The following is a 72,089-nucleotide window of genomic DNA, read 5'->3' as shown; positions in this document are numbered from 1 at the left end:
ATTATACTTTATAATTCATAAAATAATTTTAGGAAACTTCTCAGAAAATGAGGTGACTTCAAGCCTTAAAACAAAACTCATTTATAAAAATCCATCAAATGTTTTGATCCTGCTCACCTTTAACTGACATCCAGCTCTGTGCTGACTCTCTTCCTGAGTACTGACACTTGTAGAAACCTTCATCAGACTTTGACACTGCAGAGATCTTCAGCTCCCCTCGGGGATCATTTTGAATAAGTTTGTCATTGTGATAGAAAAACACATTGGAAAGTATTTTTTGTGTTCTCAAACTGCAGCTCAGACTAACAGAAGCTCCCTCAGTCACAGGATGAACAGGACTCACCAGGATAGGACCATTACCATCATCTGTGACACAATCACACACAATTGTTTCAGTCACATCAGCTGCTGCACACTCTTAGAAAAAGCTGACAAACAATAATAAGAATTTGTCCCAGCTTTGCTGTATGTGAAGTAATTTATGTGGGAATAAAAGACACAAACACCAGTTTTTAAAGATACAAGATCAGATCTTCATGATGAAAAACATTTGTACAATTTCAAATCCAAGAAGTACATGTATAATAACATACTCTGTACAGTGATGTTGACTGCACTGCTGAACTCTCCTGATCCAGACTCACACCAGTACACTGCAGTATCTGACTTTGATCTGTAGATTTTGCATGTGGATCCAGTCATTCTCCTACAGTCAGAGTACAGTCGGCCGTCCTCAGGGAACTTCCTCACTCTCCACTCAGTGAAGTTTCCCTCACAGGTCAGTGAGACAGAGTCAGAGGTGAAGTGTTGCACTCTGTCAGGACTCACTGTGAGAGACGCTGCTGAATGAACATCTGGAAACAACATGCAGTGAAGACACAAAGCTCACAGATGTTAGCATTCAAAATATCACAGTGAAAATATACGTTTGACTTTTGTGTGGTTCGCAGGAGTCCTGCTAGTTATGCAGCCAGATTTACAGACTTTCAAATCATCAACATCAAGATTAAAAATAGCTGAGACAAAATTCCTCAAACTGACCTGCAGACCAGACAAACTTTGGTTGACTGTGATCAGTGTGATACTCTGGGTCTCCTCTTCCAGCTCTGCACACATATCCTGCTGTGTGTGTCTGTCCATGAATGATGTAGGAGTCCTGTGCAGTCCCACTGCCATCAGGTAGCAGCTCATAACTGGAGGATTTCTCTGATAGATCAGGAACAGCTTTATACCAGTAGAAGCTCCATCCTGCAGACGGATGTTCAACCTCACAGTTCAGAGTTACTGAGGCTCCAGGACTCAGCCATGATGGAGACACAGTGAGGACAGGACGGGGTTCATCTGTTCAACAAAGATTTTCTCTCAATCTTTCGTCTCTTAACTCTGAATTCAATGTCACTAAAATGTTGACTCACAAATATTTATGATGAACTTGAAGAGTGAGACTATCTAAACATGTCAAATATCTCAACATGTACTAATAAAAACACATTTTTACAAACTGTTTCTGTTTCCAGGTTAAATGAACTATGACTCTACTTACTGTCAGAAACTGTCAGTGTGACTGAATCACTCCACTCTGTTGTTTCATGCTGTGAACTTTTCATTCTGCCCTTACAGCGATAGTTTCCACTGTTGGATGATGAAGCAGATCTAATCCTGTATTCATTTTGATTTGGAGCTTTTATCATGCTGTTTGTTTCCCACTCATAATCCCACTCAGTGTCTCCTCCATGGATCTCACATCTGACAGTGATCGTCTCTCCTCTGTATATCTCAGACCAGTTTGGATACAGAGTCACAACAGGCCTGTTTGAGACTGTTACTGTTCAAGAAAGTACAATAAAAACACATGAATGTCAAAAATGTTAATGCCTTTTCATCTTCATCTTCCTCCTTAATCAGGAATTTATCTGACTTCATGTTAAACTCACCAGTTTTCCCAATCCTGACTGACTGGCTGTCCTCTGTGTAGTAAACTGGGTTTCCTCTTCCTCCTCTGCACCTGTAGAGTCCTTCCTGTGAGACACTGATTTGTCCATTTGAGTGGAAAACTGCATCTTGTGTGGTCAGGGCTTCAGAGGATTTCTCATCTCTGTACCAGTAGTATTTCCATCCAGATGATGATGATGGGTTCACAGAGCAGGTCAGGGTCACACTGCCCCCTACTGGAACAGCTGTGTTATCAGCTCTCAGTTTGGCCTTTGGTTTATCTGCAGTTCAGTTTAGAAAAAGAACAAAAGTCAATGACTGAATCAAACCAGTTGAAATAACTTGGTGGAAATATGGAAATAATCAAATTTTTATATTATTATAGAAATATTACAAAAAAATTAGTATAAGAAATAAAATAGTATAAGAGTAATATTACAACTAAGTAGCTGCAGCTATTGTTGGAAATACGTGTTGTTTTGATGTTTTGATGTATTTCCATAAAGTGAGTTTAGACTTTTCATCAAGAAAAATCACAGTTTGTGCCTGTAAGCAAATTGGTAAGACACAGTAATGTTTCAGTGTGAAGCTGCAGGACTGCATTTTGTTTTCTGCAGCCGCTGTAACTTTTTTAGTTAGAGTGACGCTAACCCAGCTGCTAATAAGGACTACTGTAGACTGCTGTTTTCCTAACTTTGTTGCAAAAAGTTAGCAAGAAGTTGCAGAGGATTGTTACCGGACTGGATAATGACAGACGGACTCCAGATAGTCACTCCGAGTGCCTGAGTCGCTCAGAGTACCTCTGCCAACGTGGGAAAGGAAAACAAATACCTGTGGACCACGTGGAGATCATGCACCTTCATCATCTTTGTGCTTCTCAAGGAGCTGAAGACAACCTGTTAGCTGGACTAATCTGGTGAGTGTTGCACATTTTCACCATGTACTGAGGTTTAATTTATTTTTTGCTCTTTGACTGAAGAGACTGCGGTTTGGAGATCTTATTGCATTGCTACGTTCTCCAGCATCAGTACAGGCCTGCAACAAGGGTGTATTTGTGCTGGTTGTTCCTATAACTGAACTGATACTAAAACCTGCCATTTTATTATATTATTATTTTTTATAATTTTGGCTTACTAAGAGAGGGTTGCTATGGTCTATTTTACATTGTGTATGGTGTAATTTACTGCACTGTGATACACTAGTGTTCATTTTAGCAGGTAATGCTACTTTTAGGGGTAAGTTTAAGTGATCCAAATCAGAGAAGTTAATTTACAATAAGTGCTCCTGTTAAGACAGATGTAAACATGAAAACATGAAATGTCAGCATGAATCATGGTCCAACTCACATGAAACTGTCAGTCTGAAGGCATCACTCCATCCTGTTAAGAGATAGTCACTGCTACCCCGACATCTGTAGTCTCCACTGTGGGACACTGAAACTCTGCTGATCCTGTATTCACTGGATGTTGGAGGGCTGTTTGTGTTGGGTGCTGTCCATTCATATTTCCACACCTTTCCTTCACCTCCCTGAATCTCACATCTGAGAGTGATTGTGTCACCAGTGAATATCTGAGACCAGCTGTCCTGCAGATTCACATCAGCCAAAACTGTTCAACAAACAAATAAACACATTTTTTTTAAAAACTAATCAACAGCAAACAAAATACATTTAAAAATATAGTTATAAAGTGTTATAAAATCTTGAATTTGTTTTATTTCACAAAAAAACTTAACCCTCACCTTGTTTCTGAATTGTAACTGCAGCACTGTCCTCTGTGGAGTAAACTGGATCTCCTCTCCCTCCTCTGCAGTAATAGATGCCTCCTTCTGAAATACTGATCGTGTGCTCTGATCTTCCAGCTCCTATTTTCTGAGCTCCAGAAAACTGTGAATCACGTCTGAACCAGTCAAACTTCCAGCCAGCAGAGCCCTCCACAGAGCAGCTCAGTGTCACACTGCCCCCTGCTGGTATGACTGAACTTTGTGCTGTCAGTGTGGCTCTGGGTTTACTTGCTGTTGAAGTTACAGGAAAAGATGAACATCAGATTGTCACTTGCTTCAGGAAAAACTTTGTATAAGAAGAACAACAAAAATTAACAAGAAAAAAATAAAACCTTTACAAATTTGTAATATTTGGATTTCAACAAGTGAGTCTTTCATTCATGGTTTTAAAGCAAAATTTCCCCTCAAATTTAATTCAGAAAAAAAAAAAAAACGTTTGGGCTTTTTGTTTGTTGGAAGGCCAACAGTACATATTGACTGATTAAAAGCTTGAGAGAATTTATCCAGATAAACTGGATAAAAATTCTTACATGATAGAGTCACTGGGATGATATCACTCCACCATATGAATGTCAAAAATGTTAATACATTTGTTCTTCATCTTCCTCCTTAATCAGGAATTTATCTGAATTTATGTTAAACTCACCAGTTTTCCCAATCCTGACTGACTGGCTGTCCTCTGTGTAGTAAACTGGGTTTCCTCTTCCTCCTCTGCACCTGTAGAGTCCTTCCTGTGAGACACTGATTTGTCCATTTGAGTGGAAAACTGCATCTTGTGTGGTCAGGGCTTCAGAGGATTTCTCATCTCTGTACCAGTAGTATTTCCATCCAGATGATGATGATGGGTTCACAGAGCAGGTCAGGGTCACACTGCCCCCTGCTGGAACAGCTGTGTTATCAGCTCTCAGTTTGGCCTTTGGTTTATCTGCAGTTCAGTTTAGAAAAAGAACAAAAGTCAATGACTGAATCAAACCAGTTTCAATAACTTGGTGGAAATATGGAAATAATAAATACCACATAACTTTAATGGTGAAGCTGCAACAAACTGTACAACTATCACAGAAACACAACACTAATCTTTCATATTTAATTTGCAGCATTTCTAAGTTAAAAACACACATGAGGAACAATCAGTGGATTTAATGTTTCTTAGTGGATGTGGTGGAGCAGCTGAGACAGATTCAGCATTTGTTCTGCATTTCATCTTTCATGTATTAGAGCTGCACAGCAGAGAAGTTACTCTCATATGTTTTGTTCTCTTCACTGTGAATAAAAAGCTGCTGTTCAGGTTTTTGTTGTTGGAATAAAAACTAAACATTTTACTGACCAACATGAAAGACAGTTATAAAGCTGTAAGAAATAGAGATGGACCGATCTGATATTAGGTATCGGTATCGATCCGATACTGACCTAAATTACTGGATCGGATATCGGAGAGAAATAAAAAATGTAATCCGATCCATTAAATATCACGAAAGCACCTCACAAAACTTGCGACATGGGGTAACTCAGCTCATAACCTTAGCACGGTGGAGCATGTATGCATCATATGGTGTGCAAGACCTGTCAGCAGTCTGATTGAACATTTGGAGCCTCGCTACCAAACCGGCATTTCATCTCCGAGGAAGTTATCCCAGAGAGAAGTAAAGCAAGTGTGTAAGTCCATCTCTGAATGTTTGTAAAGCGTTCCCGCGTTAAGCTTAACAACCGATATATGGAGCAACTGCCTCTTTTCTCCCCTTCCCTCTCCTGCTGCTACTTCAATCATGAAACTGCTTAATGATCAGCTGATCGGCTTTTCTGTGGCGACTCCGTCTCTCTTGTTTGTTTTTGGCCCACTTTGCACCAGAAAGAGGAAACCGGCGGCTGAACAACAGCAGCACGTTTAAGCTTGATCAGCTGTTGTTAGGATTTATTTAATATTACTTTCTACACCAGGATCTTTTTCTACGCAGCTGATGGCTGGTAACTGTGCAGGGGCGGATCTAGCAAAGTTTAGCCAGGGGGGCCGATAGGGCATGAACAGGGAAAAGGGGGCACAAAGACATATTCTCATTTAAAATGTCTAGCTTTTAATAAATAATGATCTGAATCTTACACCCAAAGTGTTAATCTGATGTAAAATGTATAGAAGTCCATTACTGTATATAGTAACTATTAAGTCTAATATACCCTAGTAAGCTATACTACTTTTTCCATCTGTGCAGTCTGCAATTCTGTTGAAGAAAGATGTTGAATCTATTTAATTATTGTGGAAAAATAATTGATTTCTGTGCATTTTTTTTTTAAACACGTGCATTAAATTAAAGTTGATTACGTCGATTAATCATCGGGAGGCGGAGGCTGGGGGGTGGTTCCCCATTTGTTTTTTGCTGGGAGTTGGCAACCCTATTAGTTAGGTTGCTTAATATTTCCGCAAAGTACTCTTTAAAATACCAGAATAGGGAGGAATGTGTAGGTTTAAGTTTATTAGATTGATCAGTGTTGCTAAACTCTTAAATATTTTGGGTGCAGTGTATTTTTTCCATACAGGTATAACAGAATAGCTTTAGTATTTTGGGTTTTTTTAAACTTGAGTATGAACTTATACAAAATGCAGCAAGATATTAAAAAAAAGTATTGATTAAAAAAAAAATACCGATAAGAATCCGATATAGTGTATCGGCAGATATCCAAATTTATGATATCGGTATCGCACATAAAAAAGTGGTATCGTTCCATCTCTAGTAAGAAATGAGAAGTGCCATGAATCGCTGTGCGGCAGGCAGGAGTTGGACCCAAAAGGCAGGCACTCAGGCACGAAGTTTAAACACAAAGAACTCAGCTTTATTCGCTGGCAGGAGAAAGTCATACAAAGCAAACTAAACTCACAGGGAGATCCACACAGCATGAGGGACAACACGACACTGACTCAGAGAAACACAGGGTTTAAATACACTGGGGAGTAATGAGGGGAATGAGACACAGAAGGAGGGCACAGCTGGGAGAAATCAGGACTGACGAGACAAGCAAAGCAGGACACATTCACATAAGACACGGACCTTCAAAGTAAAACAGGAAGGATCACACAGAGACGCGAACTCGACACAGTGGAGACAGCAACTAAGAAACACAGAGCCATAAACCATAAGGCAGAGGACTCTAAGAACCGAAAGACACAGAGGGGAACTCAAACATGCAGACACAGACTACACAGAACAGAGGGGACACAGAGAAACATGAAGGGCAAGGGATCGAAACTAGAAACCATAGAATAACTCACACAAGTACAATAATACAAACATCACAAAGAACTAAAAACGCTGGGTCAGGAGACCCAGGACCGTGACAAGAAGTGCTTTTTCCTTATTTAGATACTCTGGATGAAAGATCTTACATGATACAGTCAGTGTGATGATATCACTCCACTCTGAGAAGAAATAGTCCCTTCTGCCCCGGCAGCTGTATCCTCCACTGTCAGACTCAGTAGCGCTGATGATTCTGTATTCATTGGATGTTGGAGGTGTGTTTAACTTGGCTGCTCTCCATTCATACGTCCACTGAGCTCCTTCACCTCCCTGAATCTCACATCTGACAGTGACTGTCTCACCGCTGTATATCTGAGTCCAGGATGGCTGCAGGGTCACAGTGGGCTTACTGGGAACTGTTCACAGAAAAATATCCAGTTAGGAGACAAATAGAAACATATGATGAACAGAAAAATATCATGATTTCTATTCTATTCTTTCATGAACCAAGAGGAGCGTCGGCTTTCATCAACATTTGTCAGAGGCTAATTTTTCCCACAGAGATCGTAGCAGCTACTCTGCGACCAGACCTCGTCCTTTGGTCTAACTCCCAAAAACTTGTGTACGTCATTGAGCTGATGGTACCATGGGAGGAAGCAACTGAGGAAGGATTCAAGCGTAAGAAGCTGCAGTATGGCAACTTGGCAGCTGAGGCAGAGGACAGAGGCTGGAAGATCAAAGTGCACCCGGTGGAAGTGGGGTGCAGGGGCTTTGTTGCCAGAACAACAGCAAAGCTGTTTAGAGAGGTTGGTATCAGAGGACAGGCACAACAGCAGGCTATAAGAGAATTAGCTAAGACTGCTGAGAGGACCAGTCACTTGTTATGGCTAAAAAGGGCTGACGTCACTTGGGCAGCTAAGGTAGTCACCTAGCCATGTGAGAAAAGAAAATATTCCGCTCTTCTTCCCTTTTCTGGGAGGCAGTGGGGAGGTCGAGCATACAGCCCGATCCGGTAGGGAGGTGTGGGAAGCCAGATCGGGCGCCCCCCCTTCCAGTTCTCCTCTCTGCTCTCTCCTATCTTATCTTACTTGTCTTACTTCTCTCTATCACCTTTTCTGTCCCTTTGAAGAAATGAGGCTCCATAAATGCTAAAGAGGTAAGTATTTCTCAGTTGCAGTGAGTAGATAGAATAAAATAAACTGTAGAAAACTAAACAGCAGAAAGAAGAAGAGAAATTACAATTTTGACATAAACCACTGACACAATCCAGGGCCTGATCAACGCTGGAAGAGCCTCCTTGGATGAGGGTGTCTAGTGATAATGGCCGAAACACCCGATGAATCCAAGGTCCACTACTGACGATGTGTCCCAAATTTTAAAATCAGATCAGATCTCTAATCCCTAAACCTAATCAAGGAAAAATGTCAGGTTAGCCTGGGTAAAAGACCGAAGGTTGAGGCATACAACGATGTGTGCTACTGGTAAAGTTTCTGAGCTGCTTTTCCTCATAACAGCCATCCCCCAAGATTTTCTCCATTTAAAGAAATGCATTGTCAGGGATTGTAACATCTAGTGCTTTTACTGAATCATACAATAATAATAACAAATGTGCTGTTAGAATTCGATTTCACTTAGAGACAAATAGAAATATAAAGATCAAAAATAAGACTGAATAAATCTATTTTTCTATTTCCCACCTTCACAAATAATCTTAATGAACAGAAAACCCAGAGTTTGCCTCATCTCAAGGTTAAAAAACTCACAGGTGTGGGATAAAGCTGTTATCAAAGATCACATTATGATCTCTCAGCTTGGCAGAAATAAAAAAAAAAGTAAACTTACGAGTTTCTGTAACTGTGACGTCACTGCTGTCCTCTGTGTAGTAAACTGGATCTCCTCTCCCTCCTCTGCAGTGGTACAGACCTCCTTGTGAGACACTAATAACTCTGTTTGCTTCATTTCCTCTCATGAGCTGAGCTTTAGAAGAGACTGAATCACGTCTGAACCAGTCAAACTTCCAGCCAGCAGAGCCCTCCACAGAGCAGCTCAGTGTCACACTGCCCCCTGCTGGTATGACTGAACTTTGTGCTGTCAGTGTGGCTCTGGGTTTACTTGCTGCTGAAGAAACAAAATAGGTAAAACATTAAATCGTCATAAAGAATACGTTTCTTACAGTACAGATCACACTTTAAACATTCACAGAGTAATTTATCTACAAACACAAAAAGAAATTAGTTTCCCTGCATGTGACACATTAGACTGTTTAACAAACTAAATATTTCACTGATTTATGATTCTCTTATCAAACTGTCATCTCTGTACGTTCCTCTTTAACCCTCATGTTGTGTTCATTTTCTGTTAAACAATTTGTTCTGTCAAAAATGGCCGTTCCATTGAGATCATCATAAAAATTATAAAAACATAAAACTATAATAATAGATTCATTATCACCACTTGTTGTGTTTGGTCTTTTTATCAACTTAAGTTCTTGTGAACATTTCAGTTTTTGAACGTCTGTTATTTGTGGTCTGTTTGTCTCTTAATCTGAGTTTATGCACCTTTGAGTTGTGAAAAACATCATTTTCAGGTTATTTTGACTATAATAAATAACCAGATCAAAGATAATATGCTGTTTATCACAGACTCATTTGGGTCAAAGTTACCAAGAACATTTGTTTTTTAAACCATTTAAAATGTATATACAGTCACAAAGTGACACCTGTGGTTTTGCTGGTCAAACTGATGAGGCATATTTCATTTGTTTGTAGAGGAAACGATCCCAAAGTTAAACTTGCTTCTGACACAGCTCCTGACCAAGAGCGTAGGAGATGAAGAAATTATCAACTTGTGTCACTGAGACCTCCAATCATCTTCAGATCCACATACTTCACTTGGTTCTTTTCAGCAACACCGTCTGCAGGTTTCCCAGTATAAACCTGCATGTTCCAGGTACAACTTGTCCTGGCATCACATGTTGCCCAAATCTTTATGCCATATTTAGAAGCTTGTTTGGCATATACTGTTTGAAAGGGCAGCATCCCCTAAAGCAACCGGACGCACATCCACTGTCACGTTTAGACTTGGGATATGGATGAGTGGCTGCTGCTCCACACTTGTCCCAAACCTTTCTGATCACTGCAGATTTGTCTTGTCAACAACGCCGTGGTCTTGTATCACTGTTGTCAAAGTTAATCACCCGCAACAACATGTAAAACTTCTCTGGTGACATGATGGCCTGAAAAATTGTCCCACTACTCTGCATCTCATAAACTGCTGATAAATTAATTTCTGGATCTGTACACATCACTCAAAATCAAAAGACCCATATATGCTGTAACAGTCACAATGGTGTGGTGTCTCTTTAAGACAACCCAAGTCCAGGGTTAATGTTGTCATCAGTATGCGCCACTGCTCTCTGTGATTGTGTGGACATGTGCTTGCACGCTAGTGCATGAGGAGGGACAGATTTTATGTTTTACCTCTCCAGACACCTTTGTTTGCAACGTTATGGGTTGTATGAACACTGCACGCTATGTTTGTTAAGCTGCAGCCGTTCAACCGGGCTTATATGGTTGACGAAGAGAAGGGTTATTAAAGAACATGCTGTGGAATTCCCAACGCCAGTGTGAGTGTGTATTCTTTTGACTCTCCTGCTAAGTGTTTTTGCCGCCTCCTCTCAACCACTAAACACAACCCAACGTTACAGTGCTTTAGTGTCTTTCTGGGTTACCTCCTTCCAACTAGCTTTGTAAATCTGTTTCCTCTCCAAGTTGCTCAAGTTTACCTCTTTGGTTTTGATAGACAGTTAGAAACCATTCAAAGGGAGATTTGATGTCCTCAAGGATACAGAACATTTTGTAGGTCCTGTAATCATCAATGATGAGATTTTCGGCTGAAAGCCCATCTTGAATTTCAGGTGGGGACAGGTATGTGTGTGTGTGTGTGTGTGTATATGCATTGTCTTGTTGTGTCCTCCATCCATTTCTAATGATTGAACATTTTTGACCAGGAACACATGTAATGCAGATTTTTAGTGTCTGCTGAAATCCTCTTTGTGGACAAAGTTATGGAATTTTAGGTCAATCTGCTCAAATTAAATAAATTTCCCAGCGATAAAACTTTCAATTCGGTAACATTTGACCGGAACACAACATGATGGTTAAACTGCTGATACTTTAAGAGCCTCCATGGTGTCTCTCCTTTCTGTTTGCACAGTGAGAAAAACTGTTGTCCTGAGCTGCCTGCAGACAGCTGGATCATTGTTGGAGTTTTCCTGTTAAGACTGTCACGGTCCTGAGTATGTGGACTCAGTGTTTTCCTGTTTGTATTAGTTATCCTTGATTTCATGATGTGTTTTGATTCTCTTGGTTTTGATTTCCATCGCTAGTATTCCTAGCTCTTTAGTTCCTTGGCATTTTTTGTTTATGTATTCCCAGTTTTGTCGCACCAGCAAATAAAGCTGCCATTTAAGTTAATGTTTTGTCTCCGAGTCCTGCACTTGGGTCCAGGCACACAACTCATCGTGACAAAGATAGATGTAAACATGAAAACATTAAATGTCAGCATGAATCATGGTCCAACTCACATGAACCTGTCAGTGTGAAGGCATCACTCCATCCTGTGAAGAGATAGTCACTGCTACCCCGACATCTGTAGTCTCCACTGTGGGACACTGAAACTCTGCTGATCCTGTATTCACTGGATGTTGGAGGGCTGTTTGTGTTGGGTGCTGTCCATTCATATTTCCACACCTTTCCTTCACCTCCCTGAATCTCACATCTGAGAGTGATTGTCTCACCAGTGAATATCTGAGACCAGCTGTGCTGCAGTTTCACAGCAGCCAAAACTGTTCAACAAACACAAATAAACATTAAACAGAAACAAATCATGTGGGACCAAAAATAAATTTAAATATATTAAGTCTTACTTTAATTTAAACATGAATTTGTTTTATTTCACAACAAAACTTCACCCTCACCTTGTTTCTGAATTGTAACTGCAGCACTGTCCTCTGTGGAGAAAACTGGATCTCCTCTCCCTCCTCTGCAGTAATAGATGCCTCCTTCTGAAATACTGATCGTGTGCTCTGATGTTCCAGCTCCTATTTTCTGACCTCCAGAAAACTGTGAATCACGTCTGAACCAGTCAAACTCCCAGCCAGCAGAGCCCTCCACAGAGCAGCTCAGTGTCACACTGCCCCCTGCTGGTATGACTGAACTTTGTGCTGTCAGTGTGGCTCTGGGTTTACTTGCTGTTGTGTTACAGGAAAAGAGAAAGCATCAGATTGTCACTTGCTTCAGGAATAATGTCTTTATAGTGAATTAAGTTTTAAAAGAAAAAGTAAGAATTCAAGAAAAATAAAGAAGTTTGTAATATGTTGAATTCAGTAAGTTCTTAAGAGCTCACAACTGTGTGTTAACAAAATGGATGGATGGAAGGAAACAACTGTCTTCAAATCCAATTTGATGAGAATCAACAACTGGCAGCAGCACACATGAGGACAGCACAGGTATCTCAGCTAACTGTTAGCCAGCTAGAGAGCCAGGAGCTAACACTGGATGTATATAACATGATGAAAACTTTATCAGAGTGAATCAAGAATCAGGTGAGAGTGTTTTTACGCTCTGCCACCAAACTGTACTCCTGAATGCAGAGATAACTGTTAGCTGATCTGAGGCCAGTTGATCGTGGATGCTCTTAGCATCAGATTTTTTGTTAATCTGCCTTTTTGTTAAATATCCGACTTGTTTTAAGGATCATGATCACATGTAAAAGATGCATAACCAATGCACAGTCAGCAGCATTTATCAGTCATCATAATTCACACAGATGTTTTTCATACTGTATGCTATCCCCGACCCCAACCAGGGCTGTGATGTGATAACAGAACTCTTCTCTGTTGATGATCAGCCTTTTCTTTTTTCAGCATCTGTATTTTCAGACAGCAGCTCTGCTCATTCTGTATTTATTGATCATGTTTGTTCAGCTTAAAATAAATTTTAAAAACAAACAAATAAAATAATTGTGTCATAATTCAGAGCTGCAGTGGTGGAAACCACACACATGCACATATTGAAGACACTGAGTTCATTACATCTGTGTTTAATATTTATGTTACAAAGTTTTTTCACTCTGGTGATTATTGTGTTTTTTTATCACCACATTTAAAACTGTTTCTCACTGATTTTGCTACTAAGATAAAACAGATAAAACAGAGAACAATATTACTGAATGAAATGTGTCCAACTTACATGATACAGTCAGTGTGATGATGTCACCGCACAATGTAAAAGTGCAGCATCTGTATTCTCCACTGTGAGACTTTGTAGCTCTGCTGATTCTGTATTCAGATGTTGACGGTGGTTCTAACTTGGCTGATGACATTATAAACATCCAATGGCTTCCATCACTTTCCTGAATCTCACATCTGACATTGACTGTCTCACTGCTGTATATCTGAGTCAAGGGTGGTTCGAGGATCACGGTGGGCTTATTGGGAACTGTTCACATAGAAACATCAAGTTAGAGATTGATGGAAGCATCAAGTCATTTTGAAGATGTCCTGATTTTTATTTCTGCTGTTAAGAGTCAAAAGATTTACTGCATCCTGGTGATGTTTGGACTTGAAAATAATAAGATGTGTTTTCATGAAACAAATTAAACCATATAAATATTCTGAATAAAACAACAGAGTGACTGCACAGATCTGTGAGGCTGAGATCAACACATAAACACACAAAGTCAGAGTTTGTTATTTGTCCATGTGAGCTGTCCACTTTTAAATTGTAACAGGAAGTTTTATTTTATTAACGTTGAGCCGTTATTTTTGCATTTTCATCTTTACATTTATGACCACAGTTTTCATGAGTTCTTGAGGACTTTTTAAACATACTCTTTTATTAATATTATGAGGATTGAGTTACTGAACAGTGTCTCAGCTAATCGAGACACTTGCCTGTAGTTTAAACATGATAATCCCCTGTAGTTGCCTTTTATGTCTTATCCTGAACACTTCACAGCTGAAAACACATGATTGAATATTTTCTGTATCAGGGAAAGGAGCACAAATAACACGAGAAGTGGCTGCAGATATTCAAATGTAAAATTCTTGAAACAAGTAAAGTCATCCTCAAATACACAAATGTGTCTACGCAAGAACTGAAGATAGCATCAAGAAGATTTACTGAGCTTACATCATTCAGTGAACTGTGCACATTTACAGCTGGTATAAACGCTGGTTTCTAAATCAATCTCCTCGTCTGTTTGGAGAATCTTTTTTTTTCTGAATTTATAAACTCAGCAGTTTCCTGAATGATGATTGCATCACTTTATTCTATGACTGACCCTGTTGTGTTCCTGTGCAGGTGTACCCATGCCTGTGTATCCTTGGAAAGAGCAGTGGCCACCACATCAACACATGTCATACCATGAGCTCTATGAACTCTTCCAATCTGGCTTCAGAACACGACACAGCACTGAGACTGTTCTTATCCTCATCCTCCTGGACCTCTCTGCAGCCCTCACACCATCCTTCCTTCCTGCGTAATCAATCATCATCTTCTCACTGGTACCGTGCTCTCTTGCTATCAGTCAAACCTCTCCAACAGAGCACAGTTTGCCTTTGTCACCATGGGAGACTTCAGCTCCACCTCTGCTCCAGTTAACCACTGTGTGCCCCAAGGTTCTGAGCTTACTTACAAATCCCTCAATGCCCTGGCACCTTAGTATCTCTGACCTGCTGCAACTACACAATCTTGGATGCTATGGTCTTAAGCCAAGAGTCTGCTTTCTGTCCCTCACACAAACGTCAATGCCTTTGGGACAGAGTCTTCAGTGCAGCGCCCCCCACCTAGGGGAACTCTCTTCCATATGAGATCTGTAATTCCCTGTAACTGGAAACCTTAAAAAACTTCTCGAAACTCACCTCTTCAGCAAAGTCCTAAACCTCTAACTTTTTATTATTGTTATTGTTATTGTTATTGTTATTGTTATTGTTGATGATGATGTTATTGATTCAAAATTGCAACCAGGAAAATTGTGATTAGAGTATCTGACTTACTTCACTGTTAATATACTGATTTTCTGCCTTAAATAAAACAATGCACAAACAGAGAGACAGGATGTGATTTCAAATGGTGCATGAAATATAAAATATCAGATTAATATTATACATATTATATAAATGTGAAGAAAAGAATAAGAAACATTTCTCACCTTCAGCATTAATGTAGAAGAGAGTATCGAGCACTAAAGTAAAGATTAAACATCATCAGGATCAAACTGACAGAAAATCAAAGTCAAAATGAACAAAAGTATTTTTAAAGATTAATTTTCACATGACACAGTTACTGCTCATCACAATCTTTCTGTGCACATTTAGTATTTGTATTAATTTAGTAACAAGTTTGAAACATAAAAAAACTATTATAACATTTTTAGTACCCTATAAAATTGTATATATTTGTAAAACAATATGAATATATGAACTTGTACACAACAATGAGTCAAGTGCAACAAGCAGCGATGTATCCAACACGATACTCAGACTAAACTGAACCAAAGAACCAGCCAACATTTGTCTGTAACTTTCATAAACATCACAAATATGCTTTGTTCAAACTCTCACATAAACACTTCAAACCAGTGATACACTCTAATTCTCACACATGAGAAACACTTTCATTAATCAGTGCCATTCAAACAATGTCACAAATGTACTTACACAATAACCCCGTCATGCAGAGCAAAGAGTGCCCCATCCTCACATCCAGCCCTGCTGCACTCTGATCCTCAGCTGATCTCAAACACTTTGACTTTACATCAATAATAAAAAGAGAAGCTGCATTTAATACAGATAAGAGCAGAGTGTTTCTTCTGACTGTGGCCTCTCTGTGCTTCCTTTCCTTTTCTACAAACCTCAAACAGCTCCTGTAGCTTTGACCACAGCAGTTGTGTGACGTGTTCACATTTCCTGTCCACTGCAAACATGCAGGCTTGCTTCTTGTGTTTGCTTCTTACCTTCTGTTGTTTCAGGTCAGGTGACATATTTTACCAGCTCATAATTATGTTTTATTCTCAGAGGCTGTCAGTCACCTACCTTCTTTCCTCAGGTGACCATAATATGTCACATGATAGGGTGAGGCAAGCTGTCACCCTGATCTCACCCAAAATCTCCAGTGGTAATCTCTGAATAAGTCAAAAACATTTAAATTCTGAGTTCCCAGATGTCGGATGTTTTTTCATTGAATGCCCCCTCAGCTCGGATTTTCCACTCGGAAAGTCTGAGCAGACAAACATACAGTAAGTTAGTCCAAAAACGTTTAGGTCCATAATGACGCACATCTTTTTTCACACCTTGGCTCATGGGATGACACACATGATTAAAAATGGGTGTATAAGGGACAATCTCCCAGTAAGATTAAACACTCGGGACTCTCCACCCTTTGCTTTTAGAAGTGAAGAAGCCTCTTAGATGAGAGGTGAGACGTCTTCAAGAAACTTAAGGAAGTTTAGTGACTTTCTTTCCAAACTCCTTAGACTACCATGACCTGGATGACTGAGAACCTACACAGATATTAAGCAATAAGACAAATGTACAGAGGTACAGTGGTTCGTACTGTTACCTCACAGGAAGAAGTTTGTCGGTTTGAATCCACCAGCTGGGCTTTTTGTGTGGAGATTGCATGTTCTCCCTCCACCTGTCTGGGTTCTCTCCAGCTACTCTGGCTACTCTGTTAGTCTCCTCTATATGAGCCTACAGTGTACCTCAGCTTTCACTTGATCAAAACACATGGCAATGGCCATTGTCAATATACAGTCTGTAGTATCAATCACAGGTTGTTACGTGTCTGCAGGCTGCATGTTTTCTTTCCCTCCCCTTTTGTTTGCCATTCCCTTAGGTTGCAGACTGCAGGCTGATGTCAATCTGTGTGACGTCCAACTAATTAGAGGAGGGAGGCCCTGATTGGACAACCCAGGAGTGAAACCCTTGATAAGGAGACTCACCTGTGGCTGGGCGTGGCTCTCTTCCCTCCTTGAATTGTTTGACACGTGTGACGTTTTCCTGCTGTCTTTCTTTTGTTTGATGATTGTGGTGGGAGTAAAGTGGACTAGGTAAGTTTGGGGACACCATACACTTACTCACGTAGAGTCTTTGTGTTAGAAACACTAGGTAAGTAGGTTGGTGCCACCCATGTAATTTTGAGCTTGTGTTAAGTTGAGGTTTAGGGTTTTTCTCTCCTGTTTGTGGCTTTTCTAGGATAATAGCTCAGCTCAGCTAAGTTTTGGTTTTGTCTTTTTGGTGTTTTTTTTTTTTTTTTTTTTTTTTTTTGGCACAACCTAACTGTCCCTTTTCCCCCCACATTTGTTGTTTGAGTCTGGGTTGTTTATTTTGTGAGAGCGCTGCCATTAATCCTTCTTTTCATAACACCTGTACTGAGTTTCCGGAGTTGTTGTGTTATCCCCTCCTGCCCTCGGAGAGAGGTAACACAAGTGGGGGCTCGTCCGGGATCTATTTCCCAGAGCTATGAACAACACTGGTGCTTGGTACAGTGTTACTGCCTTGTAATTAAGTATGGATTTTGACTTAGAAGATTTTATTCGTGCTCTGAGTCCTGAGAAGTTTGAGTTATGTCGCAAAGACGACTTATTGAGTATTGCGGCACACTTTGATATTCCAGTAAAGAAATATAGTGTGAAGAAGGAAATTAAGGGCATTATCTTACAACGTCTGGTTGAGTTGAAGATCTTGACCGGTTCTGATGTGGGTGATGGTAACGTTCTCTCTGTTGAGCAAGGTGTCGCACCTCTGAAGGCGGAGGATGGTGCAATAGCTACTTCCCCCAAAGTCCAGGTGGAGCCTACGGTTCCTCCCACTCTACCTCGCTTTGATCCTCTGTCCCCAGACTTTAGTGGGTCAAATGGACATGCTAGACTTAAGGTGCGTCTAGCTCGCCTTCGGCTGGAGGCGCAGGAAAGGGAGCAAACACGTAAGGCCGAGCTTGACTTCAAACTTCGGATACGTCAGCTGGAAATTGAAGCTGAGAAGGAGGTAAAGTTGAAACAGCTAGAGGTGGAAGCTATGAGACTTACACAAAGCCTGTCTTCTCCCAGCTCACCGGTTACTTCAGAACCCTTGCCTTTATCTGGCAGCACCTGTAGGTTTGATGTGCGCAAAAATATTGCTTTGGTGCCAACATTTAAGGAGACTGAAGTCGATTCCTACTTTAATGCTTTTGAAAGGATTGCAACAGCATTAGAATGGCCAAAAGAAATGTGGGCTGTGCTGCTGCAATGCAAGCTAATGGGCAAAGCACAGGAGGTTGTGTCAACTCTCTCTATCGAAAACAGCATGAAATATGATGTACTGAAGGAGTCCATCCTTCGTGCTTATGAGCTTGTGCCTGAGGCCTACCGGCAAAAGTTCAGGAATCACAAGAAGTCAGATGGTCACACATACGTAGAGTTCGCGCGTGAGAAAGCAGTTCTTTTTGACAAGTGGTGCAAGGCAAGTGAGGTGAAGAAAGAGTTTGAAGCGCTTCGTCAGTTAGTCCTGTTGGAAGATTTTAAAAATCTATTACCAGAGAAGCTTGTAATGTTTTTAAATGAGCAAAAGGTTGCTTCACTGTCAAAAGCCGCTGTTCTGGCTGATGAGTTCACGTTGACTCACAGAAATGTTTGCATTAACCCCTCGTTCAGATAAAGTGTTGATCCCACGCTCTCCGAAGCCTGATCGTGGTCAGCCTGAAGCCGGAGCTAAGCAACAATTTCTCTCTCGTGAGGTACGTGAATGCTTCTATTGCCACAAAAAAGGTCATGTCATTGCTGATTGCCTTGCACTAAAAAACAAGACTACGCCGCCACAACCCAAGGGAGTGGGTTTGATTAAAAACATGTCGCCTCCCAGAAACCAAACACCTCAGAGTGAAATAGACCCTTGTTTCAAGCCTTTTATCACGCAGGGTTGTGTTTCTTTGACGGGTGGTACTGTTAATGACCATTCTGTAACAATGCTGAGAGACACGGGTGGTTCGCAGTCCATCATTCGAGAGGGTATTTTGCCTTTGTCTGTTGAGTCATCCTGTCGGTCAAGTGTTGTGGTCCAGGGTATTGGAATGACTTTTGTGTCTGCGCCTTTGCACAATGTTCATGTCACTTCCTCTGTGTTCAGTGGAGTCGGTAAGGTCGCCGTCCTCCCCTCGCTGCCAATAAAAGGGGTTGATTTCATCCTAGGGAATGATTTAGCAGGTGGAAAAGTGATGCCTGTCCCTGAGATGCTGGATAAGCCTGAACCAGGCTTGGAAGTTAGCCAGCAAGAAAATGCTAACATTTTTCCTGCTTGTGTGGTGACTAGATCTCAGTCCAGAAAGAATGACTTTGATTTGTCTGACTCTTTCCTCGTTATGACAGAAGGACCTGATAGTGTTAGACCAGAAGCTATGCTTAAAGATGAGTCTAGAAAGAGGTTTTCTCTTACTGACGCAGACATAAAACTGCCTGCTTCTAGAGAGGAATTTATTGTTGCACAGCACGAAGACGACTCTCTTCTGAAATGCTGTACTTGTGTACTTACCCAGGAGGAAGCCAAAGCAAAGAAGGTAGCGTACATTGTTGATGAGGGTCTCCTTCTACGTCGCTGGGCTGGTGAAAACTTAGATGACTGGCATACAGTTTATCAAGTTGTTGTGCCAAAGGTTTTCCGCTTGCAAGTTCTAGCGTTAGCACATGATCACCCACTTTCCGGACACCTTGGCATAAATAAAACGTATCATAGGGTCCTCAAACATTTTTTTTGGCCAGGACTCAAGTCTGATGTTGTACGTTACTGTCGTACCTGCCATGTTTGCCAAGTTGTGGGCAAGCCAAATCAAGTTATCCCACCTGCACCCCTGTCACCAATTCCAGTGATGGGTGAACCATTTAGCAGGGTTATTGTTGACTGTGTAGGGCCTTTACCAAAATCAAAGTCAGGGCACCAATACATTCTAACAATGATGTGTGCTTCTACTAGGTTTCCTGAAGCAGTGCCCTTGCGAAGAATCACCGCTCCTGTTATCAGTAAGGGTCTGGTAGGGTTCTTCTCTGTGTTTGGTCTTCCAAAGGTAGTCCAGACTGATCAGGGAACCAATTTTAAGTCTAGGACCTTTGCTCAGGCCTTGAAGGCATTAGGAGTGGAACACATTACATCAAGTCCCTACCATCCTGAAAGTCAGGGAGCACTTGAAAGATTTCACCAGACATTAAAGTCCATGCTCCGCAAATACTGTCTGGAGACTGGAAAGAAGTGGGATGAGGGTATCCCATTATTGTTTGCTGCTCGTGAAGCAGTGCAGGAGTCCCTAGGCTTTAGTCCTGCACAGCTTGTATTTGGACATGAAGTCAGAGGACCATTGCATATCCTTAAAGAACAGCTAGTTGTTCCAACTAAAACATTGAAGAGCATCCCTGAGTATGTGGCTAAAATTAGAGAGCGCCTAAAATCGGCTTGCGCTATGGCCAGGGACACCTTAACTGCTAGGCAGATAAGGATGAAAAAACATTACGACCGGGGAGCAGTTGCTCGTCAGTTTAAACCTGGTGATCAGGTTCTAGTTTTGCTCCCCATCCTGGGCTCTTCTCTAAGAACAAAGTTTTCGGGACCATATGTTGTGGAAAAGAAACTTAGTGAGACAAATTATGTTGTTCAAACACCTGATCGTCGTCGCAAGACCAGAGTCTGCCATGTTAACATGATAAAACATTATCTTACGAGAGAGAGCGAAGATGATCCCCTCACGCCACCCAAAGCTACATCTAGCTCTCCTGTAGCATGCGTAACTTCAGAGATGGCCAATGAAAGCAGTGAGGAGGATGCGGTCCGGCGCAAAGATGCGTCACAAGGTACGAGACTAAGTAATGGTGAGATTCTCAGATTTGCACCATTATTTGTCTCACCTGTCATTTGATCAGGCTAAAGATATCCAGAACCTGATTGTGTCGTTCCGGTGTATGTTTGGGGATGTTCCTACCCAGACGAGTTTGATATCCCATGACATTATTCTTACAAATCCTGCACCCGTTAAACAGCATGCATATAGGGTCAATCCCATCAAAAGGGAGGCCATGAAAAAGGAAGTTGAGTATCTGATTAGGAATGGACTTGCCATACCCAGTTGCAGCCCCTGGAGTTCCCCTTGTTTGTTGGACATTAAAGCTGATGGGAGTCCACGGTTCTGTACGGACTTCCGCAGAGTGAATGCTGTGACAGTTCCTGACGCATACCCCTTGCCCCTCATCGATGATTGCATCGATGACATCGGACCTGCCACATTCATTACTAAACTAGATATGTTGAAAGGTTACTGGCAGATTCCTTTAACCAAAAGGGCGTCAGAGATATCTGCTTTTGTTACTCCAGACAGTTTCCTCCAGTACACAGTCATGCCATTTGGGTTATGTAATGCGCCAGCTACATTTCAGAGGCTAGTGAACAAAGTACTGGGTGATGTTCCAAACTGCCGGGTGTATCTGGACGACATAGTCGTGTATTCCAGTGAATGGGCAGAGCATCTTGCTACTTTGTCAGCTGTGTTTGAACGCCTCTCAGCTGCCTCGCTGACTTTGAACCTGGCCAAGTGTGAGTTTGGTAAAGGTACCATCCTCTATCTAGGCCAACAAGTTGGCGGAGGAAAGGTATGCCCAGTGGATGCAAAGATCCATGCCATTTCAACCTTTCCAGTTCCATCTACAAGAAGGGAGCTACGTCGTTTTCTTGGGATGGCTGGATATTACCGCCGGTTCTGTAAGAACTTCTCAACAGTAGCTGCCCCATTGACTGCCTTGACCAGTCCATCAGTTCCATTTACCTGGTCTGATGAATGCCAACATGCCTTTGAGAACCTTAAAGGATTGCTTTCATGTACACCTGTTCTCTCCGCCCCAGACTTCGGCCGCCCATTCAAGTTGGAGGTCAATGCTAGTGCCGTCGGGGTAGGTGCTGTCCTTCTACAGGAAGATCAGGATGGACTCGACCACCCTGTGTGCTACTTCTCAAAGAAGTTCACTCTTCCCCAGAGAAGGTATTCCACCATCGAACAAGAAACCCTTGCCGTTCTGTTGGCTCTGCAGCATTTTGAGGTTTATCTCGGATTAAGCAGGGATCCCATAAAAGTCTTTACAGACCACAATCCGCTTGTTTTCCTTTCAAGGATGTACAATAACAATCGTCGGCTTATGAGATGGTCTTTAATCATTCAAGAGTACAACCTTCAAATCTGCCATAAAAAGGGGACAGAAAATGTCCTGGCTGATGCACTATCCCGTGCCCTGTAGTCTGTTTAGAGTTTTTGTTTGTGTTTGAAGGATCCAAACTGTTTGTTTGGACTTGTAAGGGTGGGGGTGTTACGTGTCTGCAGGCTGCATGTTTTCTTTCCCTCCCCTTTTGTTTGCCATTCCCTTAGGTCGCAGACTGCAGGCTGATGTCAATCTATGTGACGTCCAACTAATTAGAGGAGGGAGGCCCTGATTGGACAACCCAGGAGTGAAACCCTTGATAAGGAGACTCACCTGTGGCTGGGCGTGGCTCTCTTCCCTCCTTGAATTGTTTGACACGTGTGACGTTTTCCTGCTGTCTTTCTTTTGTTTGATGATTGTGGTGGGAGTAAAGTGGACTAGGTAAGTTTGGGGACACCATACACTTACTCACGTAGAGTCTTTGTGTTAGAAACACTAGGTAAGTAGGTTGGTGCCACCCATGTAATTTTGAGCTTGTGTTAAGTTGAGGTTTAGGGTTTTTCTCTCCTGTTTGTTGCTTTTCTAGGATAATAGCTCAGCTAAGTTTTGGTTTTGTCTTTTTGGTGTTTTTTTTTTTTTTTTTTTTTTTTTTTGGCACAACCTAACTGTCCCTTTTTTTTCCCCCACATTTGTTGTTTGAGTCTGGGTTGTTTATTTTGTGAGAGCGCTGCCATTAAACCTTCTTTTCATAACACCTGTACTGAGTTTCCGGAGTTGTTGTGTTATCCCCTCCTGCCCTCGGGGAGACGTAACACAGGTAGAGCACACAAACACAGCCTCCATCCTTCATTCTCAAAAAGTTGATTCTGATCATCTGGATGTAGTTTTCAGTGAGAAATACTTTTCTTCACTCATCAAAGTGACTCCTTCAGTCTCAGCTGACTGCAGGTTTCCCCAACATTATAAACAGTGCTGTTTATAATGCTTCACATAAAAGTACTGACCCTTGTATGTGAAGTAGGTGGAATGAAGACACGGTACCAAGAGCAAACACACTTGGTCGGTGCTGAGAGTGGTCCTGTTGCTGAGGTTGGGGTCATCTTGTAATCTCTTACAAGCTACCTCCACTGCTCCAGTGACTGGAACACAAGTCCATTGTGTTATCTACCTTCATAATAACATCTCGTACCCTCTCAACAACATCCAAGGTGTTCTGGATGTGGTGTTTAGGCTGCCTATCAACGGGTTGAGGATTAAAGCCAGCTATAACTTTGAGATGTTATAGGTGACCAATTGGATCATACAGACAATTGGTCTTAAAGGCTCAGCATTCACCCGCGACCCTGAAAAGGATAAGCGGAAGCGAATGGATGGATGGCTCAGCATTCATTAAAACATACAGACTTGGTGTGGCTTCCCCTGGGTATAGACTGTGGAATGAGGTCAGGTCAGTAGCTTTGTGCTATTGTAACTGCTTCAGACAATCGATCAGCCTCTTTGCTTAACCACAACCTGGGTCTCGTTTCAGGGCCTCATAAGTATTTTGTCACTGACTAGTGCCAAACTCCATCCTTCATTCTGTCAAACACTTTCTTACAAAGGTTATGATTAAGGTTTGTTGCAGTATCATCTACACACACTCACAAACATGTTGATATCCAAGTGTTTTATATTGTTTAACAGCAGGTGTGTTTCTCCATCCCTCCACTTTTCTGTGGGAAAAGTAAAATACATTAAGACTTAACGTCCTGTTTTTTCACTTACTTCAACGTATAAGCTACAAATAAGTGCAGTGTTTCAGTACCTATCAATATTTTAAGAGTTTATAATGCTTCAAGATATAAAGCCTAAAAACTTGGGGACTCTGTGATACTGCAGATTCCAGCAGGATAGGGCTGTTCAATATAACGATATGTATCGGATGACGATATTAAAAACGTCTATCGTTTCCTATTACGCAATATTTTTTTCATCGTTTTATTGGCCACTATAGTGGCTTTATTCATTTCTGAAAGTTCTCTCTTTCTCTTATATTTAATATAACCACACTACGGACGGACAAGCGCCTGTTTTTAAGTGTTGTCGTTACCAAAAATGATAAAACCATTGCGTGGCTCCGCTCTCCGCCAGTTTGTTTTCCACGCGAACCTTTCACAATAAAGCTCAAGACTTTTCAAAATAAACTGATTCACGTGGAAAAAGTATGCAGAGAGTTTACGGATGAGAAGCAAAAAAGATCCGTCAGGTGCTAAAAAATAAACCTTGGTCGTTACAACTTATGTCTAAAAATGTATAGTTTCATGCATCGGTTAAAACACTCATTCCAGGTAAAGGACGCCCAGCTGGAAACACTTCATGCAAGTTGAGTTGCCTGAGATTCATAGAATTTACAGAAAATGTTAAATTTTTGGGATTTATATCGTCGTCAGGATGATAAATGTCTAATATCAGGATATGAGATTTTGGTCAAATAGCACAGCCCCACAGCAGACAGTTTGGAGTCAAACACTGACGTCATCATCACAGGTGTAGGAACCATTTCTGTAACAGCAGCCAAACAGACACATTAGTATCAGTAGGTATAGATGATTTACTGGCTCCTCTGCTGGTTACAAAGCTGTGATTATACTTTGGAGTTTTGTGTTATACTGTGAGGAACTGGCCTGTTTGGAAGTTGCAGTAAGAAGAAAAACATGTCTGTATATGATGTTGTGGACAGAGAGAGTGATGGATGATTTTATTTATCTCAGAGATAAATGAACATTTACAGCACGTCCATGCAGAGACTCTTAAAGACATGAGCGTGAGAAACAAGCTTTTCACTGTTTCTCTTGATGCCCACATGCTTTATTTATCCTTTAGTCCAGCATGTGTAATCACCACAATAAAGCTGCTTTTAACCTGTTTTCACACATTGTCATACCTGCACATTTCCACTGTGCTGTGTTGAAAGATGAACGTTAGAATTCAGGCTGAAACCACAGGCTGCACTTCCTCTTTTCTTGGAGGCCCAGACAGAAATTTTGTGGTGTCTGATTTTCAGCAGATAAAAATAAACCGAAAACAGTCTTTTACACACACATGCAGTCATTACAGTCTGTTCGGAGGGGGGGGGGTATTAAAGGGTGACCTGAACCACTAGACATGTCATATGTAGCCATTTGTCAATTACTATTATTCTGAAACATCATCACTCCCCTCTTTCTACTTTGTGTGTGTGTGTGTGTGTGAAGATTTGTGAAGTTGTGCCTTTAATCTTCATAATATCAAAACCCCTGAAACACCAGCAAAGTGCACCATGGTGAGACTCAGAATCGAAACATTACAGCAAAGCTGAATACACTAGTGTAGATAACACCTGTCAGTGTGGTAAATTGTGCTTAGAGAGTATCTGCACCCCATAAGTCCAAGAAGCCAAGAGCACCAGCCTGCTGTGTGAGAAACATGGATGAAAGTCAGAACACCTCTGGCGTCTTGCCCACAGTCTTGTGGGTTCATGTGGCTAGTGGGTCCTCTCTGTGGCTGACTGGCAGTTAACCCAGTGAGTGAGATTCTCCTGCTGCTCCAACCATTTGCTGTACTGAAGGACAGTGCTGCAGCCATGTAGCTCTGCTTATCTCACATGTGGCCTTCTCAGGACTATGGAGGTTGTGGTGGGGCGTGGCTTGCAGTGCCGTGAAAGGGAAGGCGGTTGCACCTACACGGCATCCACAATCATGCCCCGCTGACTAAAGTATTGCACTGGGTCCTGTGATTGGGGTTGTTGTTGTGATATGTGTGCTAAATTTGTTGTTGATATGTGTGCTAAATTTGTCCACCCCCACAAACAGTCACGTGTTAGAGAGCACAGCTCATGCAGTGAAAACCTTGTGTGCTGTCCATGGTGCTGAAATAATAACAGTATAATGAATTTAACATCACTATTTGTTATGTCGTGTTCAATAATACAAGATTTGGTATCAATCTGATACCAAGTAAATACAGGGCCTGTATCGCTGATACTGATATTAGTACCATTACTTTTTAATAATTAAGGTACATGATCATTGTCACTAGTTCTGAATGAATTTTCATCACCTTTAAGACAGCCAGGTTGCCTCTTTGGTGAAACTGCAGCAGTGCATAAAGGAGAGAAACACAAAGTAAAGTATCAAGTTCATTATACTTGTAAGGAGAAACAACGTGTTGATTGACCAGGTGGACTGGGAGACCATGACAGATACAATAAATTCTAAATGGATCAATGTCTCCCTCTATTGGCCACCAGCTGTAAACACAGTCCTGTGATTGTACTTGGAAGCTGTTCAGAGTCTGACATGGGAAATATGGGACAAGGAACTATATCTGTATATCCACACTGACACTTAACTTTATTTACCATGGGCCCACCAGGTTTTTCAGTGAAATTATGTTCAGATTCTGAATTTCAGACTTTGTATCTGTCATGGCTGTGTGCAGGCAGGCAGGAAAAAGGACCTAAAATGCAGGACTCACGGAGGCAAAGGTGAACTCAAAATATACAGCTCTATTGCAGGTTGCAGACTGGACAGAAAACTAGCTATACTGGGGAGAAATAAACTAACAGACAGGCAAGCAGGTAAACAGAACACACAGGGCGTATATACACAGAGACCTAATCAGGGAATGGGAAACAGGAGGGAGACACAGCTGGGAGAAATTAGGTCTAACGAGACAGGGGGAAGTAAAACTGGATACACTGACATAGGACTGGGACTATCAAAATAAAACAGGAAACAAGAAACAAATCACAAAGACGTAAACTTGATGCTGAACTAAACCTAGAATAATAATCAAAATAGCACAACTTAAAGAACCAGAACATAAATCCTAATACAGAAATATACCAAAATATAAAAAACTGAAAAAGCTGGGTCAAAATGACCCAGAACCGTGACAGTATCTTTAAAATTGTCTTTAACAGCTTTTAATCTGAGTCTCCGAACAAATTCATCATGAAATGTTCAGAACACAGGCTGTCATTTAAAATAAACATTTAAAAACTCACTTAAAATAGATTTATTTCAGTTTTAGAGACTTAAAATAATTTGAGCCAACATTTATATCTTCAAGATAAAACTGTAACAGACATTCTTCCATCAGCGTAACGGTTTGTAACACAACAAATAATTTATCATTGATCAGCTGGTTCAAATTTAGCAAGGGAAATAGTGTTAAAGAAGAATTAAACTCACCAGTTTCTGTAATGGTGACTTCATTCACTGTAATGGTGACTGGATCTCCTCTCCCTCTTCTGCAGTGGTACAGACCTACTTGTGAGACATTAATTGATTCATTTTCTTTCATGAATTGAATTTCAGAGGAGACTGAATCACGTCTGAACCAGTCAAACTTCCAGCCAGCAGAGCCCTCCACAGAGCAGCTCAGTGTCACACTGCCCCCTGCTGGTATGATTGAACTTTGTGCCGTCAGTGTGGCTCTGGGTTTACTTGCTGTTGAAGCTGCAGGAAAAAGTACATTAGATTGTCACTTGCTTCTGGAAGAATCTATCTCTCTATATCTCTCTCTATCTCTCTCTATATCTCTATCTCTATATGTAGAGAGAGAGAGAAAAAATATTATACATATGTGTAATATTGACATACATGTGAAGCAAAGAACTAAATATTTCTCACCATCAGCATTTTCACAGAGGAGTGTACTAAGCACTAAGATAAAGATTAAAACTTTATCAGGATCAAACTGACAGATAAATCAAACATGATGAGGCATTTATTTAATAAATTGTCACATGGCATAGTAAATCATTGTCAAAAATTTAGACAGGCTAAAAACTTGACAACAAAACAACAACTACAAAAAGTTGTTAGTAGAAAATGTTATTGCAATGAGTCCAAAATGCAACAGTGTATCCGACATAAGGCCCAAGGGACCAGCAACATTTTGCTTTTAGAATGATAGAATTAAAAAGTTTTAAACAGTGACAGACTCTAATGCTCACAGATTGGAAACATTTCATTGGTGCCAGTGACATAATATCAGAAATATACTTACAGAATAATCCTGCCATGCAAAACAAGGTGTACCCCATCATCACATCCACACATGCCCCACTCAAATCCTCACCAAACTCCATCTAATTATTTTCCTTTGAATAATTAATAAATGCAGAAGAAAGAGATGCTACATTTAATGCAGATAAGATCAGACTTTTTCTCCAGCTTCTTCTGACTGTGGCCTCTGTGCTTCCTTTTTATACAAACCTCAGACAGCTCCTGTAGCTTTGACCACAGCAGCTGTGTGACGTGTTTAGATTTCCTGTGTATTGCAAATCTTTTTCTTTTTTTTCCTTGTGATGTTAACTTTCTCTGTAATATAAAAATGTGTTGTGTTGTCAGGTGACATATTTTGCCAGGTCATAATTTTTCTCAGTATTCTTCTTTAGAAACTCTTGTGTGATTTTTGAAGTGGGAGTCATCAGTCAGTATTTTGGTAGATCCAAAGACAATAATGGTGCCATCTATAAATGTCATCTATCCGACAGCTCCTTGTTATTACACTCACACACGCACAACGATTCCTGTTCTGTACCCCATCTGTACAAAGTGTGTCTGGGTGTGATCTGCAACAGCTTCATTCTTTTCATCTTCTTCACTGATAGCCAATTCTGAAGTTGTCTCTCTCTTTTTTAGATCTGGATCGATTTTATATTTACATTGTCTTTGGCTTCATTTTATGAGGATGGCTTATTAGTGATATACAACCTGATTTGCTTTTAGCTGGTCACAGATGCTTCTTCTTTTTCTTTTTCTTTTTAACTTACTGAAATGTGTCAATCAGATAATTCAGTCATTTCGGAAATTCTTTTCCAAGAGGACTCCTTATGCAGGTATGAAGTCAGACAGAGCCAAGAGATACAAAATCATAACTTTTATTAGACTTTGAAGGCTGTATTTTCAGTGCAGGAGTTTAACCCTCCTGTCACATTCATTTCCCGCCCCTTACTTTAGTGTTCCTGATCAAAATTGACTGGTCTGTTTTAACAGCTCTTAAATTAGCATGACAAACATTTATCACCACCAAAACATTTTTCAGTGGGTCGGTCAATGGGTCGTTTAGTAGGTCGTTCAGTGGTTGCTCAGTGCCATTCAGTTGGCCGTTCAGTGGGTCTTTCATTTGGTCATTCAGTGGGCCATTCAGTGGGTGGGTGGAGCGACATGACATGACAGGAGGGTTAAAAATATGGGAACATTGTTTTTTAAAAAGTATGTAGAAATTGCTTAGTCACATGTACTTTCATGGTCTATTTTTTCTGCCAACAGAGGGTTCACTCTGACAAAATGAAGATGGATACAGATTTAATGGACAGCCACAGAAAACAAAAGTCATCCTCTTCTACCGGGCCACCTATGAAGACATGTTTGCATGGTTTGTATTTTGATGCTAAGATTTGTACACTACCAGGAATGTGACACAACATAAATGTGAAAGCGTCTTATGTTTACATGAAAACACTTCAGTCAATCATCACAACATACAGTCATTATTTTAAATAATTGTGATAAATATTTTTTGACAATAATCATGCAGCCCTAATAAATACTGAACAAAAACACAATGAATGAATTTATGAAATCAACGCTTTTGATAAAATTACTACTTTACATAAGGAAAGGGATAAGTGTTGTTTCATGTCTGTAGCATCATGAGAACAACAAGCCGAAATCTCTCTGCTATAGAGGCTACACACACACACACACACACACACACACACACACACACACACACACACACACATTAAATATATATATATATATATATATATACACATGTACACAAAAATACACAGAAGAAAAAACACACAGATATTCACACATTTGTTTCCATCGCTGGTGTGTCTTGAGAAGTGACTCTTCTTATCATGATCTTGAAAAGAAAAAGTAAAACTTACAAACCTAAAAGGGCAATAATATGTAACAAGAGTCTTTTCTCATGTGTCTAAACTATTCAGCAATAATAATAATAATATTTTTGTAGCCAGTTATTATTAATAATATAAATAATAACTCTAGAGATCAGCTGATTACCGTGATGCCAGTTGGGTTGTCGGCAAGACCCAGACATTGCAGCTGAAATCTGTAGAAAAACACAACTTGGATGCAGAGGTGGAGGACAGAATAGGAGAAGGAGGAAGACAGCGAGACAGGGAAGGCCTAAAGAAAGAAGAAGGTACAAACAGTGTCTGCCATCTATTATAGTTGGGAATGTTCGGTCGTTATCGTTATCAAACAAGATGAACAAGTTATCAGCACTACAATATTCAGAGGGAATATTGGGAGTGTAGCTTGATGTGCTACACTGAATCATGGCACCAGGATATTCCCAATGACAATGCATCTATGGAAGACTTCCACATTGTTTGGGCAGACAGGTACAGTGCCGTGAGCAGTAAGCGGAAAGGAGGAGATCTTGCCATTCTTGTTAATAACTAGTGCTGCAGCCCTGCTCACATAACAATCAAAGAGCTGATTTGTTTCTCAGACACTGAACTCTGTGCTGTTGGAATCAGGCTGTATTACTTGCACAGGGAATTTACCCATGTTATCTTGGTGGCTGTTTGCGTTCCTCCCTCTGCTAACCCGACAGCTGCATGTGACATTATCGACTCTGCTATAGTCCGGTTAGAGTGTGATGGACCACTAGGTGTCTCCACTCACACCCAGTTTGAAGGAAAGTAAAGTGGTAAGCTTTTTCCGCGCCTTCTGTGTTCAGTTGTGTAAAGCCAAAATAAAAGTTGGAGTAAAATATTGAGATCTCTTGTGTGATCCTTACATGCCTCCACATCAGACTCGGCACCCGAGTGCCTTCCTTACTATCTCTGGTGACTTCAACCATGTCACCTTCGACACTACAAAGCCAACTTTCACAGTATGCGGTCTGTCCCACCAGAGGGGAGAGAATGTTAGATCTATTGTTTGCTAATGTCAAGGATGCATATAGTTCCTCCTCCCTTCCCCCACTGGCTATGTCAGATAATAACCTGATTCACCCCACCCCCTGCTATGTGCCTATTGTGAAGAGGAAACCTGTGACCACTAGAAGTATTGGGAGGTGGTCGGAGGAGGCCTTAGCGAAACTAGACTCAGTAAATTGATCTACAAAGCCTTTAATGTTGTGGAGCTCAACCCCCTTAAGGTGGCGTTGGATTGGCTTAAGTTGTCGAGGGTTAGGGTTAGGGTAAGTCTGGACACTACCTCCCACCCACTCCATGACGTGATGACCAGTCACGGGAGCACATTCAGAGAAGACTGAGATTACCCAAATGCACCACTGAATGACACAGGAAATCATTCCTGCCTGTGGCTCTCCCCTTACAACTCCTCCATCTAATGCACAGTATACAGTCCAATAGTTACACACATTCCACATCCTCTACAGTAAAAATAATAAAATGTTTCACAGTTTAGAGTAAAATGTCAATCACATATATTTAATCTCTGTAATATTCTGGATATTTATATTAGAGCTATTTGTATATATTAGAGGTATTTCTTATATTTTTAAACTATGTAATATTGTTTTATTTAATTTTGTTCAGTCTGTTACTGTTCTTATTGTCTTGGAGAAACTGTAACCACATGATTTCCTTAAAGATGAATAAAGTATTCTGATTCTGAAAACATCTTTTCACTATGCGTAGCAACACAACATCAGAACAAGAATAAATAATAAATGTGTTCAAACTAGTTCAGTGTTGAATGATAGAAGAAACAAACATGCTTTCAGTTTAAAACCTAAGATAAAAAATAAGCAGTGCTGATCAGACAGGCCACAAAGCTAACCTCAGGCCTCCTGTAGCTAATCTCGATGTCAGCCCACATTTGCACACAGCAGACCTGAAACTCTCCTGCTGTACATATCTGAATGTGAAATCTCATGTGCTGTTTGAGAGGTTTCAGCAACCCTTCACCCATCTCTGAGTTTGCACACTGATACTGATCAGCCGATGTCCCACTGTTTGTAAATGATGTCTGTTTTGTTTCTGCTACTTGTTTTACACACTTGTTTTCCAAAACAACATATCACTGATATTGTGTGTGTTTGATTTAGGGCCTGCATCCTTTGCTCCTGTGAGAAGTGTGACTCTGTCTTGTGATGAGTACTCACTGAAATCAATTTATTTCATACACATTTCCATCTGTCTTCAGCCTGCATAGCAAAATATATTTCATCTAAAAATATATATCTATGCATTCATAACATAGTTGGTTATATAGAGACATAAAGGATGAACTGCATTGTGCAAGCCTTCATACTATATTTATGTACATACCCACATAACATAGGACAGGAACTGTGGATTATAGAGCAGATAGCAAGTTAATATATTTGCAGTGGGCAGCTGACAGTAGTTTGTAGCTGTCATAGCTGAATTTTAAAAGGAATGAAGCACAGAGAGGCTATATTTAAACAAAACAGTAAGTGGCTGTCATATTCAGGTAATGCCACCAGGTGGGAGCCTGGTACCTGTTATTGATAGGTTTGAACTATGCTGTGTGTTTCAGGTGAAATGACATTTTATTTAGAAATTTTAGAAAGCAGTGTAGTTGTAGTTGTTCACCTTCATTATAAGACAAGGGCATTCTGACCATGTTCAATGCAGAACTTTAGTAGTCTGTAATATTCTGTCTCTGTGCAATCTTTCATATGAGATTTATCACATGTACAAGTTATCTTTTCCTTTAACTGCATCCTGTGACAGCAGCACACAGAGAGCTTCTCTCTGTAAATGTTCTACTTCACAGTCGTCTGTGTCAAATACATGCAGACTGATGTCATGCTCTGTACTGTTAGTGACCGCTTTGCAGATAATACTCACATCTGTTTATTTCAGGTTTCCATGACAATGTTGATACAAATTGTTTAAGTGGTTGTGTTATTAGTTTGTGGATAATCTCATACAGGTAACTAAAATCAAACAAAATGTTTCAATGTAAAAAGATTTTATTTCTACCTTATTAATGATCAGAAACACAAAAATATACATGAAATACATTCAAATGCATTCACTGCCTATGATATAATTCTTATTTATATAATGTACGAGATCTTTAGACAAACACAGTTAAAGTATTTGTTGGAGCCCATATCAGTATTTGCTTGTGAAACACTGCAAACACTGACTTTAAGTTGTGCTGTCAGATACTAAAGATCACATATTTCACACTTTGTTCTCACTGCTGTTGGAACATGTTAGATACATTCAAGGTTTATTACAAAATCTTTATGAAAAAACTGAATATAAAGAGCATGAATATTAATACCTAATACACCTCTATTTGTTTGATACTAAAAGAGAGCAGTATGTCTATATGATATTATGATTTAATATTGTAACTGTAGATAAAGCTGAGCATGTCTGATATTTGGGCAGCAGAGGAGCAAGAGTGGCTTCATAAAAAGCTTCTTCTTGGCTTTGCTGCTACAGCTCTCCTCACTGACCTGTAAGACAAGCACAAAAAGACAAAGTGATTTCCAACATGTAAAGATATTATGAGCTGAAGACATTTAATAATGTGAAGAATAAATCAGCCTGCATGGCAGCAGAATTACTGAGAGAGCTTCCTGATGTGACTTCAGAATAAACTGCTGCATCAGCTGCAGGACTTGATGTTCCTGTGAATGAAGAGAAGATCATTGAGAACAATAATATCATTAACCAGGAGGAAACTGGATGTCTCCACTAATGCAAAGATAAAAAGTAGGATCGCATCTGTAACCGGAAGGTCGCCAGTTCGATCCCTGGGCTCTCTGTCCTGGTCGTTGTGTCCCTGGGCAAGACACTTTACCCTACTTGCCTACTGGTGTTGGCCAGAGGGGCCGATGGCGCGATATGGCAGCCTCGCTTCTGTCAGTCTGCCCCAGGGCAGCTGTGGCTACAACTGTAGCTTGCCTCCACCAGTGTATGAATGTGAGAGTGAATGAATAGTGGTATTGTAAAGCGCTTTGGGTGCCTTGAAAAGTGCTATATAAATCCAATCCATTATTATTATTATTATTATTATTATTATATATAAGTCACTTAAGTTCTCTGTTTGGCCAGGCCCAAGGATGGGTGAGACGGGGTGCTCCTCCGTGATATTTCACGGGGAAGTTCTAGGCCTAGCCTCGCTAAGGACGCTTAAGCCAGTAACATGGGATCCGGATCCTCCGAGACAGTCGGCACAGCTGAGTTAAGGGCCGGGGCGCGGACTGTCACACACGCTCCACCGGGTGGCCAAGGAAAGAACTCAATCTTTGACTCGATGATAAATAAAATGTAGAAGGCATGAAGTAAGCTGTGAGAAAGAAAAAGAAATGTTGACAAAGAAAGGGGCTAAATTGGCTGGTGTGCTAAGGATGAATGATGAAAAGAGATGTGTTATGGAGGAAGCAGAGAGACGCGAGAGAAAAGCAGCTTTTAAGGATATGCCTTTTTGGGGAGAAAAAGGAAATGGATAGGAGACAGGCCCTGTTAAGTCTGCAGCTCCACTACACACACATACAAGCCATGATTCACTACCTTGTTTTTTTAATGTCATTTTGCAGAAGCAGCAATGATAGGCACTCCGATCTGGAGTCCCGTCCTCCCCGGCGACCAAAACCACCGCGGCAAGAATAACAGCTCCAGAACTGAGCGTGGTCCCTCCAAAAACAAGCCCAACTGCTGTTGTGTAACCACCAAAGACCCCCACCTCAACCTCACCCCAAGGAGGAGAACACATATGCCATGAAAATGCTGAACAACCGTCTCTGGCCAGCTTTATACACCTGCAAACAGCACAGAGGTGAACCAGCTGATGCCAATAGATTTTACAGCCAGAGAGGGGAGGCGCAAAGAAAACAAAAAAAGGGAAAACAAAGTGCTGACCCCCACCACGTGCTGAGAGGAAGCACAGGCCAACGAGAGAGGAGGGGAAGAGGCAGAGGACGGCGAGGTGGGGTCAGGGCCAGGGTGTGGGTGCCTGAAGGTGGCCGAGGAAAGTGCTACAGCTGTGGAAAGGAGGGACATTTTAGGAGAGACTGTCCTCATCACAAACCCCTAGCCAAAGGACTGAAGGTGGAAGGGAGGAAGGGACTCTGGATTGAGCTGTAGGCTGTGGTTTGCCCACGTCACCATTAAAAAACAGCAAGGTGAAACAATGCGCACACACAAATAAGCAGAGAGTGTATTAACCTACAAATGCAGTTTTGAAAAAAAAAGGTGAGAAAGGAGGAGAGAGGGAGAAAGCTGACACAGAACCCGTGTCAGCGCCTCTCCCGCCTCTGTATAACACAGCACACAACACATCATTTTCCTGTTCACGCACCTCTACCCTTTTTTTCTGTGCTCATGCCCCATCACAGAAAGCCGAAGCTGACCTGGACTCCTGCTCTCCCCTCGACCCCCTTTGACGTGACCCTGACCCACCGCTGCAGCAGCTGGACCCACCACAACAACCCGAAAACCCCAACAGAGCTGCAGGAGGGGCACCTCACCCAGCGGAGACGGAGGGCGCTGAACCCAAGGCCTCCTCTCACTACACGGGAGGAGATCCCCAGGCAGGCCTCAGCTGAAAGAGCTGTGACGTCAAGCCCAAAAGAGAGGCAGAGCATCAGAATGCTGACCTCTGCAACGCTGCATTAACACTATACAAGGCCGTGGCAAACCAGCACGGGGTGGCGTGGCAGGAGCAGAAGGAGCAATCGAGGTCAAAAGCCACTGCAGAAGAGACAAAACGCAGATCAAGATGCATGTTTCACCTGCAGCCAGAATGGACACTGGAGAAAGGACTGCCCCAATCTGGGTCAGAACCAGGGTGGACAGTGCAGTGACCAGCAGCAGCAGTGGTCGTAAGCAAACTGAAAGGAGGAGGGCAGGACCCCAGGGGGCGCTTCAGGCCGTGGTTTGCCCAAGACATCAGAACAGGGAAGTGATGCAAAAACACGAACACACACACACACTGACTCAGGATGAAGTGATGCGCACACACACACACATGCTGATGCAATGAAGAATGCTTTGCTAACAAGTACTCATGCTGATACGCAAAATGCTCCACACACACACATTGAACGCATTTCATGCAATCCAAAGGGCACATATGTACATTTAAGCTTATAAATCTCTGCCTATGCATGGAATGTCTGTGTGTGGTGAGAAGGTGGAATTTCTTGTAGACTCCGGAGCCACTCTGTGTTATGTTCTCACCCTCCCTGAAATTCCAGCCAACGTTAGAAGGTACTCCCACTCTGTCTCTGCAACAGGGCATGTTCAAAGGGAAAATTTCACCATTCCCCTGTCCTGTATTGACGGACAGGGCCAAAAGTTAAAACACAGTTTTCCATGGTCAGACTCATGTCTAGTAAATTTACTTAATGTGTAAATTAAACATAAATTTGATCTCCTGCCATGATGGCATTACAATCACACAGTCAGAATGTGACTATGCAATGGTTAAATACAGCCCTGTGACCCCTGCCTTCGTGTATGCATGGAAGCTGGGGGCAGGGCCACTCACTGAAAGTTTTTTTTTTGTTTGTTTGTTGTTTTTGTTTTTTGTTTTTTATAAACAGCACGTGACTGCATGCCTCCAGATGCCTGTTTTGGCTGCTGACAGCCTGCACTGCACTTCTCACTGTGCTTCGCAGGGCCCTGATGTGAGACATGAGAAGGAGTGGTACAGAGTTGAAAATGATAAACTAACAGTGAAATGCTTATTTTAGAGCTTTACATTTGCTGCACTTGCGATTTCACTCACTAAAGAACAAAAGGTTGTTTATAATGGATGCATCCACCCCACACATTTCCCCTGCTAGGTCCACTGACTACAGGTGGGAAGACCTGGGCAGATCTGTACACAATTGTAACAGATCTTGCGATTGGCAGGTCAGGGAGGACCCAAAAGTGTTGTTCTCCCTAAAAATTGAATGCTTATAAAACAGTTATGTCTATTGTTATACTGTTCACTATGTTCACTCAGTTGAACTGGTGGATCCCACTGTTGATCCTTATTTAGTGCAGGCCACCCCGTGCAGACTCCTCTTATCCACTGCTCGCAGAGGTGCCTGATGGCCTGTCAAGTCTAAATATGATGTGGGACTGATTAAAGATTGCAGACCAGCTATTATCATCTTGTCCTGTCAACTTAGTGGGATGAGAATTGATATGTAAATTAGTTGATTGTTATTAGATCAGGGAAAGATCATTTGATTGTAACACAAGTGAGTAGAATGTTGCAAAGGGTTAAATGTGTTTCCTGTTTCTGATGTATGTGAAGCTTGCACCTAGACATAAACACACACCTGATTTCATGGGAACAAACTTGCTTTGTCAAGTCAAATACGTGACAGCATCTCACATGTTTTTATTTTAAGAGCTAAATAACATGATTGGGTCTGTGACTAAACTGAGTGCAACAGTACAGACCTGGGGAAGAAACTCACATTCCAGTGATGAAACATTGCAATGAGGTGTTTAGTAAGCATCTGACACTAAACATTAGTGTTTTGTGAACTGTGCAGCTGCTAACAAAAAAAAAAATTCTCTCTGTATTTAGCAGGTGGAACCCAGACTCTCCAGAACTGCTGGATATCTCGGAGCACTTGTGGGCAACCAGTGAAGATGATGTGGGGGAAATGAATGGGGGTAGTGACTCTTAAGTCTGAGAGAGAGTGATATTATACCCCTTCTGTCAAACCGAGTGATTTATGACCCCAATAAATTATCCGTGAGCTCAGGGGTAATAAAGGAAGTAATAAAAATATGATATTCATAAAAATATTATATAAATAAAATTATGATATTAACAGAGGTGGGTCGAGTATCCAAAAATTGTACTCAAGTAAGAGTAGCATTACTTTAAAATATTATTACTCAAGTAAAAGTGAAAAGTAGTCTTCAAAAATGTTACTCAAGTAAGAGTAAAAAAGTACTTGGTGAAAAGACTACTCAAGTAGCGAGTAACTGTTTGAAATGTCTGATTTATTTTATAAATAAATGCTATCAGACAAACAAAAATAAATAAATATACAAATTTTAGTATTTTTAAAAGGAATATATGTAAAAAGATCAAGAAAAAAATTTCCAGATTTCAGTTTTTCACAACATCAAGCTTTTTTCACCAATGCCTACAGTAAATAATATAAATATATAAACAGTGCAAACAATTTCCAGTGACAAGATATGCTGTAAACTTTATATTCATTTTTGCTCCAAATGACACAGCAGCCTCAGAGAAAACATTAGAACGAGGCAACTTTAACATATGTACATACAAGGCAGCTCAGTTTACCATAAATTGTATGGGTGTGCATTTATTTCTGCATATTTAGCAAAAATGTGACATTTCTTCACTTAGTGAAGTGATGGTTAAGCTTCAGCAGCAGTTTGCTCTCAAGGTTCTTGCTGTGAAGCTGTAACTGTTCAGCAGTGAACAGGACTCCTGCATGACTGAGAAGTCCTTCACAAGCTACAGATGCAGGAAGAGCTGTATTGATTTTGATCAACAGCTTCTTGATGTGAGGAACGCCATGCAATAGATCCACACCTCCAGTGAATGGACATGAAAGGTACCTCTCCAGTTCCCCTGCTTCTGGCTTTCCTGACCCCATGGATCCATCATCTTAGTCGGTTAGGCTGCTGTTTGTGCTGGCATCATCCAGCTCTGAGTCTAGGTAATGTCTGATGAAGTTGAGACCTGTGGAAAGATGTATGGTTTTCAAAAGAATTAGGTCTGGTCATTATAGTGCTGTATACACTGCTAAGCTGCAGATGTTTGGCAAGAAGATTTGATCACACTGGAGATGTTTTTTACTAACTCTTGTAGAAAAACAAAATCCTGTCATTCATATCCCGCACAAACAGTTTGCAATGAATTCCAGATTAAGTTTAAAATAAGAATGCATGCAAGGCTAAGCAGTGCTAGCCAATAGATCCTCCTGTTTGGCTGTTACTCTGGGAAAAGATGAGAAAGACATTGATGGAAGCCGTGACTGGAGCTGCGATGTAGCCTATATAATATTTATATTGTACGAACATGATAATTATGTATATTGTAATAACGTGATATTATATTGTTCAAACGTGAAAGGTATATTGTACAAACATGAAAAGTATATTGTTAGAACTTTTCACTTTTCTATTTTTCTTTTGCCTGGGTGGCAGCTCTACGCTTCTGTATCCGAGGCTTTGCAATGTGGCCTCACAAAATTGTGACGACTACAACAACCATGAAAAGAGTTGGATGGACATTGCTGCTCAATTGCAGCTGCCTGGTCAATGTTTTCCATTAGTAATTTAGCAAAGTTGATGGTGGTGGTGTGTGTGTGTCTGTAAGACAGAGAGAGGGAGAGCGAGAGACAGATTTTGTATGATAAGCTTCATGTTATGGACGCACAGTTTGAGCACTCAGGTCGCATCAGAGCATCAGGCCGTATAGTGTGAGACCCTGCATCGTGACCTATGAACTTCTAACCCCTGCGATTTAATTGTACAGTTTGAGCAGGAGCTGAATAACGTGACTGAAAAAAATCGCACAGTGTTTGCCCAGCTTAATGCAGACTGTTTAAACTAAACAAGCTGCTTTTTCACATAATAAATCCTGCTAGCCGCAGTATTGCCTTCTGTTTTAACAGTTAAAGCAGTAGAGACGAGCTGTTTGCATGCGCGTGGAACTCCAGCGTCATTAACTAGGCGAGCTGTTAGCTTATAGCTCACGCTAGCTAACCAGCGAGCAGTTAAAAGGACAGCCGAAGCTGCACAAAACACCCACAAATTTGTCTCACTACAACGTAGCGCCAAAAATATGACTCGCAGCTCGAGCTCAACACAGCTGCTGTAACATAAGACTGACATCCAGCTAACTACAGCTAAAAAGATATTTAGAGAAAACTTACCGCTTCCTCAGGTTACATGAGTTGAGTTGTTTCACGCTGAAAAGTTGTTGTTTTGGCTCTCACTGAAGACACCGACACTGAAGACATAGCTGTTCTTTTGTACTGCTTTTATGCGAAACATTCTTTGTATATGAGGCCAAGGGTGTTCATCCTCTTCAGCTCTAGCGTAGACAATTGGCTCTGCCATGTTTTCATGTTTCTTCTTTGAAACGTTTGGGCTGCTCTGCCCGCCACAGTTTCAAACTGGTCAAGTGACTGCATAGCCACATCTGATTGGTAAAAAAGTTACCGGAAACTCCACTGGCGGCATGTTATCTAATGTGTTAAACTAATCATTTTTTAAAAAGTAACGAGTCGAATTTTGCAAATGTAGCGGAGTAAAAGTACCGTTTCTTCTTCACAAATGTACTCAAGTAAAAGTAAAAAGTATCGTGCAAAAAAGGTACTTTAAAAGTAAATTTTTTTCAAAAACTTACTCAAGTAAATGTAACGGAGTAAATGTAACTCGTTACTACCCACCTCTGGATATTAATATAATTATGATATTCAGCAAATTATGATATTCAGCAAATTATGGTAGTTCATAACTCATTATTTCCAAAAAAATAAAAAAAATTATTTGATTATTAAAAAATAAAGCTTTTATATCAAATAGCATTCTTTAATTTTAAGCCATTAAAAAGTTTTTTACTTTTTATGCTTAAAAAACGCCATCTGGTGGTGGGTCAGTGCATGTGCGCGCGTGCGCGCCCCGCGCCTGTGTGTCTGTGCGCGCCCATGCGCGCGCCTGTGTCAGGGTCCGTGCTTGTGTGTGTGTGTGAAAATGTCTTAAACCAGAGTAAAAGTGCTTAGTTAAACTTGTGCTTTTGTAACGTTCAGTATAGGGCTGCCAAGATTAGTCGACTAGTCACGATTACGTCGACTATCAAAATCGCCGACGACTGATTTAATAGTCGACGCGTCGTTTGAAGCTTTGTAAGATCACAAAAGACGCAGGAATAAGTAGTAGGATTTAAGAGTGTAATAACGGACTGAAACAGAAGATGTCAGCACTGTATGTACAAGGATGCCAGCTGCCGTTAAACCCAGAAGAAGAAGAAGCTGTGTCCCAGAATTCATAGCGCAGCCCAGCTCAGTTTCCAACAATGGCGGCAGCTAGTTAGTTTTAATATTACTCTTATTATTCTTTCTGGGTCACAAAATAAACATTTAACATATTTTCAGGCAAGAATGTAACTGTGTAAACCTCAAATATCTGCTCAGTTTATCAAGACACCACATATTTTCAAAAGCGCTCCGACGTCTGTTACCCACTAGCTCAATAGCTAGCCGGGGGCAAAGCTCACTAGAGCCGGTGAGAACCCCGGACTCCGGGCAAATCGTTTTCAAACCTACCGCCGTCTTTCGCTACTCAGGTTAAACATATTTAAGTCACTTAGATAACTTAAAAATGTTATTGTTTGGCTTTTTTTTAGGATTTTATTTATTCCTGAGTAAATCGGTTTGGCTGAGATTAAAGTTATAGTTTTTACACAGCTGAATAAACGTCAAGCAGACAACTGATTATCAGAAGTGTGAGATGCTCGAGAATATACTCCGGTGTCCCGTTATATTTTAGATAGCAAGGAGTTTATTAAACTCACCGAAACAATCTGCAAATTTCATTAAAATTTAATAAACTATCATCTTGTCTTTATTTTTAGTTAGCACATACCTTAAACACTTAAAGCTGTAAGCTAATGATAGTTATATAAGAGCAGATGTATGCCGGTGCAATAAGCTGTACATTTTACGTCCAATGGATGCATGATCTGATTAGTCGACTAATTGCAAAAATAATCGGTGACTATCAAAACAATCGTTTGTGGCAGCCCTAGTTCAGTATGCCGGGAGATACAGGTTGCATGCCTCGTTGGAAAACTTTATTTCAATTTATTTGCATTTGTTTAATCCGAACAAGGAGATTTAGAATCAAAGTCCGAGTCGCAAAAAACTCTCACGATCCCCGAAAAACTACCCCAAGCATAAGCGCACTGCGGCTCCCAGCAAAAACCTCCTGAAAAATCCTCCGTCTTTCTCCAAAAAACGCACAACAACAAAAAAAACCTAGAATAACTCGATAGGCACTCCCACTCTATTCCCAAAACCCTTAAAAAATCCTTAGTCTTTTTTCGCAAATTCAGCGCCCCGCGGCTCCCACCCAACCCTCAGGCAATCAAGCAGGAAACCTCCTGAAAAAACCCTCCGTATTTTTATCCAAATACGCGCAGCAAAAAACTCCTAGAATAACTTGTTAGGGAACCCTCTATACCCAAAACCTTATATTCGAAAACAGGCAATACTCCTGAAAAAAATCCTTAGTCTTTTTTCTTCAAACCAGCCCTCTTACTAGCTCCGTCTCAAATTCAGCGCACAGCCTAAGTTCTCCGTCCCTCTTACTCGCACCAAGCCGCAGCCAGCGCACAATTTTTTCCCCTTGTTACTCGCTCTGTATCTGCTCCTTAATGATTCTGGCTCTTCGTTCGAAGAGGGAGACCAACTCCGCCTCCGAGGCGTGCCTAACTTCGCCCCGCTGCCAATCACATAACAAGTGGGCGGCTACCGCCTCACCCTGGTTAGCCAATCGGATACAGGTCTGATTTACCTTATCTGCGATAGGTGCAATCTCTTGCTCTCGTTCAGGATAAATAATCTAACTTTTCAGCTTAAATTTTTCTCTCTTTTTCTTAAAACAACATGGAAGCCAGACCTGCCAACCTCACTGTGGTCTCTCAGACCCCAGTAACTAGCTACAGAGCCTCCGCCACGCCAGCAGAACTCACACGAATGCATCTTTGTAGGGTTCAGCCAGCCCATGCTAATCCAATGGAGGAGAGATTCCATCTCAGCTCCGGCGGGTTTTGGGGCTACGCCTTTAGCCTTAGAGAGCTAAAAGCAGGTGAAAGTTTTGGCCCGCTAACACCACGGATCGCCTTTACTTCCTCTGACTGGGCTGTTTTGACCCTCATCACTACCCCTGAAATCCAGAAGAGCCTGCAGGAAACGAGCTCGCAGCAACCACAAACCAGGGACCAGCAGACGCAGACGCATCCGGTTTTCAAAGAGGCCCACGCGTTTCCACCATTCAACCAACAACCCCATCGACACCGGCCTTTAAACATGGTGAGAAAAACAGTCACATACACGCAGTGGGAGACTAAAAGCACGCCATTTTGTCGGTGGTTTTGTAGAGCCAGTCGGCATCATCATACAACCGATGATGCTCACACAGATGATTTTGTGTTGGACCTTTCAAACACCCAGTCCGGTGTTTTCAACACCATGCTTCGAATTCCCACTCAGGACTGGGTGAAGATGGTGGGTGAAAAGACTGGGAGAATATTAGAACTTTTTAAGCTGAGTAAAACTACAATTGAACTGGTCCTAGTTGGAAAAACGCCGCCACGTTCTACATAGCACCGCCCCTCATCCGGCCCCTTTACCCCTCCCCCCCCCCCGCCTCCTCCTCTCCCAGTCCTTTTAAAAACCACAACGTTCGTTTCTTCTCCACATCATCTAAACAATCATGACTCACCATAGCTTCGGAGCCCCCTCTGCTGCATCTCCAGCTGATTCTACTCCACCACCGAGTCCACCGATGGCTCTGGCTACCCCACCTCAGAGCCCGCATCTGGCCTCAACGTCTCCGGCCACTATGCTTCCAGATACTCCGCCGCCGCCCTCATCCCCTCAAGGCTGGAACTCACCCAGCCATCTGCAACTCGCCGCTCTCAGTTGGCAATCACCAGACCAGACCCCCCGGCAAACACTTCAGTCTCCGGTGCATCGCTTTGGGCTTCGGGCGACCCTGTATGCCTGGCCCTTTTCCGAGAGCCCGAAGACATTGATCCCCACCCCCGCGAGCGCCGCGGACAGCCTTCGCCCGTGGACAACGACGAGGCGGCGACTCTACTCCCCACCACTGTTTTTTAACTTACAAAATTAACCGTTTAGTACCTTATTAACTCGCTAATCCAGAAACACTGGCAAGAAGTCTATCAAGGATGCGAGGTCTCCAACCCCTTGCAGAGACGACATTCTTGTCTTTTCCCGCTGGAAAAATAGTACTTTTTCAGATACTATGATGAACTCTGCAAAAGATTATGGAATGGGCATTTCACCAACACATTATTGCAAATTTTGCGGTTAGAGGGTTTTTCACCACCAGCGGCTCAAGTCAGAGGCGTTGCCCAGGCATATCTGTTTGAACTCAGAGACGCCCGCGACATTGAGGCCACGCTGCAAGAAACTGACGCCAGCGTCACTGAGGTGACCAGGACTGTAATTCATAAAGTGCTCGACGAGAATTACACATTGTGGCTCTCCTAGTAATTGTTTTTCCTCCCTTCCCTATTATTTTCTCAATGTTTTGTTTTTGTTTTTTTGTTTTTTCTTACTTTTTAGCTTTGTTGTTGTTTTTTTATTGTTTGTTTGTTTTCTTACTTTTCAGCTTTGTTTTTACCCATTCAAATGCATTGTTTTTTTTTCATTACATCAAAATAAAAAACTGTTTTGGAAAACCGTTACATCAAATAAAACCTATCAGTGAGAATAATTACCAATGTATATTTTGCATTTAAATTTTAAATTTTGTGCACTCACTTGTCTTCCTAATGACTTTGAGCTGAATCACGGATGTGACATTGGTGAAATCACCTTCTGCTGGACCTGAAATAATAATCTTATTGACTTTCATGTTAAACACAGTTATTGTATAATCATTCAGCTTCCACAAGCTTTATATTAATGAAAGTGTATACTTTACCATTTTCAGTGTTTTCACATCTTCTGACTGTCTCATAGACACAAAGATCACCTGCAGGTCAGAGAAAATCAGTCAGCTCATGTCTGTGAACCTAATTTAAAAACAAATATTATTGAATAACATTTATATGAAAAGCTGCAGCAGATGTACTAAGTATAGTCTTGTTGCAAATAGCATCAGAATATTTGAAACTACATGAAAAACTAACCATGAAGAAGAGGGGAGTACACTTGCTGCTGAACTTCATCCTGATTTAGAGTCTGCTCATTAGCAGCACCTTTATTAAAAATGTAATATAAGACTGATGGAAGTGGGCCAGGTGTTCCACGTCGCCGGGGCTCCGGCACCCGCCCCCGGTCCAGGAGGGACGTACTGTAAGGTGTCAAGGGGGTATACGCCACACTTTGGTGGACACGGGCTGCATGCAGACCCTGGTTCACCAAATTCTGGTTCGGCCAGGGCATTGCTGGAGGCAGAGTGGGTGGAGGTGAAATGTGTGCACGGGGATATTCACAAGTATCCGGTAGTGTCGCTGCTGTTAAAATTTAGGGGCAAAACACTTAGAGTAAAGGCGGCGGTCAGTCCGCGCCTGTCACATCCCCTAATTTTGGGCACAAATTGGCCGGGGTTTCACAGATTCCTGGGGCAATACGTGGAGATGCAATCGCAACCTATAAATTGATGTAATGTCTGCAGTGACGCGGGGTCGACCGACACTGACTCTGGGGGGAAGGAGGCGGCGGGGACCTCTACGGAGGCCCAACTGCCTCCCGTTATGGACTCCATGGAAGATTTTCCACTATAGCAGTCTTGGGACGACACCCTAGGCTCAGCCTACGACCAGGTGATAGATATTGATGGCCCCACTTCCGATTACGGAATGATCGGCTTTATTGAGTGAGTCACAACACTCGCACGAATGAAATCCCTACCCAGTTGTTGGTGTCGCAAAGCTGCCAGGAAACGATTTTCCAGGAGGCTCATTCAAACCCCATGGCAAGGCATTTAGGATGCGAGAACACTCTGGAGCGTATAATGGCCCGATTCTATTGACCGGGCATTTGGGGTGATGTGCGCCACAGGTGCGTGTTGTGCCCAGAATGCCAGCTGGTTAACCAGCCAGCCATCCCAAATGCGCCATTCCGCCCATTGCCATTGATGGAGATCCCGTTTGAAGGCATTGGTATGAATCTCATCGGGCCATTCCACCGGCGTGCACGCGGCTATCGCCTTGTGTTGGTCCTGGTGGATTATGCAATACAATACCTGGAAGCAGTGCTGCTGCGCACCATTTTGGCGAAAAGTGTGGCGCAGGCACTGTTTCAGGTTCAAGGTTCAAGGTTCTTTATTTGTCACATGCCTAGTTATACAAGTATAACACACAGTGAAATGTAGCCTGGCACGCTCCTCGACATGTGCAAAAATGGGGGGGGGTAGAGGAAGAACATATATATATATATACATATATATATATATACATATATATATATATATTAGGGGTGCAACGATACACAAAATTCACGGTTCGGTTCGGTTCGATACTTTGGTGTCACGGTTCGATATTTTTTCGATACAAAAAAAATGTTCATGCCTTTTTAATTTGTCATTTATTAAAATTATAAATATATATTTTAACTCAAAAGTACAGTTTTTAAATTTAACCCTAACCCTTGTGCGTGTTTTTTATTTTGACAGCGAATGCGCACCTGCGGACCACTTATGTGCAGCCCTGGTTATTTAGCTCGTCATATCGCAGCCACAGAAATTATTTTGTCCATGAAACCATAAAGCTGCACTTTCTTTTTGCCTTATAGTCTGATTTGTCATAACTTTTCCGTTTTGTGGTAAGCTTTTCTTTGGCTGTCACTTCTTCATCCTGACCTGTCTTATTTGGCTCAGCAGAACTAAAATATATATGCTGCTGGTTTTACACACGCACTCACATAAGCTCAGCGATTCTCTGCGCGATCAACCTCTCACATGTTTAAGCTTGCTGCGGGAGATTTCACTTGTCATGTTTGCATAGTAAGCTAACATTGATAAGACGATGTCAGAGGAATTGGTGCACAAATTATCATCACTCACAGATCAGTGCTGTCGCTCTCTATACACAGTTCGCACGATTGCAAAGTGAAAGCAAAAAAACAAGCGCAAATTCAAACACGATTTCAATATGTCACATATTGACAGTGGCTCACCGATGCCAATGACATAATTACCCAGCTACATTTCTGAAAGAATGCAAAAGCATTGACATATATTTTTCCTTCCTATAATAGCCCGACGGGCAGGGAAGAGATAGATTTTGGTAGCCCGACTGAAAAAATCGCTAGCCCCAGGACGTCGGGCTAGCGATATTGCGAGCCCTGTATCTGATTGAGGAATCACTCATCTTTGGAAAAGAGAGTTTATTACAGAGAAAGGTCTCTTTCCAAAATAAAAGCTATACTATCCGCTTCTTCTGGGCTATATTCTCAGCAGCATAAGGAGAATCATGTGCTAACAGCTGTCTAAATGACTCGGCTAAAGTTAGTAGCATGCTTGTTGTTTTTGTCTTTGCACTAGGATGATGTCGGCGTAAATGTGCAGTCATATTCGTTGTGTTCCCACTAGTGCTTTCAGGTTAATCTCGTTGAAATGACCTTAACGCCACAACACGGCAAATCTCCGTTAACGAGCTACCGCCGATCGCCCCGTGCATGGGGCTAGACGGCCAACACGTTAACGAGCTAACTGCGCTAACACACTAGCTCCCACCCATGTAATTGAGCATTGCATGGCACATCCAACATACTGTTTTACTTTAGTCCATGACTCGCTTACCTTCAGGGTCATACGTCACATGAAAACCAAAATAATTCCAAACGCCAGATCTGAATGAGGGTGGGGGAGGTCCATGTTGCAAGGAGAGCTTAACTTCTGTCTTGCTAGCTTGCCCTGCGCTCTTCCTTCTGACTATGCTGTCTGTGTTGAGCGCTCAGTGGATCTGCGCTCGACAGTGCAGCCTAGGCGGAGTAGTCGAACGCAGATTCACTGAGCGCTCAACACAGACAGCATCGTCAGAAGGAAAGTTGATAAAATAAATTACAAATGTTGTATTGTTCGATACATATGCGTACCGAACCGAAAGCACTGTATCGAACGGTTCAATATCGATACGAATATCGTTGCACCCCTAATATATATATATATACATATACATATGTAGTATATAGCACGGAGGGAGGTTAGCCAACTAACGGAGTTGCAGAAAGGTGCGACAAAGAAGGTGCATAAGAAATACAGCAAGCTGTCCATACCTGAGGCCTTGGAAACTGCCAAGCAAAGACTCACAGCCTTGGCCAGCCGCTTGAGGAGGTACACCAGAGAGATAGAAGGCAGGAGAATAAACCAGCTGTTCTCCACAGAACCAGCAAAGGTGTACTCTCAGTGGCAAGGGAACAATAATAATAAGAGAACAGCACCACCCAGGCTGGAGACCGAGCAATACTGGAAGAGCATATGGGAGAAGGACGCAACCCATAACGGCAATGCTCAGTGGCTAGTGGATCTGAGGGCAGACCACAGCGACCTCCCTGAACAGGGTCCAGTAACCATCACAGTGGCAGATATCCAAGAAAGGGTCTCCAGTATGAAGAGTTAGACAGTACCAGGGCCCGACATGGTTCACGCCTACTGGCTAAAGAAGCTGACTGCACTCCACGAGCGTCTGGCAGCACAAATGAACCAGCTGCTAGTTAACGAGAGACACCCGGAATGGCTAACCGAAGGTCGGACGGTCCTGATCCCCAAGGACCCCAAGAAGGGACCGGTCCCCTCCAACTACCGACCAATAACCTGCCTCAGTACTACATGGAAGCTCCTGTCAGGCATCATATCGGCTAAGATGAACAGGCACATGGGTCAATACATGAGCGGGACACAGAAAGGAATTGGCAAGAATACCAGAGGCGCAAAACACCAGCTACTGGTAGACAGAACAGTCAGCCGAGACTGCAAGACCAGACTGACCAACCTGTGCACTGCCTGGATTGATTACAAGAAGGCCTATGACTCAATGCCCCACAGCTGGATACTGGAATGCCTAGAATTGTACAAGATCAATGGGACCCTAAGAGCCTTCATCAGGAACTCAATGGGGATGTGGTGCACAACACTAGAGGCCAACTCCAAGCCCATAGCACAAGTCACCATCAAGTGCGGGATCTACCAAGGAGATGCTCTGTCCCCACTGCTGTTCTGCATAGGCCTGAACCCCCTCAGTGAGATCATTAACAAGACTGGCTACGGATACCGACTACGGAACGGAGCAGTTGTCAGCCACCTCCTGTACATGGATGACATCAAGCTGTATGCCAAGAGTGAACGAGACATCGATTCACTGATCCACACTACCAGGCTATACAGCAATGACATTGGAATGTCGTTCGGACTGGAGAAGTGTAGTCGGATGGTAACAAAGAGAGGGAAGGTAGTCAGAACTGAGGGGATTGAACTACCAGAAGGCAACATTGCAGACATAGAGGACAGTTACAAGTACCTGGGGATCCCGCAGGTGAATGGGAACCATGAAGAGGCCGCTAGAAAAGCTGCAACCACCAAGTACCTGCAGAGGGTCAGGCAAGTCCTGAGGAGTCAGCTGAATGGTAAGAACAAGATCCGGGCCATCAACACGTACGCCCTGCCCGTGATCAGGTACCCTGCTGGGGTAATAGGCTGGCCAAAGGAGGAGATAGAAGCCACTGACATAAAGACAAGAAAGCTCCTTACCATGCATGGAGGGTTTCACCCCAAGTCCAGCACCCTGAGGCTGTACGCTAAGCGGAAGGAAGGGGGCCGGGGACTGGTGAGTGTCAGCACCACAGTCCAGGATGAGACAACGAACATCCAAGAATACATTGGGAAGATGGCCCCAACTGACCGAGTGCTCAGTGAATACCTCAGGCAGCAGAAACCCAAGAAAGAGGAGGGAGACGAGGAACCATCATGGAAGGACAGGCCCCTTCATGGTATGTACCACCGGCAGATAGAGGAGGTGGCTGATATCCAGAAATCCTACCAGTGGCTGGACAAAGCTGGACTGAAAGACAGCACAGAGGCACTAATCATGGCAGCACAAGAACAAGCTCTGAGTACAAGATCCATAGAGGCTGGGGTCTATCACACCAGGCAAGACCCCAGGTGCAGGCTGTGTAAAGATGCCCCAGAGACAATCCAGCACATAACAGCAGGGTGCAAGATGCTAGCAGGCAAGGCATACATGGAACGCCATAACCAAGTGGCCGGCATAGTGTACAGGAACATCTGTGCCGAGTATAACCTGGAAGTCCCGAGGTCAAAATGGGAGATGCCCCCAAGGGTGGTGGAGAATGACCGAGCTAAGATCCTGTGGGACTTCCAGATACAGACGGACAAAATGGTGGTGGCTAACCAACCGGACATAGTGGTGGTAGATAAACAGAAGAAGACGGCCGTAGTGATCGATGTAGCGGTTCTGAATGACAGCAATATTAGGAAGAAGGAACACGAGAAGCTGGAGAAATACCAAGGGCTCAGAGAAGAGCTCGAGAGGATGTGGAGGGTTTAGGTAACGGTGGTCCCCGTGGTAATCGGAGCACTAGGTGCGGTGACTCCCAAGCTAGGCGAGTGGCTCCAGCAGATCCCGGGAATAACATCGGAGATCTCTGTCCAGAAGAGCGCAGTCCTGGGAACAGCTAAGATACTGCGCAGGACCCTCAAGCTCCCAGGCCTCTGGTAGAGGACCCGAGCTTGAGGGATAAACCGCCCGCAGGGGCGTGCTGGGTGTTTTTTTATATATATATATATATATATATATATATATATATATATATACACATACACATTGGGTGAATGTGCAGTAGTAGCAGCAAGCAGGTGAATTCTGTACATTAATATGAATAGACATCTGACTATTTTACAGGATAGACAATATAAACATATTTAAAATTAAAGGAATTTGGAATGTACATTGTGCCTTGGTTTAGAGTGTCTGGAAGAGAGTCCTGTCTCAGTCAATTATAGTGATGTGAGAGGGCGGGTGTGTGTGTTTAGGGCCCGGATGGCTTGGGGATAGAAGCTCCTCTTGAGTCTCTCTGTCTTTGCCCGGATGATGCGGAACCTTCTACCAGATTGCAGAAGTTGGAACAGTTTGTTGCCAGGATGGGACGGGTCCTTCAGTATCTGCGCTGCTCTAGTCCGGCATCTCCTGGTGTAGGTGTCCTGAAGCGGGGGGAGAGCAATCCTGCAGCAGCGTTCTGCTGTATGGATCACTCTCTGGAGAGCTTTTTGGTCCTTCACACAGCTGTTCCCAAACCACGATGTCATGTTCTGTGTAAGGATGCTCTCCACAGCGCCTGTATAGAAAATCCTGAGGATCTTTGGAGAGACCCTGAACTTCCTCAGTTGTCGTAGGTGATACAGGCACTGCCTAGCCTTTTTGGTCTGGACCTGAATGTGGGCAGCCCATATCAGGTCTGAGGAGATGTGGACACCAAGATACTTGAAGGACTGCACCCTCTCCACTGGAGCTCCATTGATGATAATGGGCTTGTAGTCTCTGTGCTGACTCCTTCTGAAGTCCACCACCAGCTCCTTGGTCTTGCCGACGTTCAGCTGGAGGTGGTTGTCCTGGCACCATGATGCCAGATTCTTCACTTCATCCATGTAGGCCGCCTCATCGTTGTTGGAGATAGCACCCAACACCACTGTGTCGTCAGCAAACTTCACAATGGTGTTGGAGCCGTGGGTGGCCACACAGTCTGAAGTGTAGAGGGAGTAGAGCAGTGGCGAGAGGACACATCCCTGAGGTGCTCCTGTGTTCTCTCGCCATGTTATCTCCCATGTCGGTATTCTGAAAGAAATACTGACATGGGCACGTCGTTCATGTCTCACACACTGAAGGAATTGGGGGGGTGCTCGACCTGATTAAGGAAAACTGGGAGGAAGGGTCGAGCCCCGCGAAGAATGAGATTCAATACGTGCTGGACCTGAGAGCAAAACTGCACAGGTTGGGGAGGTTGTCACGGGAAAATCTGCTCCAGGCCCAGCAGCATCAGCAAAGCCTGTACAACAGAGGGACTAGGCTTAGGCAATTTTCACCAGGAGACAAAGTGCTTGTATTGCTCCCTTCCTCCAGCTCCAAATTACTTGCCAAGTGGCGAGGGTCCTTTGTGGTCACACGGCGAGTGGGGGATGTTGACTATGAGGTAGCACGGTTGGACAGGGGAGGAGCTACACAGATTTACCACCTCAACCTCCTTAAAGCATGGAAAGAGGCTGAAACCGCTGCTCTTCCCACCTCCCTCCATTGTGATGACCATCTCATACAGGCCCAGAGAGCAGATGTTGCTGCACTGCAACAGTGCATTGCTGATGTGTTCTCCCCCCTACCCGGCCGTACTTCTCTCATAGAGCAGCTTGGCGTGACGGTGCATTCACGTAATGCCTTTTGTGCATAATTTTATATTGTTGTTAATAATAAATTAACTAAAGCAACAAAACAACCTCAAGAGCCGGTTTGGAGCCGAAAGAGCCAGCTCTTTTTAGTGAGCCGAGCTGAAAGAGCCGGTTCTCTAAAAAGAGCCGGAAATCCCATCACTAGTACCCAATGCCCCGGGTCGACGAGCTCCTGGACCGGTTAGGCACTGCTCGTTGTTTTACGACGCTGGATTTGGCCAAGGGCTACTGGCAGATTCCCTTGTCTGTGGAGTCTAAGGAAAAACAGCCTTCTCCACACCGTACAGGTTGTACCAATTTGTCACACTTCGGTTGGCTTTTTCGGAGCCCCCGCCGCCTTTCAGCACCTTATGGAGTGGGTGCTGCGGCTGCACGCTGCATATGCTGCCGCCTACCTGGATGATGTTATCATCTACAGCAACACCTGGGCGGAGCATGTGCAGCGGGTGTCCTTTTATTCTGCAGACAGATGCCTCGAACAGAGGGCTGGGGGCCATTTTGTCCCAGCAGGTAAGGGGAGTCGACCGTCCCACTCTCTACATCAGCCAGAAGCTCACGGACTGGGAGACCCGCTACAGCACAGTGGAGGAGTGCCTGGCAATCTGGTGGGTGGTCGACTCCCTTCGTTACTACCTCCTGGGACGGCCATTCACCCTCTGCTCAGGCCATGCCCCGCGGCAGTGGCTCCACCGCATGAAGCAGGTCTCTGGCCTGCTGCATAGGAGGGGTGACGCAGTGTGCTCGCGGGGCAGGGCAAGGAACAGGTGTGCCTGGCCAGGTAATTGACTTTGGGTTCTGTTTTATGTTGTTGACAGTGACGAGCAAGGAGGGAAGTGAGCAGCAAGCCACCAAGGAGTGTCTGCTTCCTGTGCCTCGGTAGCTGAAACAACAATGTGTGTGGCTAATAAAAGGGCTGCTGCCCAGCTGCAACCTTGTGGCTGTGTGTGTTTTCAGGGTCGTAGTTGACAAAGACTTTTGCTTAAACATGGTTATGGCTTTTATACTAATGTAATTAATTTCTAATTTTATTTATTTTAATTTTTAAAAACATATAAAAACAAAAAAAGGTCTCACCTTTGGACCGTCTGCAGCAAAACAACAGTGGAAGGAAAATAAACATGAATCCAAGAATTAGTCTAAAGATCATCAGAAGAGGAAATGAAGAGCTCTCAGGTGTGGACACAGCTACTGTAAAGGAGAATGTCTAATTTTTAATAAATTATTTAACTTAATAAAATAAGATGAACGAAGTTTACAAAGTACTTCAATAAAGAAATAAAACTGATGCTAAACATTACTGATGAAACAATGTACATGTACCTCGTATTTGCAGTACATGAGGTACGTGAATATAAATAATTCATCTGTTATAAATCACAGAAAAAAATAAAAGATTTTTTGATCCTGCTCACCTTTAACTGACATCCAGCTCTGTGCTGACTCTCTTCCTGAGTACAGACACTTGTAGAAACCTTCATCAGACTTTGACACTGCAGAGATCTTCAGCTCCCCTCGGGGATCATTTTGAATAAGTTTGTCATTGTGATAGAAAAACACATTGGAAAGTATTTTTTGTGTTCTCAAACTGCAGCTCAGACTAACAGAAGCTCCCTCAGTCACAGGATGAACAGGACTCACCAGGATAGGACCATTACCATCATCTGTGACACAATCACACACAATTGTTTCAGTCACATCAGCTGGTGCACACTTTGAGAAAAAGCTGACAAACAATAATAAGAACAAATTGTACAAATGTTCATCATGAAGATCTGATCTCGTGTATTTAAAAACCGCTATTTCTCCAGATAAATTACACACATACAGCAAAGCTGGGACAAATGTTCATGTGACATCTAAATCATTCAAATCCAAGTAGTAAATGTATAATAACATACTCTGTACAGTGATATTGACTGCACTGCTGAACTCTCCTGATCCAGACTCACACCAGTACACTGCAGTATCTGACTTTGATGTGTTGATGTCACATGTGGATCCAGTCATTCTCCTACAGTCAGAGTACAGTCGGCCGTCCTCAGAGAACTTCCTCACTCTCCACTCAGTGAAGTTTCCCTCACAGGTCAGTGAGACAGAGTCAGAGGTGAAGTGTTGCACTCTGTCAGGACTCACTGTGAGAGACGCTGCTGAATGAACATCTGGAAACAACATGCAGTGAAGACACAAAGCTCACAGATGTTAGGATTCAAAATATCAAATTAATATTAGAAAAAAAATGATGAGCTGAATCTTGGTGGTTTACAGTGATGACACAACTTATTAAACAGAAACAAGCTGACCTGCAGACCAGACAAACTTTGGTTGACTGTGATCAGTGTGATACTCTGGGTCTCCTCTTCCAGCTCTGCACACATATCCTGCTGTGTGTGTCTGTCCATGAATGATGTAGGAGTCCTGTGCAGTCCCACTGCCATCAGGTAGCAGCTCATAACTGGAGGATTTCTCTGATAGATCAGGAACAGCTTTATACCAGTAGAAGCTCCATCCTGCAGACGGATGTTCAATCTCACAGTTCAGAGTTACTGAGGCTCCAGGACTCAGCCATGATGGAGACACAGTGAGGACAGGACGGGGTTCATCTGTTCAACAAAGATTTTCTCTCAGTGTTTCGTCTCTTAACTCTGAATTCAATGTCACTAAAATGTTGACTCACAAATATTTATGATGAACTTTAAGAGTGAGACTATCTAAACATGTCAAATATCTCAACATGTACTAATAAAAACACATTTTTACAAACTGTTTCTATTTCCAGGTTAAATGAACTATGACTCTACTTACTGTCAGAAACTGTCAGTGTGACTGAATCACTCCACTCTGTTGTTTCATGCTGTGAACTTTTCATTCTGCCCTTACAGCGATAGTTTCCACTGTTGGATGATGAAGCAGATCTAATCCTGTATTCATTTTGATTTGGAGCTTTTATCATGCTGTTTGTTTCCCACTCATAATCCCACTCAGTGTCTCCTCCATGGATCTCACATCTGACAGTGATCGTCTCTCCTCTGTGTATCTCAGACCAGTTTGGATACAGAGTCACAACAGGCCTGTTTGAGACTGTTACTGTTCAAGAAAGTACAATAAAAACACATGAATGTCAAAAATGTTAATGCCTTTTGTTCTTCATCTTCCTCCTTAATCAGGAATTTATCTGACTTCATGTTAAACTGACCAGTTTTCCCAATCCTGACTGACTGGCTGTCCTCTGTGTAGTAAACTGGGTTTCCTCTTCCTCCTCTGCACCTGTAGAGTCCTTCCTGTGAGACACTGATTTCTCCATTTGAGTGGAAAACTGCATCTTGTGTGGTCAGGGCTTCAGAGGATTTCTCATCTCTGTACCAGTAGTATTTCCATCCAGATGATGATGATGGGTTCACAGAGCAGGTCAGGGTCACACTGCCCCCTACTGGAACAGCTGTGTTATCAGCTCTCAGTTTGGCCTTTGGTTTATCTGCAGTTCAGTTTAGAAAAAGAACAAAAGTCAATGACTGAATCAAACCAGTTGAAATAACTTGGTGGAAATATGTCAATAATAAATATCACATAACTTTAATGGTGAAGCTGCAACAAACTGTACAACTATCACACAAACACAACACTAATCTTTCATATTTAATTTGCTGCATTTCTAAGTTAAAAACACACATGAGGAACAATCAGTGGATTTAATGTTTCTTAGTGGATGTGGTGGAGCAGCTGAGACAGATCCAGCATTTGTTCTGCATTTCATCTTTCATGTATTAGAGCTGCACAGCAGAGAAGTTACTCTCATATGTTTTGTTCTCTTCACTGTGAATAAAAAGCTGCTGTTCAGGTTTTTGTTGTTGGAATAAAAACTAAACATTTTACTGACCAACATGAAAGACAGTTATAAAGCTGTAAGAAAGAAGAAGTGCTTTTTCCTTATTTAGATACTCTGGATGAAAGATCTTACATGATACAGTCAGTGTGATGATATCACTCCACTCTGAGAAGAAATAGTCCCTTCTGCCCCGGCAGCTGTATCCTCCACTGTCAGACTCAGTAGCTCTGATGATTCTGTATTCATTGGATGTTGGAGGTGTGTTTAACTTGGCTGCTCTCCATTCATACGTCCACTGAGCTCCTTCACCTCCCTGAATCTCACATCTGACAGTGACTGTCTCACCGCTGTATATCTGAGTCCAGGATGGCTGCAGGGTCACAGTGGGCTTACTGGGAACTGTTCACAGAAAAATATCCAGTTAGAGACAAAAAGAAACATAAAGATCAAAAATAAGGCCGAGAAATGTTTTCTATTTTTCCATTTCTCGCCTCTCCAAGTAATCTTAATGAACGGAAAACTAAAGACTTTCCCTATTTAAGGGTTAATAAACTTGCAGTTGTTGAATAAAGTTGTTAGCACAGAACATATTATGACCTCTTAGTCTGGTAGAAATAAAATAATTAATCTCACAAGTTTCTGTAACTGTGACGTCACTGCTGTCCTCTGTGTAGTAAACTGGATCTCCTCTCCCTCCTCTGCAGTGGTACAGACCTCCTTGTGAGACACTAATAACTCTGTTTGCTTCATTTCCTCTCATGAGCTGAGCTTTAGAAGAGACTGAATCACGCCTGAACCAGTCAAACTTCCAGCCAGCAGAGCCCTCCACAGAGCAGCTCAGTGTCACACTGCCCCCTGCTGGTATGACTGAACTTTGTGCTGTCAGTGTGGCTCTGGGTTTACTTGCTGTTGTAGTTACAGGAAAACATACATCATATTATCATTTAGTTCAGGGAAAATAACAATAACAAAATTAATTAATTAATAACAAAATAAATATTCAAACTTCAAATATCAGTTCAGTTTTGAATGAACACCAAAGAGTAGTAGACAGATGTAAACATGAAAACATTAAATGTCAGCATGAATCATGGTCCAACTCACATGAAACTGTCAGTCTGAAGGCATCACTCCATCCTGTTAAGAGATAGTCACTGCTACCCCGACATCTGTAGTCTCCACTGTGGGACACTGAAACTCTGCTGATCCTGTATTCACTGGATGTTGGAGGGCTGTTTGTGTTGGGTGCTGTCCATTCATATTTCCACACCTTTCCTTCACCTCCCTGAATCTCACATCTGAGAGTGATTGTCTCACCAGTGAATATCTGAGACCAGCTGTGCTGCAGTTTCACTGTGATCCTGTTACGAACTGAGAAAAACAAAGACATCACTGTTTCCAGCAGCAGCTTATTATCATAATTATTTGAATGATTAGTGTTAGAATTAATTTCAGTGTGCAGACTACGTGTTGGTTGCAATGATAAAAAGTCAGCGTAATGAGGTTTACTCTGTCCTTTCAGGCAAATTCTTGCATTGATGTAAACGAGGTTCTGATGATGCAGATGTTAATAATAATTCAGTGTCCAACCTAACAGCCCCAGGTCAGTGTCTGAGTTTTACTGCAAAAAACCTTTATATTTATAATTGTAAATATTAAAGCATTTGTATTAATAGTTTGTATTACTTTATTTTAAATTGGAAAAATAATGTAATGAAAGCCTTGGAATAAATATGGTCATGGTACGCCCCGCGCTCCCCTTTAGACTCCTCCCTTCTTGTTGCAGTTATCACTGGTATAAAATGTTGGAGAGCTGCTGTGAGCCTTCTGTGAGCTGCCTGATTTAAACATGACACCAGGCAAGTTAACAGTTCATCTGCATATTTTAATGTGACTTCTGCATCTTTAATGCAGATTTTTTTTTCCTGTGTAAAACAAACAGCCATGGATGGAGCAGCTAAAAAGTTCACTTTTCCTCAAGTCAGAGTTCATTGATCAGGTGATGAAGGACTTCTGAGCTTTTTCCCAGGAAAGGTTTTAATGGTGAAGACAGGGACAGCGCTCCTGTTTTACACACTAGAAACACATTTTCTTTCACTCAGCTTGAGCTCACCGTCTCTGGAACAGCTCCACCTCTTTGCTACATGTGTGCAGACTGACTGCATGTTAAACTGTGTCAGCATCATCATCACTGCTGCTGTTTTTTTATGAGTGTTTTTGTAGGAAAACTGGGTCTGCATGCGTTCAGTGTTGTCATACTTTTTATCCACAGGCGTGCTTCTTAATATGTTTCTATTGCAGGTCTATTTATAGATGCAAATGTGGGTGAAACACTCGAGTTCACATGGTGACGACTGAACTCTACAGAGCTGTTTGTTAAATGAAGCATCAAAGCAAAAAACTTTGAAAGATTTTTTTATAATCGTTTTATGAGAATTACTCGATGAACAGTTGCAGCCGTAGTGCTCGAGTACTTTGACATTTTGATAAGCTGTAGTTGACTGTGTGTGTGTTGGTTTCTCTGTGAGCTGATTGGAAATGTCAAAGCAAAATGACTTCTATAAAAACATGTCAACGTCAAAGCTTAAACTATATTACATTTTAAATCTTAAAGAAAGCAGATTTGGCAACCTGAAATGAATGTGCTGTTGTCACAGTCCTGGCTCTGGTGACCCACTGTTTGTTTTTTGGTTTAAGTTATATTCTTTGAATTATTGTTTTCTGGGATTTTTCGTATTGATAGTTTCTGGTTTCCTGTTCTGTGCCTTTCGCTGTGTTCTTGCTGTCATGTCTCTAGTGAAGGTTTTGTTCTGTATCCTTGTTTTCCTTTTTGTCTCCATGTGTCAAATGCTTGTCTTGTTTCTCTGTCTCTATGTCTTCCCTGTGTTTCATGTCTCAGTGTCTATTCTGCATCTTTATGAATGTCATGCTTCCTTTTTATTTATTTTTTTATTTTTTTTAAATTTTTTTTTGATAGCCCATCCTGTGTGCAGTGTGTCTAGTTTTTCTTTCCTCTTGCTTCATCTCTAATTATACCCAGCTGTGCTTCCTTCCTGTTTCTCACTCCCTCATTACTGCCTGTGTATTTAAGATCAGTGTTGTCCTGTTTCTTGCTGGTTTGTGTGCCTGTTATCCCCCCTGTCCTTCTGCATTCCAGGCTCCATGTTCCATATCTCAGGTCTTTATGTGTCATGTACTGGGTTTATGTCCCAGGTTTTTTGTTCCTTTGTATGATTTTTAGTTTTCCCAGTTTAGGCATTTCTTTTGTCCCTGCACTGCTTCTGTTTGTATCTCACGACTGTAAATACAGCTCTCTCCCAATTAGTCATTAGTCAGTGCCTGCTCTTCAGCCCTTTCTCTCACCTTCCACACCACTGCTGTTGCAGCCTTGAGAGTTATATAAAATTTCCTGTTCAGATCAATAACATTAGACATCATTATCATCACTGATTACTCTGCAGGACACTTCATTTGTTTTCAGTAACAGGGATTTCTGAGTATTTTATTTTAAAAATAATTATTTTGCATTAAAAACCTGCGATGAGGATGAACTATCTCATGATGTGGTTTTTAAACTTTAGACTTCATTTTTTTTACTCTAAATGGGGTGCTTAAACTCACGAGTTTCTTTAACTGTGACGTCACTGCTGTCCTCTGTGTAGTAAACTGGATCTCCTCTCCCTCCTCTGCAGTGGTACAGACCTCCTTGTGAGACACTAATAACTCTGTTTGCTTCATTTCCTCTCATGAGCTGAGCTTTAGAAGAGACTGAATCACGTCTGAACCAGTCAAACTTCCAGCCAGCAGAGCCCTCCACAGAGCAGCTCAGTGTCACACTGCCCCCTGCTGGTATGACTGAACTTTGTGCTGTCAGTGTGGCTCTGGGTTTACTTGCTGTTGATGTTACAGGAAAGACAAACATCAGACTGTCAGTTGCTTCAGGAAAAACTTTGTTACAATAAATAAAGATTTTAAAGAGAAAGTAAGAAAATTCAAGAATCATTTTAGAAATATGCAATTTGTTGTTTTTTTCAGCAAGTGCTTAATAGTAATGATCAAACTTTACACATTCACTCAGTCATTTAGCTTCTAGCACCAAACAGAAAACATTTACCTGCATGTGACACATTAGACTGTCTTCATGCACAACTACACTACAGATTCCCTCTGATTTATTCTTCATCTATTCAAAGACATATGTCACAAATACAAAGTACTTTATCCACGTTTAATCCATGGTCAGTTTGTTTGTGTCCTCTCTACTTTTCCCTTTAATAATAGTCTAAAGTCACACTACACTGAATGGTGTCTGTTATTGTTCGAGCACCGTGACCATCGCTGACATGGTTCCAACATCAAGTTCAGGTTGTTTTCTATGATGTAATTTTGAATAATGTAAACACCTTATTTACAGAGGAAAACTGAACAATCAGAGAGGCTGACAGACTCCAATGAAGTCTCCAATAGAATAAAACCACACAGGAGTCCTTTGAGTTTAATTCAGCTAAAGATGGAGTTTGTGTTCCTCGTGAGACCAAACTTGCCAAAATGTGATCAACCTGTGGAGGGTCTTGTTTAACGCTGCCACTGCAGCTTGTCTAACATCTGATTGGTTACCATGTAGAGTAAATCAGCACAGATCAATACTAGAAAATCGACTGCGATGAACTGGTGGTACTGTGGACGTGAGGCAGCCAGGTATCCCAGAATGCATTTCAATTCACAAGCAGTAATTATAGTGCTATCGAGTATAAGTAAAGTTTAAAAATACCCTGTTTGTCTGTCACCAAGTGTACTTTTTTAATCCATACTCAGTTTGTTGCTGACGGAGTGTTCTGAGCTCTCGATGCCACAAAGCACGACTCCAGTCACACAGTTTAACACCCACACTGAGTGAACACTGGACATAATTCACTGAGGTTGTATCTGTGGGGTGATGTTTATTTCATTGATTTATTTAATGCTGATTAAATCAGTTTGACTCAGATTAAAGTTTCATAACTGCACAGTGTTACTGAAGTTTAATGTCTGACTGGAGCGCTTGTTGAACTGAAACATTCACTTGCTTTTTCTATGATGTTTATATGTATTACATGTTTTTAACCATTAATTTTGGATTAAAACTAACATTAAAAATATTTTTATACAAGAAGAAAAGAAATAATTTCTACCCTGAGAAGAAACGTCTGAACCAGCATGTTGATGCTGTTCATGGACACTGAAGACTGCAGCCTGTCCACAAATGGTTAAATGATCAGTTTTGTAATATAAACACAAACTGTCTGTTATCATGTTTGAAAGTTTACTAGAATAAAAAATAAATAAATTAACATCTGATTTGTGATTTTATTTAATAGGCAGATGACTCATTTTCCCAATTAAAGGTTAGATTAACACAATAAGTAAATTGAAATAATCTGGATGAAAGATCTTACATGATACAGTCAGTGTGATGATATCACTCCACTCTGAGAAGAAATAGTCCCTCCTGCCCCGGCAGCTGTATCCTCCACTGTCAGACTCAGTAGCTCTGATGATTCTGTATTCATTGGATGTTGGAGGTGTGTTTAACTTGGCTGCTCTCCATTCATACGTCCACTGAGCTCCTTCACCTCCCTGAATCTCACATCTGACAGTGACTGTCTCACCGCTGTATATCTGAGTCCAGGATGGCTGCAGGGTCACAGTGGGCTTACTGGGAACTGTTCACAGAAAAATATCCAGTTAGACACAAATAGAAACATAAATTAATTTTGAAGCCTGATTTTCTTTTTGCTGTTGTTCAGAGGAGAAAGATTTACTGCATCCTGGTGACATTTTGACTTTAAATGAAGTTGGATTTAAAAATCAGTGTTTACATTTATTTACCGTGTGTGTGGTGGCCCACTGGTGTATCTGACTCACACAGCCTGTTCTCCACACACTCCACATTTATAAAGTGATCTACAAATCCTAACATTACAGCTAACAGCTGCATTTTCCCTTTGAAGAACCACTTACAGCTACAGAGACAGGGAGTGAAGGTGGACAGTATATCCTTGTTTTTATGGCAACAAATTTACCTTGAAAGTGGTACAACTGTGTATAATATGATTCACAAGCAGAAAGTAAGATTTACAGATGTGTGCAGTGATTTGTGTGCAACTTTTCAGGTCTCCAGTTCACACAAACTATTGTACAAATGTGTCGACACAAACCTGAGTAACTGCTGATCATTGAGGCACAAATTTTAACGTCCGGATTGTTTTTTCAGATTTCTTTCTTTAAAATTCATCGTCCATAATTCAGAGATGATAATAAATATACTTAATACAATACAAGATGTCTTAATAAGAAGAAGAACTTTTTTTACCTTTTAAGAACTTTTTAACAAAAACTTTAAAGAGGAGAAAAACAACACGGGCCTGTGCAGGCCTACTTTAAATAAAGCATCACTCTGCAGGTCTGTTTGAGTTCAGAATAAGTAAATAAAATGTAGCTGTGGTCCAATAATTGTAAAATAAGAAGAATAATCATGAAAACTATTTGTATATAATTATGTCTTCAGTCCGTTTCAATGAGCGATCATCTTCTGTTGTTTTCATGCAGCCACGGGCAGCCCTGAGTATAAAATACATCAGCTCAGGGTCGAAAACATAAAGATATTTATTGCACAATAACAGCATATCTGGTGATAATACACAGCTCACAACACCTTAAATACATGTGGACGAATCACCTGACACGCACAGATCACGTCTCGTGCCCACGTGGGGTTTTGAGTCTAATTTAACTGCCAGCTTCACACAGATCCACAAATGTGAGCTGCTTTCAAGTCCCAGTGTGAAACAAATGTGTACAAATCATTGCTTGTTGATAATATTGTGCACATTTGTAACACTTTCAAGACAAATTTGTCTCCTTGTGGAAAGCAGACTTTGTCATGTTGACGTGAGTGTCAGAATGGCAGGTTTATCTCCAGATCCACGGCTCTGACCCACGGAGACCTCTGGCTGATGCTCAGTGTTCTGAGTTTGGCTCGTAGCTGCTAACTAGCTTTCTGCTCTGGGTCAACTTATGGCAAAGTGCAGAGATGGAGAGAGGCGAGGGAAGGTTACAGCAGCACACTTTCTTCCTCTGGAGGCGGTGAACACAGTGAACAGCTGGATACTAACATGTGGCTCACAGCTGGGCCTGTCAGTCTCTCTCTGGCTGCAGTAGCTGCTGCTATAAACACACTTTTCTTTTTCTCACTCTGTAAACTTCCTCCTGCAGATGTTACTCTCACTCGCTGCTTCGCACACACCGCAGAGAGAGGCGGTCCCTGTCTTCACCACAACATTAAACCTGTGGCACGGAATACACGGAATACATTACCCATCAGGCCACCTTCTTAAAGGAAGGTTGGGACTTTTATTTTTAATTGTTTCACCCAAAGTTTGCGGGAGCCACAGCTGAGGGGCGGAAGAGCCGCAGGTTACCGACCCTGATCTGACCTGATGTTAGCTGAGCTGTTAGCTTGGTGATGACCTCGGATGACAACATGTTCAGGATTAACCTTTATTTTTGTTTGTTTGTTTGTTTTTAGGGCTCTGTGGCTTAATACATGTAGTCTTTCATGTCCACTTAAAGTCAGTTTAAGGTGAAGAAGCATTTAGAAAGAGAGGCCAAAAATATTTAACACAAATATTAAACACAATGTAAAGACTAACAGCAGATAATGACCTAAAAATATGCAGTTTATCTAGTCTTTTCTGGAGTTGATGCCACAATGTTTATTTCTACATTTGTATGAAACACATGAAAAACTTAAATAACAGAAAGTTTAAAACTCACAAGTCTCCACAACTGTGACGTCACTGCTGTCCTCTGTGTAGTAAACTGGATCTCCTCTCCCTCCTCTGCAGTGGTACAGACCTCCTTGTGAGACACTAATAACTCTGTTTGCTTCATTTCCTCTCATGAGCTGAGCTTTAGAAGAGACTGAATCACGTCTGAACCAGTCAAACTTCCAGCCAGCAGAGCCCTCCACAGAGCAGCTCAGTGTCACACTGCCCCCTGCTGGTATGATTGATCTTTGTGCTGTCAGTGTGGCTCTGGGTTTACTTGCTGTTGAAGAAACAAAACCATTAAAAAAAATTAAATCATCATAAAGAATACATTTCTTACAGCACTAATCACACTTTAAACATTCACAGAGTAATTTATCTACAAACACAAAAATTAATTAGTTTCCCTGCATGTGACACATTAGACTGTTTAACAAACTAAAGATTTCACTGATTTATCATTCTCTTATCAAACTGTCATCTCTGTACATTCCTCTTTAAATTGCTGATATTTTAAGAGCCTCCATGGTGTCTCTCCTTTCTGTTTGCACAGTGAGAAAAACTGTTGTCCTGAGCTGCCTGCAGACAGCTGGATCATTGTTGGAGTTTTCCTGTTAAGACAGATGTAAACATGAAAACATTAAATGTCAGCATGAATCATGGTCCAACTCACATGAAACTGTCAGTCTGAAGGCATCACTCCATCCTGTTAAGAGATAGTCACTGCTACCCCGACATCTGTAGTCTCCACTGTGGGACACTGAAACTCTGCTGATCCTGTATTCACTGGATGTTGGAGGGCTATTTGTGTTGGGTGCTGTCCATTCATATTTCCACACCTTTCCTTCACCTCCCTGAATCTCACATCTGAGAGTGATTGTCTCACCAGTGAATATCTGAGACCAGCTGTGCTGCAGTTTCACAGCAGCCAGAACTTTCCCTAACAAACAAATAAAAACAAATATTAAACTGAAAATAATCAACAGGGAACAAAATTTTAAAAAATATACTTACTTTAATATCATCATGAATTTGTGTTTTATCTCACAACAAAATTTCACCCTCACCTTGTTTCTGAATTGTAACTGCAGCACTGTCCTCTGTGTAGTAAACTGGATCTCCTCTCCCTCCTCTGCAGTAATAGATGCCTCCTTCTGAAATACTGATTGTGTGCTCTGATGTTCCAGCTCCTATTTTCTGACCTCCAGAAAACCGCGAATCACGTCTGAACCAGTCAAACTTCCAGCCAGCAGAGCCCTCCACAGAGCAGCTCAGTGTCACACTGCCCCCTGCTGGTATGACTGAACTTTGTGCTGTCAGTGTGGCTCTGGGTTTACTTGCTGTTGTAGTTACAGGAAAACATACATCATATTATCATTTAGTTCAGGGAAAATAACAATAACAAAATTAATTAATTAATAACAAAATAAATATTCAAACTTCAAATACCAGTTCAGTTTTGAATGAACACCAAAGAGTAGTAGACAGATGTAAACATGAAAACATGAAATGTCAGCATGAATCATGGTCCAACTCACATGAAACTGTCAGTCTGAAGGCATCACTCCATCCTGTTAAGAGATAGTCACTGCTACCCCGACATCTGTAGTCTCCACTGTGGGACACTGAAACTCTGCTGATCCTGTATTCACTGGATGTTGGAGGGCTGTTTGTGTTGGGTGCTGTCCATTCATATTTCCACACCTTTCCTTCACCTCCCTGAATCTCACATCTGAGAGAGATTGTCTCACCAGTGAATATCTGAGACCAGCTGTGCTGCAGATTCACTGTGATCCTGTTACGAACTGAGAAAAACAAAGACATCACTGTTTCCAGCAGCAGCTTATCATCATAACTATTTGAATGATTAGTGTTAGAATTAATTTCAGTGTGCAGACTACGTGTTGGTTGCAATGATAAAAAGTCAGCGTAATGAGGTTTACTCTGTCCTTTCAGGCAAATTCTTGCATTGATGTAAACGAGGTTCTGATGATGCAGATGTTAATAATAATGCAGTTTCCAACCTAAAAGCCCCAGGTCAGTGTCTGAGTTTTACTGCAAAAAACCTTTATATTTATAATTGTAAATATTAAAGCATTTGTATTAATATTTTGTATTACTTTATTTTAAATTGGAAAAATAATGTAATGAAAGCCTTGTGTTACGTGTCTGCAGGGTGCATGTTTTCTTTCCCTCTCCTTTTGTTTGCCGTTCCCTTAGGTCGCAGACTGCAGGCTGATGTCAATCTGGGGACGTCCAACTAATTAGAGGAGGGAGACCCTGATTGGACAATCCAGGAGTGCACACCTTGATAAGGAGACTCACCTGTGGCTAGGTGTGGCTTTCTTCCCTCCTTTGAATTGTTTGGTACATGTGTGATGTCGCTCTGCTGGCCTGCTTTTGTTTGATGATTGTGGTGGGAGTAAAGTGGACTAGGTAAGTTTGGGGACCCCATACACTTACTTATGTAGAGTCTTTTTGTTAGAAACACTAGGTAAGTAGGTTGGTGCCACCCATGTAATTTTTGAGCTGGTTTTGAGTTGAGGTTTAGGGTCTCTCCCTCTTGTTTTTTCTTTTTGTAGGATAATAGCTCAGCCAAGTTTTGGTTTTGTCTTTTGGGTGTGTGGGTTTTTTGGCACAACCTAACTGTCCCTTTCTCCCCCACATTTGTTGTTTGAATCTGGGTTATGTAATCTGTGAGAGCACTGCCATTAAACCTTTTTCATAACACCTGTACTGAGTTTCCGGAGTTGTTGTGTTATCCCCTCCTGCCCTCGAGGAGACGTAACACCTTGGAATAAATATGGTCATGGTACGCCCCGCGCTCCCCTTTAGACTCCTCCCTTCTTGTTGCAGTTATCACTGGTATAAAATGTTGGAGAGCTGCTGTGAGCCTTCTGTGAGCTGCCTGATTTAAACATGACACCAGGCAAGTTAACAGTTCATCTGCGTATTTTAATGTGACTTCTGTATCTTTAATGCAGATTTTTTTTTCCTGTGTAAAACAAACAGCCGTGGATGGAGCAGCTAAAAAGTTCACTTTTCCTCAAGTCAGAGTTTATTGATCAGGTGATGAAGGACTTCTGAGCTTTTTCCCAGGAAAGGTTTTAATGGTGAAGACAGGAACAGCGCTCCTGTTTTACACACTAGAAACACATTTTCTTTCACTCAGCTTGAGCTCACCGTCTCTGGAACAGCTCCACCTCTTTGCTACATGTGTGCAGACTGACTGCATGTTAAACTGTGTCAGCATCATCATCACTGCTGCTGTTTTTTATGAGTGTTTTTGTAGGAAAACTGGGTCTGCATGCGTTCAGTGTTGTCATACTTTTTATCCACAGGCGTGCTTCTTAATATGTTTCTATTGCAGGTCTATTTATAGATGCAAATGTGGGTGAAACACTCGAGTTCACATGGTGACGACTGAACTCTACAGAGCTGTTTGTTAAATGAAGCATCAAAGCAAAAAACTTTGAAAGATTTTTTTATAATCGTTTTATGAGAATTACTCGATGAACAGTTGCAGCCGTAGTGCTCGAGTACTTTGACATTTTGATAAGCTGTAGTTGACTGTGTGTGTGTTGGTTTCTCTGTGAGCTGATTGGAAATGTCAAAGCAAAATGACTTCTATAAAAACATGTCAACGTCAAAGCTTAAACTATATTACATTTTAAATCTTAAAGAAAGCAGATTAGGCAACCTGAAATGAATGTGCTGTTGTCACAGTCCTGGCTCTGGTGACCCACTTTGTTTTTTGGTTTAAGTTATATTCTTTGAATTATTGTTTTCTGGGATTTTTCGTATTGATAGTTTCTGGTTTCCTGTTCTGTGCCTTTCGCTGTGTTCTTGCTGTCATGTCTCTAGTGAAGGTTTTGTTCTGTATCCTTGTTTTCCTTTTGTCTCCATGTGTTAAATGCTTGTCTTGTTTCTGTCTCTACGTCTTCCCCGTGTGTGTGTGTGTGTGGGGGGGGGGGGGTTTGATAGCCAGTCCTGTGTCTAGTTTTGCTTTCCTCTTGCCTCATTATCTCTAATTATACCCAGCTGTGCTTCCTGTTTCTCACTCCCTCATTACTGCCTGTGTATTTAAGATCAGTGTTTTCCTCTGTTTCTTGCTGGTTTGTGTGCCTGTTATCCCCCCTGTCCTTCTGCATTCCAGGCTCCATGTTCCATATCTCAGGTCTTTATGTGTCATGTACTGGGTTTATGTCCCAGGTTTTTTGTTCCTTTGTATGATTTTTAGTTTTCCCAGTTTTAGGCATTTCTTTTGTCCCTGCACTGCTTCTGTTTGTATCTCACGACTGTAAATACAGCTCTCCCAATAAGTCATTAGTCAGTGCCTGCTCTTCAGCCCTTTCTCTCACCTTCCACACCACTGCTGTTGCAGCCTTGAGAGTTATATAAAATTTCCTGTTCAGATCAATAACGTTAGGCATCACTGATTACTCTGCAGGACACTTCATTTGTTTTCAGTAACAGGGATTTCTGAGTATTTTATTTTAAAAATAATTATTTTGCATTAAAAACCTGCGATGAGGATGAACTATCTCATGATGTGGTTTTAAAACTTTAGACTTCATTTCTTTTACTCTAAATGGGGTGCTTAAACTCACGAGTTTCTTTAACTGTGACGTCACTGCTGTCCTCTGTGTAGTAAACTGGATCTCCTCTCCCTCCTCTGCAGTGGTACAGACCTCCTTGTGAGACACTAATAACTCTGTTTGCTTCATTTCCTCTCATGAGCTGAGCTTTAGAAGAGACTGAATCACGTCTGAACCAGTCAAACTTCCAGCCAGCAGAGCCCTCCACAGAGCAGCTCAGTGTCACACTGCCCCCTGCTGGTATGATTGAACTTTGTGCTGTCAGTGTGGCTCTGGGTTTACTTGCTGTTGAAGATACAGGAAAACATACATCATATTATCATTTAGTTCAGGGAAAATAACAACTTAATTAACAACAAAATAAATATTCAAACTTCAAATACCAGTTCAGTTTCGAATGTACGGTGGCCCCTAGAGACAAAACACTTGCCAACTCCAAAACACAACGGAAGTGCTCCAGGACGCTAGGGGCAGTGTTGAGCTTTTGTTACCTAGTAACTACAAAAGCCAGGACGTACCAATGACCGGATTTCAGGGTCTGCAGGAATTCAGGGTCTGCAGCCTTAAAGGCCGCATTTTAAGGCCGATTACGGCACAGCGACACGACGAAGGCTGTCCCAATTCAAAGGCTGCTCGAAATGCGGCCCTCAAATGCATCCTTAATTTCCCTGAATTTTAAGGATGGGCCCAACATATCCCAGATTTCATAGCGCCGCGGTGGTGTGGATAATTTCGCCGAAAAAAAACGGCGGAAGCGGAGCCACCGAAGAGTAAACTTTCAGAAGTAAGTACTGAATATTATGTCACTTATGCGCAAATGTTTTTATAATGAAGAACATTAAACCATTACTGTTGGCCACATGTCGGTAAAGTTATGTGACATTAGCGATGTTTGTACTAACTTGGTTTTAAAGCCTTTACTTCAAAATATACGCCGTTCAATAGTTGACTTTAATCTTACAGAGAATGTGATGATTTTATGGATAATTAAAGTCAGTCATATATCAACAAACACAACAGGCTGAAAGTCAGTGATGCTGCTCAGTTTGCAGTTCTGAATATCACGGCACAAGCAGGATTCACTACACTGTTAATGTTAGCTATGCTATATTGCTGCCTCTGTTCGGTGGTGTCGAGCCAAACTGACTTTAACGTGTGTTTGAACGAGCTGACGGTTCACTCGTTAAGCTGAAAGAAAGATGCTTTAATCACAGGAGTCACACATGTGTCCACTGTACCATCTGGGAACTCTTCTTGTTTCGTAATAACACAAACTAAATCCTCCTCCTTTTGTGCTGTTTTGTAGCAGTGTATACACCTGAGACTGTCACCTGTCTGTCCTTCACTCTCTCTCTCTGTTTCTTTCTCTCTGATTGTGTAATAAAAGTATGAACATTCATTTATAAGTTACACTTGTGTTTGAATCCTGCAGCTTATCACACATTTGATTTCCATGTGTGACAACTGCAAGTGTCCAGAGTGAGGACAGACTGAGGGACCCACTGCTGCACATCATCTGTGAGGCTTTGCACCCCTGATGATCCACCAGGACAAACTCATCAGTGTGTGAGGAAGAAGAGGAAGAGCCAGCAGCAGCTGACAGATGGAGAGAATAGACAGACTGTTCCCTGTTTGTGAAGGACTGCTAGAAAAGTTTAGAATCACTAATTGTCTGTCCTGAATCAGTCTTATTAGGTAATGTTCAAATAATTTTATCCTCCCAGTGTTTTCAGTGTGGGAGAAAGTACTCAGGGCCTTCAAGTTACACACTATGAAAGGCAGCAACAAGTAGAGCAGGGCGATATGGCCAAAAATATTTATCGCGATATATATATATTTGAAAATTTGCGATAACGATATAACTGACGATATAATTGATGCAAGACAAAATACAACTCCACAACATTACTAGCGCAAAAAGACAACCTTCCATTTATTTTCACTTAAACAAGAAGCTGGTTTTTATGTACATTAAAGCTTTATAAAAATGTAACAGTGCAAATGCAAATTCCTTGCTGAAAGTTTAACCAAAAGGCATTTCCAGTAGAAATGGGCTGACATATCCTGAGCATAACCATGTATAATATCCACTGAAGTTAAAAAGAGGTGCTTTGCAACATTAAACTGCAGTGTGCAGTACGTATTTTTCGGACCATAAGGTGCACGGGATTATAAGGCACATTAACCCCTTAGCAGTCCTACAAATTTTGCCTAAAAGGGTTAGGAGTCGGACGTACCGTGGGCGGTACGTCCGACTGCTAAGGGGTTAAGCGAAACAAAGCAGTCAGATAAATCAAACTTTATTCAACTCATTCTTCTTGCTTCCTCCACTTCTGTACCATTGATTCATTAATGTTGAATTCTCTGGCAGCTGCTCTATTCCCATGTTGTTGCAGTATATTAATGACTAACCTCGTATTGTGGATGGATTATCTCAGTTGTTCTCCTGACTGAAGTTTGGTCCGTTTACAGCATCCTGCCATGCGATTGCATTTGTCTCTAACTATCAGGAACCTTAACGTTAACTTTCATATGTGGAAAAGTGTTAGTGTTCGTCCTCCAGCTTCACTGTTTATGTTATGCTAACATAGCTGTGTCGCTAGCGATCACGTAGCACATCATTATTTACCAGCTAGCCCAACTTCAGTAACCCTACAAACGTCACTGCTGTTTAGTTTCCTGTCTTCATTTATGTTGGACGTGATAGCAGAGCTGTACGTTTGAATTTTTTCAGAAATCTCTCAGTCAGAACATGCAATATCATGTTTAGGTAACTAGCGAAACTAGCGAGCTAACTTCCGCTAGCTTCCTGCTAACTTCTAACTCCGTTAAATGTAATAAATTTTGTTTTCATGGATGCCTGGAAGTTAAACTTCATAGTTACACCTGGTAAAGCAGCAATGCTGATCGTTTTATTAAAGATGAAAGAATTTAGACAGTTTTTAACTCTCAGTGATGCTGCAGTGTTGTTTGACCTGAAGGATGCGGAGTTTAGGACCCAGATTACTCCCAGATTTAAGAGCATCTTAGTCCGACAAATACCACAATAACGACGGCCGCTTGCATGTTCTGCAAAAAAATGTGCTTTGTCGTGTATCTGACGGACAAACACCAACCCAGTTCCACATCACTGAGTTGCACCATTTTTTACAAACCAATTCTGGTTCATCTGTTTCACTCAACAATCGGCCATGTGCGTATGAAAACAAAGGCACTGCGCATGCGCATTTTACTCATATTCTATCGCGATATTTCATTTTCCTATCGTTGCCTAACATTATACCGGTATTACCGTGAACGGTATAATATGGCCCAGCCCTAGCAACAAGTTTAACATTCAGAAACCTAAAGTATGTATCAGCAGCAGAATGGACCTAAAAATAAATGTTTGTTTCAGTTCTATGAAGCTTTGAGTATTTTGGATCAGTAGCACTGCTGTGTTTGTTGCATCATATTGCTGTAATTGTTTATATGCTTTATATATTCTGAGGTAAGTTGACCTATAGTGTTACATCATATTTTATAAGGATGTTA

The 72,089-nt window shown here is 41.8% G+C and overlaps 2 protein-coding genes and 1 long non-coding RNA gene across 3 annotated transcripts in view; all 3 read right to left on the bottom strand.

Moving 5' to 3' along the window:
* The window catches only part of LOC120743498 (Fc receptor-like protein 5), a 3,792-nt gene extending 261 nt beyond the window's left edge, over positions 1-3,531 (bottom strand). The window contains exons 1-6 of the mRNA XM_040047127.1: positions 3,279-3,531; positions 1,935-2,213; positions 1,544-1,825; positions 1,042-1,341; positions 594-854; positions 118-366 (exon numbers count right to left, since the gene is read on the bottom strand). Coding sequence (XP_039903061.1) covers positions 118-366; positions 594-854; positions 1,042-1,341; positions 1,544-1,691 — 958 coding nt within the window. The 5' untranslated portion in view covers positions 1,692-1,825; positions 1,935-2,213; positions 3,279-3,531. The remainder of the gene's footprint in view (positions 1-117; positions 367-593; positions 855-1,041; positions 1,342-1,543; positions 1,826-1,934; positions 2,214-3,278) is intronic.
* Positions 3,532-13,346: 9,815 nt separating this feature from the next.
* Positions 13,347-15,835, bottom strand: LOC120743499. Its single transcript, XR_005698217.1, has 3 exons — positions 15,664-15,835; positions 15,156-15,188; positions 13,347-13,441 (listed from the first exon to the last, which is right to left on the bottom strand). It is a non-coding gene; the product is annotated as an uncharacterized LOC120743499 (long non-coding RNA).
* A 17,281-nt stretch (positions 15,836-33,116) lies between these two features.
* LOC120743497 (B-cell receptor CD22-like) lies at positions 33,117-65,182 on the bottom strand. The gene is made up of 14 exons (XM_040047126.1): positions 65,025-65,182; positions 64,631-64,891; positions 59,771-60,043; positions 57,254-57,520; positions 55,520-55,798; positions 55,129-55,410; positions 54,627-54,926; positions 54,225-54,485; positions 53,739-53,987; positions 53,401-53,514; positions 44,851-44,901; positions 44,688-44,753; positions 33,744-33,806; positions 33,117-33,632 (listed from the first exon to the last, which is right to left on the bottom strand). The coding sequence occupies exons 3-14, from the start codon at positions 59,895-59,897 to the stop codon at positions 33,625-33,627; spliced, it is 2,067 nt and encodes a 688-aa protein (XP_039903060.1). The 5' UTR covers positions 59,898-60,043; positions 64,631-64,891; positions 65,025-65,182; the 3' UTR covers positions 33,117-33,624.
* Between the last annotated feature and the right edge of the window lie 6,907 nt (positions 65,183-72,089).

This window comes from Simochromis diagramma, unplaced genomic scaffold (genome assembly GCF_900408965.1).
Source record: "Simochromis diagramma unplaced genomic scaffold, fSimDia1.1 OVJJ01000237.1, whole genome shotgun sequence".
Classification (NCBI taxonomy): Eukaryota; Metazoa; Chordata; class Actinopteri; order Cichliformes; family Cichlidae; genus Simochromis; species Simochromis diagramma.
The sequence above is the reverse complement of the archived record's forward strand: the minus strand, read 5'-3'. Positions and strand labels throughout refer to the sequence as shown.

What these genes read in the sequence shown, in the direction of transcription:
- LOC120743497 (XM_040047126.1), bottom strand. Translation starts at nt 59,897, where the DNA reads ATGAGAGGAAATGAAGCAAACAGAGTTATTAGTGTCTCACAAGGAGGT. An exon ending in CTTCAGACTGACAGTTTCAT is followed by an intron (nt 55,799 to 57,253) that starts GTGAGTTGGACC and finishes ACTGAACTGCAG; the next exon opens with ATAAACCAAAGGCCAAACTG. An exon ending in ATGTGAAAACACTGAAAATG is followed by an intron (nt 44,754 to 44,850) that starts GTAAAGTATACA and finishes TTATTATTTCAG; the next exon opens with GTCCAGCAGAAGGTGATTTC.